This window comes from Alligator mississippiensis, chromosome 7, assembly GCF_030867095.1.
Source record: "Alligator mississippiensis isolate rAllMis1 chromosome 7, rAllMis1, whole genome shotgun sequence".
Lineage (NCBI taxonomy): Eukaryota > Metazoa > Chordata > Crocodylia > Alligatoridae > Alligator > Alligator mississippiensis.
Window position 1 is genome coordinate 47,198,238 of NC_081830.1, and position 72,089 is coordinate 47,270,326.

At 42.5% G+C, this 72,089-nt stretch overlaps 1 long non-coding RNA gene across 1 annotated transcript; it reads right to left on the reverse strand.

Moving 5' to 3' along the window:
- Positions 1 to 5,114: 5,114 nt before the first annotated feature.
- Positions 5,115 to 60,073, reverse strand: LOC132251417 (uncharacterized). The gene is made up of 4 exons (XR_009463445.1): positions 59,987 to 60,073; positions 14,913 to 15,008; positions 12,347 to 12,443; positions 5,115 to 7,751 (listed from the first exon to the last, which is right to left on the reverse strand). It is a non-coding gene; the product is annotated as an uncharacterized LOC132251417 (long non-coding RNA).
- Positions 60,074 to 72,089: the final 12,016 nt, after the last annotated feature.

Here is a 72,089-nt window from a genome sequence, read left to right on the forward strand (position 1 = left end):
TCCAAATTGAATACTTCCCTATGCGCACAGGCCTAATGCGTACATCATGGTTGTGTGTGGAAGGGTCACAATAAGTGAGGACAAGATGTCTAAAGGTTATATGGCACTTGTTCATCAGCAAGTGATGATGGATATTTCAGGTATTCTACTGACTGATGGTGCATTTTCTCTTGTGGCTGTAAGGATCGATGTTATACTTGCAGGTCCTGCCACAGTGGTCACAGGTATACATGGCATTAGTGGCTACTATACTGACAGTCTGTTGTTACCTTTGGTCACATTTCTGTTGTAATTCAAATGACCATTTCTCATCATGATATTGTACCCAATGATTGAGAAGAGAGTGCCACTTTGTCCTGTCTCTTGCTAAGGTCTCCCACAGGTTTGGGTTGATTCCAAAAGACTTGAGAGCCTGTTTGCAGATGTCTTTGAAGTGTAATTTTGGGTACCCTACTCCTCTCTCCTCACCTGCAATTTTCCCATACAGGATGTCCTCCAGGATGCACCTATCTTCCACCCTAAGAAGATGGTCACTGCTGTTTGAGTAGTGCAGTGATGGTTATACATCTCATCATGCAAATATTGCAGGTAGACAGTTTTTCTTGAAAAGATGCCAATCATCAGATGCCTTAATTTCTTATTCCTCTGACTGCCATGAGCTTCACTAAGGACATCTTGAATGAAATGAAAGTCAAACAAGACATTAGGAGCATGCCTTCACATCTAAGGACTGCACTAGGAGTGCCAATACACTCACCACCATACTCAAGCAGCCATATTACAATTCTCTGGGGGAATGGTATCCATGGAGCAAGCCTGGTGCATGTTACTGCAGTGTTCACTAGTGAGGTCCTGAGGTGATGTGGACATGGTCTGTATGGATACTGTCACGGCGGGGTCCTCTAGGAGGGCCGTGATCTCCTCGAGGCCCTCTGTCCGTGCCTAGTCGGCCCAAGGGCACCCTCTATTTCTCGCCCGCCACGTCTTTGATGTTCAGTAGGTTCGGGAGGCTGCCTTGCATCTCCTTGGGCACGTAAACTCCTGGACCCCTCGTGGGTCTTATCCTGCACCCATGGGTGCCTTGGGGCACCCTAGCCTTATGGGCTACGCGTGGCTCCTACCACCCCTAATACCACGACCCAAGCCTCGCACATGTAATAGACGTTGGTGTGTCTGCACGCCCGCTTCCCGGGCCCTTCTTCTATAATACGCTAGTCCCCTCTGGGACGTCCCCTCGAGCCGCCGGTCTTTTAGGCCCACCGCACCACTACCCTCTCTGGTACGGGCTCACCGCGCTGCTACTCCCCGTCCTCTCGGGGGCAACCGCAGCACCTTGCCCTTCTCTGAGACACTGTACTGCTAACCCTTTCTGTCTGGGTCCACCGCAGCACCCTTCCCCTGTCCTGGGTTTTCCACGGTGCTAGCCTGTTACCGGGCTCGCTCCTCCTGTCCTGGGTTCCTTAAATATTGCCCCTCTCGGGCTCCTCAGTAAATCGCCCCTCTCAGGCTCCTCAGTAAATCGCCCCTCCCTGGGGCTGGGGTCTATGCACCCCGCAAGTGACGCCCTTGCTGGCATCTGCTGCGCCTGTCCTGGGCTCTCTAATACGGCGCTCCCCCTCTTTGGGGCTCGCCGTGCCCACCTCGGGCTTCTCAATAGACCAATGTGGCGCTCCCCCCTCTTTGGGGCTCGCCATGCCCACCTCGGGCTCCCTGATAAAATCGCCCCTCTCTCTGGGGCTGGGGTCTACATACCCCGCACACAACCCGGGGTCTGTGTCCCCCATCCACAACCCACTGGTTGCACCCGCAACCCACTGGTTGCGCTCCTCACTGCCAGTTGCGCCTGCACTGGCGCGTAAGCTGTGCCATCACTGGCTCTAGGGTCCCCATACCACTGGGGTCCCTATGAGGATACTGCACCCTCCTCGGGTGCTGGGGCCCCCACACTCCCGTGGGGCCCTTTATGAGGCCTCCTCCAACCCCTACAGCCTCACCCAAGCCACCGGTTGTAATACAAACACTAACCAAACAAAACACAAGCCTCCTGGCTGTAACTTAACTTAAGGCCTCCTGGCTGCAACAACATAGCTCTTACGCCACAGAGCCACCATCCTTCAGCCTGCTCGAGCAGTACTCACATCTTAGCCCCATGAGTTCCTACCTCTCTAGATGCTGGCAGGGAACTGTTCACCTGGCTTCAGCCCTGGGCTTTATAAGGGCCAGGCCCTGCCCCCTTCTGGCCAGCTGATTCTTATCAGTTGCCTTGGCAACCTGCAGCTGCGCTCGTTATCTCCGCTGGGGCTCCTTATGCACTGTCAGAGCTTCTCCTCTGGCAGCTTTCCCCTCTTTAGGAGCAGGAGCACCGAGTTGCCCTGCAACAGATACCTAAAACCATATTAATGAAGAAGACTCTCCTTTAGGCTCTGCTTCATTTCTTTCAAAGTATGCAATGCATGATTCTGGGAACATTACCACAACCTCTGTGTTAGTGATTCTGTCTTGCCACTTTATGTCAAGGATGCATGATAGACTGCATAGGTGGAAGCTGTTCAGATTCTTTTCTTGTTATGTATATATTGACCATGTCTCACTGCTGTACATGATGACACTGAGGATACAGGTTTTGTATAGTTTTGTATAACCTCTAAAGGCTATAAACATGGAAACTAGAAGGAGGTGGAAAAGAGAAGTATACATGGTAAGATGACTGCTCACAAAGGAAAAATGAATTCCAATAAACATTGGCAGAAAAGTCTAGTAACAGCAGCTGGAAAAGTCAGGGGCCAAAAGTACAGATGTGGGGAAATGCAGACAGACTTAGGAAGCAGGGTTCTAGTAGAAATCTTGAGGAGTTGTAATATACTGCTGTTGCATCTGAGGACTCTAAATCAGCTAAAGCTTTCAAGTTCTTTTCCCAGAATGTTGAAGTTAATGATCACTTGGAAAGACATAAAGAAGTGCTACCATGGACTGTGTTCCCTACCTAGCTTCCTGGTGACTGACTTGGGATGAGTATAGTCAAGTAAGTCACGCTGCTTCCATTTCTCTACAAAAGCTAATAGCAGGTCTATATCTGCGGGAAACTTTTAAGTTCTGACCACTGGGAACCAATGATGCAGGCAGACCTGAGTAGGTTTTACTTGGCTGAGGTAGGACGATTAAGGGAGTCCATCTGTCCTCTTCTCTTCCTTTCATTTCTGGGTGTTATCAATTTTGTAACTGACACGGTTTCTGTGGAAGGTCAATTTAATATTTTAGTCCAAATATTAGAAGCAATTAAACTAAACTTGGCACTAAACACCAGGTGAATTTAATTTTAATCATTAATGTTTCCTAGTGAGGGGAATATGAAAAAGCACATCGCTTCTGTTTTACATGTTAAAACTGCAATTTAGGCTCAGAAGCAATTTGGAGGGTAAGGCTAATATATTCAGCATCTGTAATGAAATAATGTCCCAGGCCTTTGAACTCAGAAAGGGATACTACAAAAGGATATCCATTACTGCCCATATTGTCTGTAATAGCTTGGAACGTCTTGCTAAAGCAACCAGGAAACATATGGGAATTGCTGAAGTTGTGATATAGGGACAGGGACATAAGGCATTTTACTACCTGAGTTATATCTGTTGATTTTAACTAATGCAAAAAAATCTAAAACTCATTTGATGGAACTAAATTAATAAAAATGCAATATTCTCTAGATGTAAAATAAATTGGCAAAAAGTAGATCCCCTGGTTTCAATTTTGCTCTGAAGTCTCACTACCTAGATGGAATTTAGTATGGATAACAAAGAATATGAACTACTCAAATATTTCATTAAATAAAAGACTAGAAAATGTGGTAGAAGACAGTATCAATTCAGAAATCCATCCGTTGTAAACCTGTTTCATGACTGACAACAAACTGATTCTTCTTTTGTGCTGTCAAACTCAGACTATTATAATGCAAGTCACTCTGTGTCTAAATCTAAATATTTAACATACTGATACTTAAAATCTTGATGAATTATTTTTTCCCCTGTAGAAAGAGAAAGGACTGACTATGAGTTAAACTAGGAAGTCATAAAGAAGGATGTGCACTTGAGCTTTCACATACAGTGCTCTACTATACATGTAATTTGGATCTACATACTTTCAATTTGGGTACATTTATAAGTGATAGAAACTGCACCAATTCCAGCTTTATCCTGCCTTGTTACACTATTTAAAAAAAAAATAATAGATGAAGAAAGGTACTAGAGAGGAGGTTTTTGAATAAGAGCACATGGACATATCAATATTTTGCCAAGGTTAACCCATCATTTTTTAATCTGGAAAAATGCTTGAAACCAAAAAATGAGGAGCAATGTGTTTTGACAAGGCTTTTTCTCTGCTTGAGGACTGAGATCAGCAGCACTTCCCAACTACTTCTTTTACAAGATAGTTTGAATTTGTGAAGCAGTGAATAACTGACATTTCTATTATTTCCATCATCCTCTGCATTTTTGTATCCCATCAACTAGCTTGTATTGCTCTTTCCATTTTAAAGACTGCAACCTCCTCTCATCTAAACTCAAAACTGTATATAAAATTACTTGGACCATAATATCCTATTCTTGCATTTCGGTCTCTCAAAGTGCGATGGGAATGCAAGGCAAAAGCATTGATTAAGGATTGATAAAGGTCAAATCTTACATGATCTAAGAAAGACTCAGAGTGAATCAAAAACTGAATTCCAAAAACTGAAGTCATCCAAAGGATGTCTCAAACCTTGCACTTGTACAAACATGCCCATCTAAACATGCCTCCTGATAATTTAACATGTGTTAACTTGCAGCTTTCTAATGTTTGACATATTTGGTCAAAGACTATAAATATTGTGGAAATGTTAAGGCTTCATGAATTATCAGTTGATTCAGAACTGCAGAATATTTGCTACATGATTTTTTTTTCACTCCACAGGAAAGAAAAAGTCTTTTAAAGAATGGACTCCAGCTGGCAGCCTACTAATTTTTAATGAGAACTGAGCATTCAACTCATTAAGCAGCCTGGAAAATCCCACCTGCTGCTTATAGTTTCATATAATTGTTTTAAAAGCAAGGAAGGATTCTCTTTTTAAAAATGTAAACCAGTTTTATTATCACCCAACAGTATTCACAACGCAGTATGACCTGAAGGCCCCAGTGCAATGCACTGCTCTGAACTGAACAAATAATTTTCAGAGAGAATCCCCACCCAAATAAGAATAAAACCAACCACTCTTTTGTTTTACACATACTGAAGTACATTGTAAGAGAATGGTACTTTTGTAGCATAGGGCCTAATTTGGGTTCCATAGCATAGTTTAAGAAATGGTCAAGCTAATCTTTTATTATAACTATTAGCCAAAAAGAAAAATTCAGGTATTAGCAGTAACATAGCATTTCAAAGCAGAAATTTTGTATGTCATAGAGTTTAAAAACACAGAGTTTCTAGTGAAATTGCCAGTATCTTAACTCTAACAGCAAGAACACACCTCCATAATACATTTTAATGGAATAGTCAGAATCCTATAATGGGTTTGCCAGTGACACTCACTTAGCTTTTCACAACTTGTAAGCCTTTTACTTGAGAGAAATGAGCTGAATTCCTTTAGATGTCTGTTTGCGGATGTATAAGAATGATGTATTCCATCTCTCCTCCACAAGACTAACTATATCACCTCTGCTGTGTGTCTAGTCTCCTTTGTGCCAGTGCTGGGAATCTGAGTCAGACCAGAGCTTTAGATCACAAAGACTTACTGCTTTGCTACTTGACTGGCTCATTTTGTGTTGCTTCTTGAATATGCCCTTCTTGCAATATTTTCTGTGCCTGTGGTGAACAATCTCTTTGCTCATGAGTGCTTTTTAAGAAAGATGTACCAAAGAGACAGCATTGATTACTTTAGAACGCTCTATACTATACATTACACAGCATGCCTGCTGCATCTGTGCAGCTGATATACAACTGATACATGCATTGCATTGCATTGCATCTGTAGACTAAATAAGATACTAATGTAGGTGAGGAATACCATGTGAAAAAATATATCTCTGGGCCAGCTTCACAGCACAAAGGTACTTTGCAGAAGATCTGGACTAAAGTTTACCTTTAGGCTTTCATACACAAACACTTCTGGGACTCGAGCTGTCATGAAGCCTCAGGAAGTATATCAACATTGTTTTTTATGGTTTGAACATCTGACTTTCAGCAGTACTGAAATCCTAGAAAAGTCCCACAAGCCCTTTCTCTGAGGAACAGATTCAAGCATTGCAGAGTATGCTGAAAAGCAGTGTCAAGATCCAGTAGTGGAAGTGCTGGCTCTTACAGGGCCACACTGCTAGATGAGAGGCCCCTTGGCACATATCCCAGCTGGAATTAGCCAGTGTCACAAATAACAGTGCTTGACTTAATAAATAATGCATTTATCAAAAAAATTAAACCACCCAATAAACCATTTGATTTAACAGAGATCTATTTAACTGCAGGCAACTTTGATCATTATCACAAGGAGTTGACAGAAAACAAAACTTGATTTAGTGGGGAATTATCTGATAAGGGAATGTATCAGATCAGCTGGACTGAGTAGTGATATAGATAATGGTGTGCAGTGCATTCACTCAGTGACTTCTTATCAGTAGCAATACAAGCTGTGTAAAATACACTCTGCAGTGAAGTCCCATCAACATGTCATGCCTAATATGCCAAGTTAGTTCTTATAAGAATGCCAGGATAGAAGTATTGGGATCCAAATTCCTATGTTTATCTGCAGAATAGTAATGCAATCTCTGGCTCATTGTCCGGACATAGGCAGTCTACATCCAGAAAGGAGAAGGCTTTTCATCCCTCATACTGAACTGGGCTCACTATAGATACTGATTAGCTACAGCCTTGAAAGGAGTAAAGATCTTCCTGATCCTCCTGAGCTGAGTTGTTGATAGCCTATCTGTATCCAATGACACACCAGGCAGCATTGTGACTACTATTATATCCAAACGTTTTGACTTCCTCAACCTACAACATTAATTACCCATTTACAGTGTCATACTTCCACTTCTGAAGGTATAGGTGAGTACTTAAACCATTTTGCCATCATGCCCAAAAAACCTAATGGCTTCTTCATAAATAACAAAGTGGCTAGAAAGAGTGAAAATATAAACAGTGACTTTTTTGTCTAAGTAAAACCTGAACTAAAAATTACATGTTATTATTGCAGAGGCCAGGCAAACAACAGACATCAAATAACTCTATTCACTACTAAACCAGGCCAGATCCTCTGGTGAAAGGATCCATAATCTATTATCACTTCTGCTAAGTTTCTATATGTACATTATTTATTATTTATTATTAAGCACCATATGCAGGTAATTTTGTGAATGTCCATTTTTGAAAGTCTCCCTTAATTTACCAGTGCTGCTTAAAAGGTACCAGTTGGACAGCACATTTCACTGACAGACCTGATTCTCTGTCAGTCTCAAAGCTAATAAATTACTGTCATATTTACTCTGAGGAACTTTGGTGTAGTTTATGAGTAAAGAATTACAAATGTCTCTGGCTTGAAATTATGATCTTGGCTCTTAGTGAAACAAAGTACACCTTATGCTTATGCAAGTCATAAGGTGGGATGATTGATGTCTTGTATACATCTCATCATGCAAATATTGCAAGTAGACAATTTTTCTTGAAAAGATGCAAGTCATCAGATGCCTTAATTTCTTATTCCTCTGACTTCCATGAGCTTCACTAAGGACATCCTGAATTAAATGAAAATCAAACAAGATATTAGGAGCATGCCTTCACATCTAAGGACTGCACTAGGAGTGCCAATACACCCACCACCATACTCAAGCAGCCATATTACAATTCTCTGAGGGAATGGTATCCTTGGAGCAAGCCTGGTGCATGTTACTGCAGTGTTCACTAGTGAGGTCCTGAGGTAGACATGGTCTGTATGGATACCTAAAGCCATATTAATGAAGAAGACTCTTCTTTAGGCTCTGCTTCATTTCTTTCAAAGTATGCAATGCACGATTCTGGGAACATTGCCACATGAGACTATATGCCAAGTCATTCATATATACATACTAATATAAGTATACATACATACATACATACATGTATATCTTTGTGTGTATGTGTGTATATATATGAAAGACTTGGCGTGTGTGTGTGTATGTGTATGTGTGTGTGTGTATATGAAAGACTTGGCATGTGTGTGTGTGTGTGTGTGTGTGTGTCACATACATATACATTTCTATGCATTAGGCCTGTGCAAATAGGGAAGTATTCCATTCAGATTTGGATTCAGCTGATTCAGAAGACAGCGATTTGATTTAGTGATTCAAATAACTCTCCCCATTTGATTTGGCTGAATCAGAATGAATTGGAGATTCGGTGCTGATTCAGCACTGATTTGGAGATTCAAATTGGCCAGGGAGAGGCAGGCACAGCCAGGTGGCTGCAGGATCTCCCGCAGCTCCTCCAGCTGTGCCTGCCTGCCTCTCCCCTGGGGCTGCCGGGGATGAGTGGTGCCAGGCTCTGGCTGACATGTGAAGCTGCCCCAGCTCCCTGACAGTGTGTGGTGCCCTGCCAAGCCATGCCATACCTGCACCATAGGGCAGCTGCTGCATGGGTGGCAGGCAGGGGTGACAATCCCGCTGCCCCCCACTACCCCATGCTGCATGGGGGAGCGGGAGGGGAAGGGCTCTGCCATGAGTCCCCAGAGGCCTTGATTGCAGCTGCTGCAGCCGGTGAGTGCAAGGCTTTTTTTTTCCCCTGCAAAGTGCCGGGAGGCTGGGGCTGGGGCCATGCAGGGCAGCCATGGGGGGCTTTTTCCGTGGCTCCTTGTGCCAAGACAGAGGCAGGCACAGCCAGAGGAGGCGCGGGGGAAACTGCAGCTGCTTGGCTGTGCCTGCCTCTCCCCAGCCGATCCAAATCTCCAGTTCTCTCTGAATCTTTTCCAAATTGATTCAGAGGCTTTGGATTTGATTCAGACCTTTTAATGGATCTCCTGACTCGATTTGGATTTGGAGATTTGGCCACCGAATTGGGCTGAATTTCCTCTGAATCGAATCAGTGGCTGAAGCTTTGCACAGCCCTACTATGCATACACCTAAGTGTGTGCACATTGTAGAGATGTATACATACATATTATTAAGTATTTATTATAAGAACATCGATTTGAACCTCTTGAGCAAGGATAAAAACATTCTATTTTTAGTTCTGGTATGAGTAAAATAAAATTTAGCCTCCATCTGAGATCTTTAAAGTTCAGACAAATTAAGCTGAATGATATTCATGGAACCTCTACTACTTTGCTGCAGGAATCAGCAAAACACAATACCAAAATAGGTGCTATTAAATCTTAGTCTTTTATTCTCCACAAATACCTGCTTTTTGATCCATAGTTAAGCTGTATCCAAGATTTGTAAGTGCTTTATTCTGCTTTTTCTTTTAGTGTGTCATAATGGATCTACAGCTTCAATGGAGCAGCACAGGTGTAACTGAGGGAAGAATTTGCTCATTAACAGTGAAGGCCACAGTCACAAGTGGTTTTAAGTTCTGAAGTACCTCACAAATCACAGTCATATCAAGCAGTTCACAGTCTCTTCTTTTCCATTTTAATTTCCAGGAGTAAATGAAGCAGTGCACAGTCACAAATCCCACTGTACCTCCTTGAACATGTGCAGCTTTTTTACCATAGCTTTTGAGGACAGAGTTGCTGGCCTCATCTGTTGGTTTGTCAGCTTCTCATGCAAGCATGCCTTCCTTTCCTCCCCATCACCCTATTTGCACACAGTGACCTCTGAACTAGCTTGCTCTTTCTTCACAGCCCTTCTCAAGACTTCTCTCTGTCATGATGCTTCTAAGAAATAAGCCAATTAACTCTGGCTTATGGGGCAGATGGGGATAGCTGGCATTTAATTATATAAATGAAGGTAAAAATTGTCAATGTGTAGAGAAATAAAAATGTATTTATAAGATTATACTCAAGTTGTTCATCAGGTGATTTGTTCTCTTACACTGTAAGCTTTTGGGTGGGTTGTCAAACACATGCTTATTTATATAAGGGTCCCTAACACCATGCTAACAGTGTAAAGATGACGTAAATGGGTATAATGTAATTTTAAAATACAAAAGCAGGATTAAACATCCTCTGTATAAATGAGAATAAGGTCTGATTTATCACATATATTTGTAGAACACTTTAACACCAAGATAATTGTAGCATCTTGGCCCTCTCCTATTAGCACTGATATACAATAATCAATTATGACATACGGAAAGTACCTGAAGTTGGAAAATCTCTATATGCAACTCTTCTATGCCCCCAAATCCCTGCACCGAAACATACAATGTGACATGTTCTGATCATCTAGTGCTTTCTTGGACACATTTTACAAATCACTAGGTTTTTCTTTACCTAGACCTGCAGCATCTCATCATTAAAGACACATTTTCTTGTTTCACCCACAGTCACCCCTTCTGGTCTCAGAGGCAGCTACATTGCATGTCCAAAGTAAGTTATGTGCAAATTTTTTCCTTGTAGTTCTCCTGTGACATTGTTCATATTCCTGCCCTTTCTCTTGGATGTGCTAAGTGAGCAGTGCTGAACTCAGAACCTCCTGGCAGTTAGAAAGGATTATGTGCTTCATCCCTAGCTCCACTAACTCTGTAGATGAGTCACTTTAACACAGTTCATCAAGCACTTCAGAATAGGTTGGGAAGAGAGTAGAGAGATAAGTGAGGGAAAAAACAGACAGAGAAAAGGATGTTATATTTCTTGAGCATTAACAGGCTTCCAGAGTGCACATTGGCTTCCAATGTAAAATCCTTGATCTCCATAAGTTTAGGATTCAAGATGTTCATCCAATCTATTTTTTTCCCTTTCAACAAACACACTCTATTTCCCTGCATACAACATTCACCTTTTTCCCAAAAACCAAATGTTGGAAATTGGGTTGTGCAATTTAAGCAAGATAATATGTTAATAGTAGCTTCAGCCACATGAGTCTCTGCCAGGAAAAAACCTATATGTTCTGCACTGGGGGGCTCCTTAGCTACTGGCTGTGGACACTTTCTCTTTTCCCCAAAAAGAGGCTTATGCTGTATTTCTAAAGTGGAGATGAAGCCTGGACATAGACTCCTATAACTGAATTCTCCCCTGATCTGTACGTGCTGCTGGCTGCCAACTCAGTTCAGCCTGAGAAGATGAGTTGGGCACTTTGGCTCAGCCAACAGCATCCTGCATTTAGGGGGTAACAGAGCAGCTGCAATGGTGTGCTAACACCCACAAATGCAGCTGCCTGTGTTTTCCCTGGAAAACAGGAACAGTATTTTCAGTATTTTCAAGTACAGATGTTTTTTAAAATTTGTTCTGCTATTCAAAAACAAGGTGTTCATCTTATTTGGCTATGTGCTATACACAAGAAAATGTGATGATTTATTTTGCTTATGTACCTACAGATACTCACTGAGCTCTGTGCGATACATATATATATATATATATATATATATATATATAACTATATATGTTCCCTAGTGCTACGTTTTCCCAACACTTCCCTTCACAAAACCTTTTGTCAGCTGCCTTTTTAGTTTGCCAAACTTTAATCACTCAGACTGAAATTCTCCATGCCATGTGTCTGCCTCAGGCTGAATGTTTTTGGAAAAGCTTAGCAAAAAACAGTTCAGCTGTTACTAAGGACAAGATTAGGAAATAATATATTATTTTGCTTACCTTTAAAAAAATAACTTTTCTTTAAAGGTTGTAACAACTGCATGTTTCAGAACAGAAATTTGAATCTCAGTACAGAGGTGACATCATCCTGTGAGAACACCACCCAGAATGGGCCTTACATAAAAAAATAATTGTGTACATACATACCCCCATGTTTGGCAGCTAAATGACATAAAGAGTCCCTCTGAGGACAAAGCTCCATTCTTCTGGAGATGAAACTAGTATTGTATACTGCAGGAAACAACCATTCAGAGGATTTCTCATTTGATGCAAAGTTGAAATGTGCACTGAAAGAGGCAGGGGCTTGCAGGAATAGAAAGTCCTCCTTGGTAAATCAGTAGGGTAGTACCTTACTGATTATTTCCATCCCTTCTTCTGTGCTTCCACGTGATGGTGAGATTAGACCATGGTCTTCATAGGTGCTTACCAATGGCATATTCCTCACTTTCTGGATGCTTGGCCAGAAACCTTAGGTTCAGATCTGCAGCAATAGTGAGTACTCACAGCTGTCTTTCCAATTAAAGCAATAGGACTTGTGCTTTGAACACAAAGTGTAAGTATTTGGTTTTTTGGCATTAAGAAAGCTTTGGATGTGCACAAAATACTCACTTGCCACTGTCCACTTCCCAGTTTAGTGACTTTGGGATGACACACAGCTAGAAACAAGAAGAAAATTGGTCATCCTCTTCAGCCACTTCCATCATTTCTGGAATAAGAATTGTGAATAAACAGTTAAAAATCTTCCATTGGAAAGGTCAAAATGTTTCACCTTGCGATTCCTGTCACTAGCTTTTAATGGCTATAAAATGGTATCTAGGGGTTTGCTTTTGGGAACTGGCATGTAGGTAAAGTAGATATGCATTATAATAATGGTCCAGGACAACAGCAAGGGTTAATTGATTTCTAAAAGCTCATTTCTGACAGTTTCTTCAAGGCCCGCTGTGTCTGACATAGGCAAATAGCAAGCAGACAGACACACAGGCTGGGAAACTGAAGACATGTACCACACTGTTCCATGACATGAGATTAGGAACTCTTAGCCTTGGCGCAGAGCCCTTGGGATTTCTAGTTTTGGGGAACAGACTAAATTAGGAGGCCCAGAAAAAGCCCAGATTAAGATGTGTGCATGTGATGAGCTTGTAAAACAAAGGAATATGCTGACAGGACATAACATGGACTGTATGATGACCACAGAGAAAAGCAATCAGTGATGCTCACAGATGAAGAGTCATCGCAGAGGGGAAAAGATACAAAAGAAAGGATTTGAGAGCAGCAAAGGGTCCCCGAGAGGGGAACCTGAGGCCACCATGGACAGAAGGCACGCCAGCAACCAATCTCACCCACCCCACTGCGGGGGTGGGCCTCGGCCCTCAACCTCCAGGCTGCTGACATCTGACATTCAAGAGAGAAGCTCAGAGTCATGCAAGGTATTGGCCAGATGTACCTTAACTCTGTAAACCCTGGGGCTGGTAGATATATAGAACTGTTTGCATTATTCTTATCTGCTATCACTGTGTATCAACAAAATTCACCTGTTATCTAATAGAAAGGTCATGGGCAGTCTAAGGGTTTGTGTCTGCACAGAACAAGGTCATAAAACTAGTGCCAACAGCTTCCACTAGCTGACCTAGAGAAAACATGGTAGAATAACCTTCAAGTGTGAATTCTCTCTGATCTTTTGCTTGGAACTCTGTGTAAAAAGAGACATTTTTGTGTATTTCAATTTCTTCACAGTAAGCCTGAGCTGCCAGTAATTCCTTTGTAAAACTGCAAATAATCAAGCTCTCATTTAAGGAACAAATTAGTTTCCAGACTTTGAAACTAGTATTTTAATAAGAGAGAAAAGCGAAAACACCAGAGTTATCTGGTTAGCTTTGAAAGTAGTTCCTACAGTCTCTCAGTGTAAAAGACATAAATTTAGTGTTGAACATACGGAATAGGATTTAGCTAATAACAGAATCAAAACCATGCAAGTAAAAATAGGGCTTGAAACTAGACCATGCAAAAAAACAGCCTCCAGAATTCCTTGAACAACTATATTGTGGAAAAGGTTCTACGTGAAATTTTGGCAATGTTTTTGCTTATAAGGAAAGTTCCAAGAAAAATACTGATTTTTCACGAGAGCCTTAAAGATGTAACAAAATTTGAGTGGTTACATTTTTTCATTAGTAATATTTTGCACAGATCTAATAGCAAAACAACCTTCCATTCCATCCTTACAGTAGAAAACTGGAAAACATAGACAAGTTGCAAAATCTACCTAGCTTCGGTGGCCCTACCATCATTTCCACTTCATCCACATTTTAAAGAAAAGGGTACCTCGTGATTCCATTTTAAAAGAAATGCTATTAACTACCCACTTTCAAGAGAGGATTCTGAGCTGGGACTCCCATATGACGAGAGAAGGCTCCTGGTAGTTCTGATGAGGGTCTCTAAAGCCTGGACAGGGACAGGATTTAGAAGTACATTCCTGTCCTCAGTATTTCCTCTTGCCCTGCTTAGCATGAGGGATATTCCTTGTAAATTCCATTCTAAGGTGCCAAACTCTCCCTAATCATTGTATAGGAAGTTTGGGTGCCCAGTTTAGACTTAAAGAAATGCAAAAATCTAGAACTCTCGGTTCCAAAATGATACCTTTTATTAGACCAACTGAGAAATTGCAAAAAAAAAAAATCATTTTCTGCAAGCTTTTGGGCTCATGCCCTCTTCATCAGACTCAGGGGAAATTCAAGATGGTAAAAGGTCCCCATATGTAGGAAATAAACTTCATTTTTGCACAGAGGAAGCACAAGTTTGAAAACTGTTCCTCTGGGTCCATGAGAGTCTCTTTGTGAGCTTGCTCTTCGTTGTGTAGATCAAGTAGGATTTCTTGCCTGGTGGTGTCAGATGGCAGGCAGAGAGGTGTAGAAATCTTTCTTGTTATTCAGCAATGAAGTTTATAATCCAAAATAAGCTAAAATTCACCATCTCCCATGTTTCAGGGATGTATGTGGTCTTAGACCATACGTTCTACCATAGATGCTACCAATGAAATTCTGCAAAGCTCATTGTCACAGCACCTAAGTGCCTTTGCAAATTGAGAACTGGTATCCAAATTAATCATTTTTCTTTTATGAATCCCCATAGTACCCAACTTAGAATGTGGACATAAGACAGAGGAGGAGTAAAGGCATACCTTGGAAGCTCAGCATACCAGTAGCCTAAAGGCTCCATGCATTTTCACAGCTGTAGCAAAAGCTTGTCATTTTTCCTGGTTCCAGAGCTGCTCTTTCTATGGTCAAGGCAAAATAGAAATCTAATAAATAGATCAATAGTAAGGCTAGATCCACAACACTTACTTATGTCAGCAGTCATTTAATCATATATGTACCTCTCAGAGTTAACAGCACTGCTTATGTGGGTATGATGGGATGCAGAACAAACTCCTGAATTTGTAACAAGAAAGGACATTGGTGGGTATTTTTAGTGATTTCCAATGTAACCTAAACTAGATAACAATTAAATGATAGAAATGTTACATATAAACTGTAAGACCTTTTCTTCCAAAGAGCTGAAAGTCTCAGCATAACTATTTAGTTACAAATGAAGCAGTACAGAAATGTACTCTGTCCAGGTTTGCAGATGACACAAAGCTATGGGGAGAAGTGGACACGCCGGAGGGCAGGGAACAGCTGCAAGCAGACCTGGATAGGTTGGACAAGTGGGCAGAAAATAACAGAATGCAGTTCAACAAGGAGAAATGCAAAGTGCTGCACCTAGGGAGGAAAAATGTCCAGCACACCTACAGCCTAGGAAATGACCTGCTGGGTGGCATGGAAGTGGAAAGGGATCTTGGAGTCCTAGTGGACTCTAAGATGAACATGAGCCAGCAGTGTGATGAAGCCATCAGAAAAGCCAATGGCACTTTATCGTGCATCAGCAGATGCATGACGAATAGGTCCAAGGAGGTGATACTGCCCCTCTATCAGGCGCTGGTCAGACCGCAGTTGGAGTACTGCGTGCAATTCTGGGCACCGCACTTCAAGAAGGATGCGGATAACCTGGAGAGGGTCCGGAGAAGGGCCACTCGTATGGTTAAGGGCCTGCAGACCAAGTCCTACGACAAAAGACTAGAGAAACTGGACCTTTTCAGCCTCTGCAAGAGAAGGTTGAGAGGCGACCTTGTGGCTGCCTATAAGTTCATCACGGGGGCACAGAAGGGAATTGGTGAGTATTTATTCACCAAGGCACCCCTGGGGGTTACAAGAAATAATGGCCACAAGCTAGCAGAGAGCAGATTTAGACTAGACATTAGGAAGAACTTCTTCACAGTTCGAGTGGCCAAGGTCTGGAACGGGCTCCCAAGGGAGGTGGTGCTCTCCCCTACCCTGGGGGTCTTCAAGAGGAGGTTAGATGAGTATCTAGCTGGGGTCATCTAGACCCAGCACTCTTTCCTGCCTATGCAGGGGGTTGGACTCGATGATCTATTGAGGTCCCTTCCGACCCTAACATCTATGAATCTATGAAGCCAAGCACAGTGTATGCCACCAGTTTAAACTAGGTGAGGGTTTACCCCTAAAAACATAATCCTTTGTATGACAAGTTCTATTCTAATGTTAAGTATATAAGTACATGAAAATCATAACCATTTCCCAGTAGAATTTGAACTTTTACTTTCTTAACCATATAAGCTAATACAGCAACTTGATCACTGACCTAAGCAAATAATGTGAATAGGAACAATTTGTTCCTAAGTCTTTTATAATATCTGAAGTGAACAAAGAAATAATTTCCCTGCAAAGGGATAACTCCAGTTATTTATTGAACACTGCCATCTGTAGCTCATATCAGGGGAGTGTAAAAAATCTTCCAAATAAAAAGAAAAATTAGTTGGAGGTAAGTAAAGCCAGGCTGTTTATTTTGGTTTGCACCGAGGAACACCCAAGACAGCATTTTAACAAAATAACTGCTCTTCAGAGCATGGCAGCAACTTCTGTACATTACAGTCCTTTTGGAAGGATTCTAATTAGAAGTGATGAATGTCTTAAATGATTAAGAATAGTCTTTAAAATAGGTCCCACCATCTAAAAATACTCTTGTAGAAAACTCCAAGGAACAGGATGTGTTTGTTTTGTGCCTATTAGCCTTAGTTGAGAAAGCAGAAGGTAGCTGTAATTGCAGTTACAGAACCCCTATCTATAAATCCCTTTGTGCACTATAACAATCTATATTTTATTAGAAAAACAATGAATGTTTAACAACTCTTGTTGACAATGGCAACAAAAGCAGAGGGCTTTGAAAAAGTAAAACTTTTTAGTTTGTGTATAACTGAACTATTACTACCTTCTCGCAAATTTAATTTTAAATAGACTTCTAAGGTCATGTACAGACATTCAGTTTCTCCTGGGAGAGTTGCTGCTCTCCCAGAACAAGCCATAAATATACAGATGTTCAGGATTTTCTCCCAGAACAAAAGTCGCCACCCCAGGAGAAAAATAACCTGGGAACAACCAAGATTAAATCACTCCAAGGAGAGTTTATCCTGTCAGAGTGAATATCTGTACATATTCTCTTCTAAGAGAAGCCACATCATAGTACTCCCACATCCCAGGATGCTTTGCTTTGCTTCCACTTCCTCCTTACCACAGGAGAACAGAACATGCCCTCTTTACCAATTCCCATATTGTGCTGCAGGGGGACAGCACAATACCAGACAGGCAGTCTGGCTTGGTCAGTCAGGGCTGCTCTGTGTTGTGTTGCTATTCTGTCTCTGGGCAGACTAAGGGAACCTGCTAAGATGCTGAGATGGGTACATAGGGGACCCCTGGCTGTGCAGCATCAGCACTGCAAGCTCCCTTCTCTTCAAGGCCTCAGCATTCGAATGCCTGTTCAGGTGTCTCTGCATAAGGTTTTCTACCAGGAGAACAAACCTGGAAAAATTCTCCCAGATAATCTGAATGTGTGTAAGCAGCTCAAGAGTACAACTGAAAAAAAAGTTTCAGTTACTCAATTGAAGAATATGATTGATGATAGCATAAGCCAATGGTTTCTATATTCTTCTAGTACAGAGGTGGGCAATTATTTTGGGTGGAGGGCTGCTTACTGAGTTTTGGCAAGCCATCGAGGACCCCATGACAGGCAGCCAGGAGCAGATAAATATTAATTTTCTAAATGTTTAGGGGCCCTGTGGCCTGGACAGAATGGCCTGATGGGCTGCATCTGGCCCACAGGCCGCATTTTGCCCACCCCTGTTTTAGTACCATAGAGATTATATACCCAGAGGGGAAGAAAATAAATAATAGGTTGAGTCCAGTAATTGCTGAATTATAGGGAAGCTTCTTCAGTGAAACTAGTGGAAAGTTATTTGTGAAGATCTTTATAGGATTTTGAAATTCATAATTTTGCCAAAAATTTGAGACAAACTTTTCAATTATTTTTTGTGTCTTTGATGTCCTATTAAAAATGTCAGTGTTCAAACTATTGATGAGTTGTTTTGTAAAATCTCCAGTATAAAAGGACTTATACTTTGAAAACTTTCCTAAAGATTATATCTTGTTTTTGATCAGGCCTACTTCTGTGCAAAGATATGACTCAAAGTAAGAATACAAAATGGAAAAGAGATAAAAGAAGGGCTGGAAGACAACTGTTTGTTAGAGACAACAAAGGGTAAAGTAAAAAATTTCTAGACATTGTTTCTAACTTGCTTTGCAAATAACTTTCTCATTTATTCACAAGTGAATAATTTCCCCTCCAAAATCATGCCAATATTTTGTAACAAACTTTACCAATTCATGTGATCAACATGATACCTTCTCATCCCATTTTCTCAAGGATTCTGAATATGTCCCTAATAAAGTATAATGCAATATTAACTCCCATGCCAGCTACTTATCTTCTCATTCTGTGACCTATTAAATACATTATATAAAGACTATTTATTCACTCCCACTTAGTACAATTCCAAGGGGAGGGGAGCGGGAATTGGGACAGGCTGGAATTGAGTTGAAGAAGTTTATGGCATGTAACAATTCTACTTCATAGTAGTTCAGCTCAATTTGATTTCTCAGTGGGGTCATAACTAATGAGTTTTCATTACATTTGAAGATATGGGAATGTGCCCGTCTCTGCTCCAGAAGGTGCTCCCGGGCAGCTCTTGCGCGGGTGGCTAACAGGGCCTGCTCTCGCTGGGGAGTCCCCGGAACTCACCGACCGTGGTCGCGGCTGGGCCCGCAGCAGGGGGGTCCCCCTCACTGCGGCCTCCAGTGCCGAAGTGCCCCTGGGCGGGCTCACACGGGGCTCCGACCTCCCCTACACCCCGGCCAACGCCACCTTTGGTTGTGGACCTTCTGTCCCTTGTCCCCGAACAAGGACTGGGCATCGAGGGCCCTTTTGCGGCTCTCTTCCCTGACGCCCCGCCGGCGTCTCTGCCTGGTCTTCCCTAGTTCCCTCACCGGGGTTCCCGCCGGCTCTAGTCCGGTTCCCTCACTGGAGTTTCTGCCAGCTCCAATCCAGTTCCCTCACCGGAGCTTCCGCCGGCTCCAATCCGGTTCCCTCACCAGGGTTTCCGCTGGCTCCCATCTGGTTCCCTCACCGGGGTTTCTGCCGGCTCCCCGGAGCCTCTGCCAGCTCGTCCCCAGTTACCTCACTGGTGGTTCCAGCTGGCCCTCTCTCTGGGCTCCTCCTCGGAGCTTCTTCCGGCTTCCTCGTCAGTTTCGCCGCTCTTCCCCAGTGGCACGGCTCTCCCAGCCTCCGTTGCTCCCGGCGCGGCTGCAGCCTGTTCGGCCCACGGCCAAGGCCCCTTGCGGGGGCTCAGTTCCACTCCCAGGCTTCCTCCCGGGCTCCACGTCCTCCCGCCGTGCGCCGCCTCTGTCTTTGGGGCCGCGTTTTATTTCCCCTGAGCGGCGCCTCTCCCTAACGTCGCTCCGCCCCAGCTGTATGAAAGCGTGGCTAACGAGCTGCGCGGGTGGTTCCCCGGCCTGCACACCACCGCTGCTCCCCTCTCCTGCGGAGCATAAGTGAGTGTTTCCCCTGGCCCTGGGCCGGGGGTTCCCTCTAGTCCCGTTGCCCCTGGGACAGGGAAATTTTATATAGAACTGTAAGCTTCATGTTACTAACCACATTTCATCAACCAAAAGATTCTAAATAACTCAGTGAACCTCAACTGAATTTGAGTCTATAAGAAAAGCTGAGACCTGGCTAATTTGCACATGCATAGTTTCAGAAATATATATTTCTTATCCTTTCAGTGCCTGTAATAGTACTTTCATGATGCAACAATGTTAATGGCAGTCTTTTAAATGGTAGGTAGTGAAAATGTTTTTTATCCAAGAAGTTATTTTGCCAACCCAGAAATAAAACTTTAAATCATCATCAACTCTCACGATATTTTCACAATATTTTTTGGTAGATTCTTTTTTAAATGATGTTAATAAGAAGGTCAGTAAAATTTCTCTAAGAATGCTTCTTCTTTGAAGCATGTGGAATTAAAATGGCTAACATTTTGAAACTTCATTAAAGTGTTTTTTCTTTTTGTTTTCTATTGCTTTTTAAGCAATTTTAAATGGTTTGTGGATTTAGAAAAGCTCTGATTTGTATGCCTCTGCATCCATGTCTATCCAGGTTACGTACTCCAGCTTGACCTTAACCCCTAGCTCCTATTTGTGCTTCTAATTATCATCTTTATAGACACTATGGAATGATTTGTCAACTGCTTGCACCTCTAGCCTAGTGGTTATGACATTCCCTTAGATAATGGGAAATCTAGGTTCAAATTCCTGCTCCAAATCAGGCTGATAAAAGGTTTGAATTTGGGTCTCCTGTTCCCTCTTGGGTTACAAGTGGGAATGGTATCACAGTGACTGGAGGATTAAGCATGTTCTGAGCATACTCACCAAAGACAAGCTTATGCATACCGTGGCTTTAAGACTTAATTGTGCACATACCCAACAGTCAAAAAGGGGTATGCCAATATGTTCCAAGAAAAAATTGGAAACTGAGAGACCTGGATGACCTTAAAGATTTAGTAGCAGTTGAGAAAATTTTCTGATTAGCAGTGGTGATTAGTAGTGGTACCTAAAGTTTGTACCTAGGTAACTAAAGAGGCATTTATGTGCATAAGACCCCTTTGAATCTCCTAGCCCAAAAAGATTCTCCCCTTCCTAGGTTAAAAAATAGCAATCAGGTCAATAATATTTTGAATCTTTCTGACAAAATCTTGCTGAACATAAAGTAAAGATAACTACAACAACCAATTTTATTCTATGGTTGATGTGAAATATCACACACCTCAGAGTTCGAAAGGCTTCCTCCCTCATCATTTTTGACATTGGGAACTATCCCAGTGCAGGCACCTGAAGTAACCTCCAGACAGTTGAGTGAAATTGCAAAGAAAAGGATGCAAAAGTACAGGAACAATTCTGCAGGCAATTCATCATTACTCTTTCCACTCTAGAAGCTTAGTCCTATTGCAGACTACCCTTGAATTTTATCTTTTGTCCTTTCAAATAGAAATGAGTCAGAAAGTTTAATAGCTTGGCAGCAAATCATTGAAAGATGCTGACCTAAAAAAATTGGGTACTATCAGGACAAAAAAAATGAACAGACAATTGTTCTGATGATTGCATAACTGCTCTAGGAAATAGGATGAAGATCATTTAGAAATACTGCATAAAATGCACCCATTATGTAGTGATCTAGTTTTAGATTCATGAGATCAGTTGTACACAATTGATATCAATGCAAAAGGTATGCAGCGTTGATGCTAACAGGAGTTAGATGTACACACAAAGAGGACAGTACACGTTACATGTTTACTGTTTTGCTGTCCCTAAGTCAGCTTGGCTTTCCAATTGTGCATCTGACAAGCATGTTCACTAGGTACCATCCATAAATCATTAAAGGTATTCTGTTCTTCTAAAGACTACTACTTTAATTTGTTGATAGTTGTTTCAATCAGTCACCCAGCAAAGTAGGTCATTCTGGGCTTCTGCAGCACTGCCTAGAGAGGCTTTGAGAATAGCTCAGAATAATTTGCTGAGTTCTACCACACTACTATGACTTCCACAAATCCTTAGTAAAAGAATTCAAGGCTCATGTCAAAATTTATCAAGACAATTGTCACCAGAGGGAAAGAGTTCCTTAAAAATCAGAGTACAAAACAAGCTCCACAAAAAACAAGTTCCTGCAAAAAGAGACTATTTATCAACTAGTGAGACAGAGATTTAATCCTGGATAGAGACAATAGAAAACTTATTACATTGATTGTCACCTGGCAGTCATCAATTCAAGCAATTGTGTGTGTCTGTTTTATAGATGTTTAAAATAATTAGTCATACAGAAAATGTGTTCAGTGTAAGATGCCACTGTCTACCTCACCATAAACCTGTCCATACACCACTGGTACAATCTGGTACAAGCTGGCAGGTATGCCAGCTTGTAAGATAAAGTGAAACCGGAAGTGCCCACTGTGGCACTTCCAGTTTCTCTGAGCCCCCATGGACTGGGGGCATAAAAAGGCTGTGGGGGGCCTGCCTCCATGTCAGGCAGCCAGGCAGCCCGACTCAGTAAGCAGCCCCTGCAGGCCCACAGGAGGGGCGGCAATGTAGCAAAAGAGGTGGCGATGCTGTGGGAGGGGCAAAGGGATGCCACAGATGGGGCGGGAGAAGCAGCGGCTGGGGCTACTCAATTAACCAGCATATTTTGTTATCTGGCATCCCCCATTCCCACCAAGTGAGGTGGTGCTCTCCCCTACCCTGGGGGTCTTCAAGAGGAGGTTAGATAGGCATCTAGCTGGGGTCATCTAAACCCAGCACTCTTTCCTGCCTATGCAGGGGGTCGGACTTGATGATCTATTGAGGTCGCTTCTGACCCTAACATCTATGAATCTATGAAAACAGAGCTTTTACTATATCAATAAAGAGACACTCCAAGGCAGAACATGGAAAAGGTTATAGAAATATAAGAAATCTCTGAAGTTGGAGACACTGGGAGAGTCACTCTTGCAAGAGCTGAGGGAATGATTCTCCCCCAGCATGCCAGGAAATTGAGGATCTCAATTGGAAGACTCAGGTACACTAATGCCAGGAGCACGGGGAACAAGCAGGAGGAGCTAACCCTCCTACTCCCCAGTGGGCATTACGGAGACCTGGTGGGACTCCTCACATGATTGGAATGTAGCTATAGTGGGCTACACCCTGCACAGAAGGGACTGAGTAGGGAAGAAAAGTGGAGGTGTAGCTCTCTGTCTGAGGGAGCAGTATACCTCCTTCGAGACTAACATTGGCTCCAAAGAAGAATGGCTCGAAAACCTCTGGGTCAAACTATGGGTGGGTACAGTGAGACAGACCTAACTGTAAGTGTATACTACAAACCAACAAACCAGGGGGAGCTCAATCTGGAGTTCTCTCGAGAACTGGTAGAGACTGTGCACACACAGGATGTGGTCATCATGGGTGACTTTCATTACCAAGACATCTCTTGGGAGGAACGCTCAGCTAAGTCATATCAGTCAGTTGCTTCCTGACCTGCACTGAAGAGCTCTACATGACCCAGGAAGTACACGGGCCAACCAGAGGTAATGCTCTTCTAGACTCAGTCTTGGCCAAAGAAGACAATCTGGTAAATGACTTGAATATAGAGGGTAGCCTGGGCGACAGCAACAATGACACCATAAGGTTCACTCTCCATCGCGAAGCAGGAAAATCAGCTCATAAGGTTGAAGGTTTGGACTTCAGAAAAGCAAATTTCAACAGGCTCAGGGCAATAGTAAGGGAAGTACTGTGGGGGACCAGGGACCGAAGGTGAAGGGAGTGCACAAAGAGTGGTCATTCCTCAAGGACACCATCCTTGAAGCACAAAAAAAGTCCATTCCCATGCAGAAGAAAGGTAGTAGAAGGGCTGGTAAACCCTCTTGGCTTAATAGGGATATCATGGTCCTCTTGTAAAAGAAGAAAAAAGCATACAAACAATTGGAACTTGGGACAGTCCCCAAGGAGGACTATACAACAGTGGTCCACAGTTGTAGGGATCAGATTAGAAAGGCTAAGGCCGTGACTGAATTTAAACTAGCAACAGAAATCAAGGACAACAAGAAGTCCTTTTTTAGGTCTATAGGGAACAGGAGGAAAACAAATGGAAGCATAAGACCACTGATTAACAACTCAGGAAAGCTGGTTACTGACACTCAGGAGAAAACTGAACACCTGAATGACTATTTTGCTTTGGTATTGCACTGGACTAAGGGGAAAATCATACTAGATAAGGTTCAGAATGGGCATGGTGGGAGTGATTGCCTTCCTACTGTTGATGTGGAGCTAGTGCGTGATTAGTTAGAAAAGTTAGACATTTATAAGCCAACAGGACTAGATGAACTTCATCCAAGAGTGCTGAAGGAGCTGGCTGAAATCATCACGGGACCTCTGATGAAACTCTTCCAAAACCCATGGCACTCAGGGAAGGTCCCTGAAGACTGGAAGAGGGCAAATGTGGTGCCAATTTTCAAAAAGGGGAGAGGATCCAGGCAACTGTAGGCCAATTAACCTTACTTCTATCCCAGGGAAAATCCTGGAAAAATTCATCAAGGAGTCTATGTGTGATATGCTTGCAGTAGGTATAATTCTGAATGACAGCCAGCATGGCTTCATCGTGGGCAGGTCTTGTCTTACTGATCTCATCTCCTTCTATGACGAGGTAACTCACCACCTAGATAAGAGAGAGGAGGTCGACATTGTATACCTAGACTTCTAAAAGGTCTTTGATCTGGTATCCCATCATATTCTCACAGGAAAATTGGAGGATTGCAGGATTAACTGCTCGACAGTTAGGTGGGAAGGAAGCTGGCTGCAGGGTAGGACCCAGAGAGTTCTAATGAATGGATCTGTGTCATCCTGGTGAGAAGTGGCCAGCGGTGTCCCTATGGGGTCCGTGCTTGGTCCAGTGCTGTTCAATATCTTTATCAAAGATTTGAATGTGGGGGTGAAGAGTTCACTGGGCAAGTTTGAGGATGACACCAAGTTATGGGGAAGCGTGGTCACACTTGAAAATAGGCCTCAGATACAGGGGGACCTAGACAGGTTGGCGAGTTGGGCAGATCGGAACCAGATGAAGTTCAACATTGAAAAGTGTAAAGTGATCCATCTTAGGATGAATGATCCCCAACATACTTACAGGGTTGGTGGCACTACACTGACCAGCACGATGACTGAAAGGGACATAGGGGTAATAATAGAACATAGTATGAACATGAGCTGTCAGTGCAATGCTGTAGCTAGCAAAGCAAACAATACTCTGGCATGGATCAACCAATGCATCTCAAGCAAAACCAAGGAAGTGAGTCTTCCACTTTACTCAGCATTGGTGAGACTGCAGCTGGAGTACTGCATCCGGTTCTGGGCACTGCAGTTCAACAAAGATGTGGAAAATCTTGAGAAAGTCCAGAGAAGAGCTACCCGTATGATCAGAGACTTGCAAAGCAAGCCATACAAGGAAAGGCTGAGAGAGTTGGGTCTCTTCAACCTAAAAAAAGAGAAGGCTGAAAGGGTACTTGGTAGCAGCTTACTGCTACATCAGGGGAATACATCAGGGGCTCAGTGAACAACTGTTCACCAGGGCACCCTTGGGCAAAACCAGGAGTAATGGCCACAAACTCCTGGAAGACCATTTTAGGCTCAACATTAGGAAAAGCTGTTTCATAGTCAGGATGTCCAGACTGGGGAATAAACACCCTCCAGAGGTGGTGCAATCACCTACCCTGGAAATCTTGAAGAGGAGACTGGACAGTCACCTCACTGGGGTCACTTGACCCCATTTGTCTTTCCTGCCTAGTGCAGGGGAGCTGGACCTGATGATCTTGAGAGGTCCCTTCCACCCCCTTATAATCTATGAATCTATAAATGCTTGGAGTTATTACTATAAAGAAGGGGATACAAACTATTTCCTGCAAACTGAATGGTCACATGTTGGCCCTGCCCATAGGACACAGTAATGTACAGCCACACAAATCCTGGGAGGGTTTTGAGTATGGGAGTTTGCTTTTCCTCCAGGAAGGCAAAATTCTTCCTCCATCAAAGGCATAGAATGATACATTCAATGAGTGCAGCTTTCATCACCTATTGCACTGGTCCAATTTTACAGGGTTACGTGGATGGGATATGGCCATAGCCCCACCACCTCCTACTTCTTATCCTTTCTTAGGCCACTGTGAAAGGAAAGAATGAACTCTTCTCTGACCACTGCAATCAAACATGACTCTTACATGGGCTTCTAGCATGGGAGACTCCATGCGTGGGTGTCTGGTACCTCTTGAGTCGGGGGGGGGGGCATGTGCAGCTGATCCCACTGACCGGGGGCAGGGGGGTCCCCCGCAGGCAATCTCACTCACCTGGCACTCACAGAGGGAGCACTGATGCTCCCGCCTGCACCCCTGCCCACTGGCTAAACAGGGAGCGTGGCCTGACAGGGGGTGCATGGGCACTGTCAGGGGGTGCACATGCACCCCCGTGCACCCTATGCACATCGCCCCTGGCTCCATGTATGTGCACCCAGCTCAAAGGACCAGGCAAATTTGTAAATGCAATCCCCATATAATGATTCTCATTTTGTTCTTGGTCAGGAACTGAAACAGGATCTCCAAAATCACAGCATGAATTGAAGAAATTATTTTTCTAGCTGGTACTATAGCATAGTCACATTCTCTTCAGACTGAGCACAGTCTCACACACATACACTCTTTACCTTACCCATGTCTAATTTTGATTTCAGATATTAAATTGTAGCTCTCCTTCTCTGTATCATCCCTTTCACTGAAGCTAGTATCTCTATTTCAGACAAGAGGAGAAGGGAATTCTTCTTCATTTTTTCTTCAAGGGGATTTTCACAGAGCATGCTAAGCATTGACTTTAGATCAAAACATCCAAGCAAGCAGGTTCTTCTGACTATACATCTTTGTTCAGAAGCCTGTGAAACTGAGACAATTAGAGTTCAGCATCTCAGCTAAAGTGACTATAGGGAATATTCCAGAAATTGCTAAGGTAGGTGGAAAACAAAGTCTGTCTAAGAAGATTTTCTTATCTACATTTCCTCTTTTATGTTGTTTGATTTGGGGAGGTATAATTTAATTTAGTTATATATTAACAACAAATTAGATGTTTGTTTTTCAGTAACGCACAAATAAAGTACAACATTGGACTGTGTGATTCTGAAACGTTTGCTTTGTTTGACAAAGATGGTAGAACACTATCTGAAATTTGGGTGCATCATCATTAGCATGGCACTTCTCATTTATATGATGTTTGATAACATTGGCTTGGGTTACTTTACTGGTGTTAAGTTTGCTAGTTTCCTGGTTGCTAGGGTCTGGAAGGGACCTTACAAACCATCAGGTCCAGCCTCCCTGCACTTGGGCAGGAAAGACTGCTGGGATCAGATGACCCCAACAAGATGGGCATCAAGTAAAATAGTTTCTGTCTCTGTTCTTAAAGAACCTCATCCATACTTCTGAGACAAAGTAACAAGGTCACTTATTTGTTTAAGAGACTCCCATGAGAAGCAATCCTGAAGATGGGCAGCAAAGTGGGGGGAAGAGGGGAGGCAAAGAAGATACTTGTGAAAGTCATGGACAATGCTGCCTACCCCTGTTTGTCAGTTATAACGTGACCATGTGTGCTGGAAGGGGACAAAAAAATTCTTGAAGGTTAGTCTCGACTTGACTTTCAACACTCCTGTCAAAGCAGTGGCCTCTAAGAAAGAACTCAGTATGTAACAAAAATGAGGAAGATGCAATGTTCCTGGAGATATTTTTAGTGTTGTGCCCTTTGATTTCATAGATTTTATAGATTTCATAGACATTAGGGCTGGAAGGGACTTTGGAAGATCATCGAGTCCAGCCTCTGCCCCAGGGGTAGGAAGTCAGATGGGGTCATAGGATCCCAGCAAGATAAACATCCAAATTTCTCTTGAAGGTGTTCAATGTAGGTGCTTGAACCACCTCCAATGGCAGGTTATTCCAGACTTTGGGGACTTGGGCAGTAAAGAAATTCTTCCTTATGTCCAGCCTGAAATGGTCTTGCAGTAGCTTATAATCATTTGACCTCATCATCCCTTGGGGAGCTCTGGTGAACAAATGTCCCCCCAGATACTGGTGGTCACCCCGATAAACTTATAGGTGGCCATCAGATCACCCCTGAGCCCGTGCTTTTCCAGGCTAAAGAGCCACATAGCTCTCAGCCTGTCATCGTAAGGTCTGTTTTCCTGACCTCTGACCATGCACGTGGCTCTTCTCTGGACTCTCTCAAGCTTCTCCATATCCTTTTTGAATTGTGGGGCCCAAAACTGGACACAGTACTGCAGCTGTGGCCTCACCAAGGCCAAGTACAAGGGGAGAATGACGTCCTGGGATTTGCTTGAGAAGCATCTATGGATGCAAGCCAGCATTTTGCGCACTTTACTAGCTGCAGCATCGCACTGAAGGCTCATGTTCATCTTGTGGTCAATGATGACCCCCAAGTCTTTCTTCTGTAATGCTAGCAAGCATAGCACTGTCAAGCCTATAAGCATGCTGCAGGTTTTTCCTCCCAAGGTGGAGAACCTTGCATTTTTCAGTGTTAAACACCATCAGGTTCTCATCCACCCATTTGCTGAGTCTATCCAGGTCAGCCCTCTTGTCTTCAGGTGTGGATGCTTTGCCCCAGAGTTTGGTGTCATCTGCGAACTTGGCCAGTCCGCTTCTGACTCCAATGTCCACATCATTAATAAAGATGTTGAACAATATGGGTCCAAGGATAGAGCCTTGGGGGACCCCACGTGTCACAGGGCACCATGACAATAGACTTCTATCAATTACCACCCTCTGGGTCTGACCACGGAGCCTATTTCCCAGCCAGCAGATCATGGTGGACCCAAGGCCACAATTGGCCAGTTTCACCAAGAGGTGATCATGGGATACCAGATTGAAGGCTTTTTTGAACTCAAGATATATGACATCAATCTCTTCTCCCTTGTCCAGGCGATAGGTCATCTGGTCATAGGAGGAAATGAGATTGGTTATGCAAGACCTACCCGCAACAAACCCGTGCTGGCTATCCCTCAGGATGTTAGCGCTGGCCAGTCCATTAAGGATGGTCTCTTTAATAAACTTTTCTAAGACCTTCCCTGGGATAGAGGTCAGGCTGATGGGCTTCTACTTTCCTCCCTTTCTTGAAGATAGGCACCACATTGGCCTTCTTCTAGTCTTCAGGCACTGCACCAGAGCTCCAGGACTTCTTAAAGAACCGTGCCAGGGGCTGGGCTATGATGCTCACCAGCTCCTTGAGTACCCTGGTGTGTAGATTGTCAGGGCCAGCTGACTTGAAGGTATCCAGCCTCTCAAGGTGTTCCTTCACGAGGTCAGCATTGATGGAGGGCAGGGGATCTCCCTCACCCGGACCTCCCTGTCCCGTAGTGAGCATGAGCGTTCCATGGGACTTATGAAAGACCAACGCAAAGTACCCATTTAATAGGTTGGCTTTTTCCTGGGTGTCAGTTGTCAGTTGTCCCATCTGATTTAGCAGGGGTCCAATGTTGCCCTTGCTTTTCCTCTGGCTCCCCGCATATCTGAAAAAGGACTTTTTATTGTCCTTGATACTCGAAGCTAGTTGGAGTTCAGTTGCAGCCTTGGCTTTCCTGGTTTGCTCCCTGCAGGACCAGACCAGTGCAGAATATTCGTCCTTGGAGATGAATCCCATCCTCCATCCTTTGTAACCCTTTCTTTAGGAACATAAAACCAGTGTGTGATAGTAAGCATTTGAAATTTGCATTTTCAGTCTGTCACAATGGCGGAGACTGTAATTCACCTCACTCTGCCTCATGGAAAGTTCTCCCTTTCTCTTTTTGTCCTATTCTTTCTTCTTTTAGGAAAATCAAATTGAAAAAGCTGCCCATGAGAAAGCAAAGAGGCATTTCTTCATGACAACAAACTTCTATGGAATGAACTGGAAGCTGAAGGAAGAATGGCAAGTTGGACATTCACCACATTTTGCTGCATAGCACAGAATGAGAGAAAGGAGGAGAGGGAAGATTGTAGCTGCTTTCCCTTTGCACCCTCATGGGTGCACAAAGAGAGATCAGATGCATACACAGTCCCAAGGGGCACTGTCTTGTTCAGAAAAGGTGCCCAGTTTGCACCCACTGGGGTGCTCCCTGACCCAACCTCAGTAAAAAGGACATGGTTCACTGGCACCAATACTGTGAACCCCTTCACCCATGTAAGAAACTAACTGTTGTCCACAGAGTACTGGAGGAACTGAAAATATCTTAACTTGCCCTAGATATATCTTAATTTGCCCTAGACATGATCCTTAACACCTGTACCAGCATAGTGAAATTGTACTTATGTAAAAAAATATAAAGATCATTACATAAGCCAGAGAGCATGGTAATATTATGTGTAATTACCACAAGCATTTTAATTCAGTAATCAGTGTTGATAAATATCTATCACCACTCAGTAAGTAACTTATGTTACCATTATACGTGCCACAATACCCAGTTGTTTCATTTCCCACTCTCTCAATGAGTTACAAGCAGTTGCAGGACTTGAATATATTAAATATGTTTCCAGTTGTTCTGATAGCTAAAAGTGAAGAAGTATATACAAGTTGCTGTTAGTTTCACTTGCCATGAAGAAATGCAGTTTGTTTTTTACTACAACCCACAAAAAGAAATTCTGGTTATAGTTCACATTGTGATCATGGTTCAATACTCCAGACTGATGGTTATGCAACACAAATAATTTTGGTAGAGCTAGCACCAGCATAGTAGCTGAGCACCAGAGACATGAATCCACCCTAGTGGTTCCAATAAAGATTTGCTTCAAAGTCCATAAGGTAATTATACTTTACAGAAAGGAACACAAGGTGACTAGTAAGAATATACTTACTAAATATAAATGATATATAACAGATTCATTCTTCCTATGCAGCTAATAAACTGTAAAACATGTCAGCAATCTATTTGTATTTAACAATGCACAATAAATATTGATATTAGATGTATGGGTATATATTTGATGAGAGTTGTTGTATATTAATTCCCAAGATACTGTGTTCTCTGAATTGCAAAATCTGCTTTTGTTTCATAGCTTTCTGATAACCTTAATTCCAGGATTCATAACTTTAAAAAAGATATTTATCGTAGGTGAAATTCATCCAACAATGAAACCTATTATAGGACTAACCAATTACGACTTGAAAATAGTATTTTAATGCTAGTTGCCTGAGCACAAACTTTGTGTTGGCCTTTGGCAGAGAGGTGAATTTCTCACTAGAAGGATGCATTTTGCTGATTTTGTTCCTTATGTAATGTGCCATACCCATCTTATTCTTATGTCATCCAAAAGGCTTTTGGAAGAATTATTATTGGTTAAAAATCATGGAAAAGTTTTTTAAGCTTTTCAAAATTGGTTTGATTTTACAGGGGCCACGCCAGAATAATTTGCTTTTTTCAGGGAAGTTCCCATGACATTTTTATTGTTTTTTACATAAATATTTTATTGTAAATTATACTCAAAACTATGATTGCTTATTACCATTTAAAGAGCTACTTGATAATAAATCTGCTAAAATGATGATTAAACACCAACATAATGGTCATAGAAACTTTTGTGAAGCAATATTTTTCATTTAATAAACTATATATCAAAAAATTCAGCCAGCAAAAGGAATAAGCCACAGTTGTAGACTTAGGAACTTACTTGTGACAATTCTATTAAAATATCTCAATTCATTTCACAGAGTCACACAGATTCACAAGTCATATTGTTTCCTTATATTCTGGATTCACAAAATGTTTATTTTATTCTATTTGCATGGGGACATCCAGAAAATAACAATTATGGGCAACAAAGAAACTCAGTGGATCAGGACCTCAATGAATATAACATTTCCTTATCTCCATTGATTTCAGTGGACATTAAGAAATGTATGCTTACTAGGGATCTGGGACATTGTTCTCATACATTTCTACATTTTTTCTTTGCAACAGAAACAGGACCAACCCTTGAACATTATTTATTTTTCCAAAACATAATTTCTCTCTCTAAATTTGTTAAGGGAGCCTAAAATCATTAATGTGATCAATTGGTTTATTGGTCAGGGATGATCTAAGTGTAGGTATGCCTATATTCTGCTTTGGGGGTTTTTGTGTTTTTGGGCTTGGACATGGGTCGGAGAAGGAATCCTGCCCCCCAATGCTACATGTATCAGGGCTTTTTTTTTTTTAAGCTTTCCTCAGAAGCACTGGGTTTTGGCTACAGCCAAGGCTGGGATTTGTAACTGAGCTGTGCCACTGCTCCTGCTGGAACTTAAACTCCAAGAAAACAGCTAACATGCTCAACTACCAACAGCACTTTCTGCAGCAAGTGGATGAATCCTGGAAGCCCTTCATTCAGTTACTAGCTCACTTTGATGCTATGTAGTGAGATACGCCAGGACCACAAGCAAACATAGAATTAGGGGCTGAAAAGTAGGGCTGAAAAAGACCTCAAGAGAACATCTAGTCCTACCCCATGCTCGAGGCCTTCCTGACCCCCCCCCCCAAAACGTGATCAGTCTGACCCTGAGTGGAGAGGCAAGACCCTCTAGCCATCAACCTCTGAACTTAATTTCCAGCAGGAGCAGTTACAATCCCCAATTACAATTCCCAGCCTAGGCTGCAGCCAATACCCAGTACTTCTGAAGAAGGCTTAAAAACATACAAAACCCCCCTGACATGTAGCATCAGAGGGGGGAAAATTCCTTCCCAGACCCATGTACAAAGCTCAGAAGCACAGAAAAAAAATGAAGTTAAACATAGGTGTACTTACACCTAGATCATGCCTGACCAATGCTTGTCCATCTTCTCCTTGAACACCTCCAGCAATAAATAGAGCACAGCTTCCCTTGGCAATCTATTCAACTACCTCAGTACTCTAACAGTGATTTTTTTTTCCTGATATTAAAGAGCAAATCTCCTTCACTGCAGCTTCAAGCCATTGGTCCATGTCCTGCTCCCTGCAGCAAGAGAAAAAAAGGTGTTTTTCCTCTTGTTATGGCAGCCCTTCAGGTATTTGAAGACTGCTATCATGTCTCCTCTTAAGCACTATTTCCACAAGTAAAACATGCCCATTTCTTTCAGCTGCTCCTTGTATGACTTGCTTTCCAAACCCTTTATCATTTTTGTCTCCTGCCTCTGGAACCTCTCCAACTTCTCCGCATCCTTATTAAAACGTGGAGTAAAAAACTGCACACAGTACCTCCAGATGAGGCCTAACCAGTACTGAGTAGAGTGGTACTATCACCTCTTGTGTCTTGCGCCTAATGCTCCCATTAATACAGCCAAGAACTGCATTTGCCTTTTGTGAGGCGGCATCACACCGCAGACTCATATTTAGTCTATAATATACCAAGACTCCAAGATACTCCTCAATAGTCCTGCCATCCAGCCAGAGGTCATCCATTTTGTATTCGTACGTTTGATTATCCTTCCCAAGATGTAGCACTTTGCATTTCTCAGCATTGAACTTTATCCTGTTAGCTGCTACCCAATTTTCCAATCTGTCAGGATCCTTCTAAACTATGTTCCTGTCCTCCAATATATTCACAATCATTCCCAGTTTAGCATTATCTGCTCAGGAAGCTCTCAATTCCAGCATCCAAATCATTATTAAACATGTTGAACAGCACTGGGCCCAGGATAGACTTCTGTGGGATGCCACTCAAAACCCTGCTGCTGTTCTGATACAATTATAATTGGATATAATTATAATTATTATAATTATCATTGGTGGCTATTGAGCCACTTGTCTATTCACCTTATAGTAGTTTTGTCCAGCCCACCATTTCTCCAGTCTGTTTATGAGAGGGCCTTGTCAAAAGCCTTGCTGAAGTCCACTAAATCCACAGCATTCCCTTCATTCCCTCCCTCCCACACCCCCAAATAGTTACTCTGTCAAAGGAAGAGATCAATTTTATTTGGCATGATTTGCTCTTAGTAATCCATGCTGGCTATTTGTGATCAGCCTTTCCTCTTCCAGATGCTGGCAAAAGGATTTCCTTATGATATGCTCCATGAACTTCTTGGGTGTTGAAGTGAGGCTAACCAGTCTTCAGTTCCCTGGGTCCTCTTTTTTGCTTTTTTTTTTTTAATTCCTACTATTTTTTAAAGAGGGGCACTATATTGACCCTCTTCCAGTCCTCTGGTACACTGCCTGTCTTCCATGACTTTGTAAATATTATTGCCAAGGGCTCTGAGATCTCCTCTGTCACTTCCTTCAATATGCTGGGATGGAGCTTATTGGCACCTGATGACTTGAATTCATTCTAACTTTTGTTTTTGTCATCCTTCAGCTTGTCCCCTTCCTCAGCCAAATAATCCTTATTAACTGTCTGGTTACAGCTTGACAGTTTTGCAAGACTGAGACAGAGTAGCTGTTGAGTAGCTCCATCTTCTCTGCATCTTCTTTTAAGAGTTCTCCCTGGTTATTTAACTTCCCACAGCTTCCTTGGTCTTGCTTTTCTGATCAACATATTTATAGAACCTCTGCTTCTGGTTTTTAACTTCTCTTGCCAGATGCAGCTCATTTTTACCTTTGTCTTCCTGATTTTATTCCTGAAAGCTATTTCCTGGTATGCTTCCTCAGTGATTTATCCACTTTTCCATTTCCCATATTCTTTCCTTTTTTATTTGAGGCATCCTAGAAGCTTCTTGTGCAGCTACATGGAGTTCTTACCATTCTTCTTATGCTTCTGTCAGGTTGAAACAGTTTCTTGTTGGACTTCCAACACCGTGCCCTTTACAAGCTTACAATCCTCCTTTATCTTTCAGGCATCTTTATCTTTCAGTCTGTCTTCGAATGATACCATGACTATTAACTCCTTAAGTCAGCTGAAATTCACCTTTTTGAAATCCAGTGTCTTGGTTCTGCTGAACTAAAGCTTTCCCAATCTCAGAATCTTGAATTCCATCATATTGTAATCATTTCCTCTCAAGTTTCCCATTACCTTCACATCCTCTACCAATTCTTCACTATTGGTCAGGATAAGGTCCAAGATACATGATCCCCTAGTTATCTCCTCAGCCCTCTGAAACATAAAGTTGTCATCCACACAACTTACAAACTGGCTTGACATTTTATGTCAATGTATATGGCTTCAACCAACTGTATCTTATATTACTAGACACTAGGTCTTATAAATGATTGATTAATGATAGGTTCATGAATGGATGCAAAGTGATTTTGATCAGTACATCCTATACACCCTTCACCAATGTCTTACTCACAAAACCTATGTGTTTAGTAGAGCTGCCAGCTATAGTTATTCCTTTACCTCAAATGGTAGAACACTTCTAATGCTGAAAGTCTTGGTTCTATTTCAGACAATGACCCATGACAGCAATAAGTGCAAATTTCAGATTACAGAAAAGAGTGATTTTTTTTCCTAAGAGGATAATGCTTTATATTAGAAGATGTCATTGTCTGATGAAAGAGCAAAACCCTCAGTCTAATTGGTTTGTTTTAGTAAAAATCAGTTATCTTCCGTGACCCAAATATTTTATTTTTAAATAGATTTTACTCTTCATCCTGAGGTTCTGACTTTTTTTAACGCCTTCATAAAGCTCCATTCCAGCCCCTAAAATAAGCAGCTGTCGCTGTGATTAGTAATTCTGGTGAATAAGCATGCAGTGAGGCTGTGGAAGTAATGAAATGTTTTACAATCCAAAAGTAATATAAAAAATGTCAAGAGTCAAATTAGGTGTCACTTTCCTTTGATTAAACTTCTGTCAAAACAAAACTATTAAGCCTCACAAAATGTGAAAATTAAGATATCCATAGAGAAATTCAAACCTGCACATAACATTTTCTGTATAGTTTATCAGAGATGCAGTACATCACAGTATTAGGAATGCATTGGAGGTATTTTCTTGCTCTTTCCTTTGATTTTATGGAAAGAACAAATCATTTGAAAGAAACAGTGTTAAATCTGTGTTTTGGTATCCAAATAAGTTATAAGATATATTATAAGAACTTGGGGTCAGAGCCTCAATGTATATACATTGGCAAATCTCCATTGACTTCACTGATTTACCCCAGTGATACTTAAAGTTTTGGATCTGCAAGTCAGATGAGTACCATTTAATTGTAGTGTAATTGTAACATTATTGAGGGTAATAATTCACTAGTATTTTGTTATTTTAGTAAGATGAGCATCCACATGATATTTATCTTGTGGAAATGAGGAACCATAAAAATTAGATGGGAAGCAACACTTCTTTTTCTCATTTAGGACACTCAGGTCTCAGCCTGTGGGTCAGAAACCCTATGGAAGGGCAGAGGCAACTTGCTGAATTGTGGTGGAATATATTTGAGAAAAGATCAAGCCAGAAGACAAACATAACTTGATAGATTCATTCCATTATTTTAAGGAGATGATATTTATGTGAGGTAAATTGGTTTATATTACTGAGCTAAATATGTCCCTAGTGCATCAATGTGGATCTCAAAACATCTATATGAGGGAAATATTTAGTCCATTAGTATTGATGTCTCTATTTTATACCTTAACTATTTTATTATTAACCCTACTGGTAGGTTAATGTTATATCATGACACTTTCAGTGGAAAGTAGGGAAATTAATTTCCCTTTCTGTGGTCATAGGTATCATCTTCATAGCATTTATTGAGATGGCATGTTTCAATTAAATTTAATTCTAGTTGCATCTGTACTGTTTTATAATTATGTTTCTGGTGGAAGTTTTACCCCAGTATTTGTATAAGTTGAATTATTTACATTTAGAGTTTTATTGCACCTAAATTACGAATTTGGAATGTTACTTCACATGTGATTAGTTTGAGTAATTGTCAGGAGTCTGCCAAACAGCCTGTGTCCACTGAGATGAGGGTTGTATAAAATAGGCAGACAGTGAGTCTACCAGGAGAGTTTTTCCAATAGATAAAGACTCTGAAATAGCTAGCAGTGCCAGTGTTTTCATGTGTAATTAGAAAATGCATTGTTCTCCAATTAAGGAAATTAATTAAATCCAAGCAGATGGTAATCAAGCCATATTGTAATATAATCTTCTCTGGTACCTGTATTGCTCTTATGTGCTATCAATGTACAGTATTGGTTTTAAACTGCAAATTTAACTCCAGGATAGTTTTTCTTGAATATCTGTTTTTTACTACACTGTTCTTTCTCATCCTTGCCATTTGTTATTGTATCCTGCTAGAGGAAAATTTAATTATCTTCTGTTATGCATAAAAGGGCATGGTCAGCAAAACACAGAAGCTGTTGGGGGATTTTTTAATTCCCCTCAATAACACTGGTCAAATAAAAACAAGCTTAATGACTAGTAAATATTATCATGAATGGTACAAGTTCATGTCATAATATGAAGCATTAACATTTCAAATATTTTTACATTTCTGAATATCAATAGTCTTCTATTTCTGAATGTACTAACTTGGGTACCAGATGCAGTATATCTGTGTTCTAACCAAGCTAGTATGTGGCATATGTCTCGTAGCAGAGCTAATGAGTTTGGGTGTAGCACTGCTATTGTAGCTATACTGCTTCTGGTACCTGAGATACCTTGTTTAGTGTTGCCTCTGCACTGAGCAGCATTCTATAGATGGATATCTCCTAATTGCCTTCAAAAAAAGAAGAAAAAAACGTCCCAGAGCTGGGTCTAGCTTAGAAGGACCATAAACACAGGGAGCCAAATTTTACTTTTTCCTATGCAGAAACACTGAAGTGAACAGGAAAGGAACATTAACAGGGCAAAATTAAGAAATACGCACTACTGATCCATGCTGAGCAACTGACAAAGTAACTGACAGTAACCAAAGCTGTCTTCAGACTACTTGAAACAATAGCAGAGAGGAGAACTGCCCTATGCATCTTAACAAATTATTAATTCCAAGACCTACTACTCAAGGGTCTATATTGCTATGCAAATAGCACAAATACCAGCTTGATGTTAGATAAATAACATGGAATAGACTTTTGCCTATTGCTTTTAATGTTATGTATTTTCTTGAGTTTTGCATTCCCTTAAGAAACTCCATTTTGTATTGCTCTGTAACTTGACACCTTTTACACTTTTGTATGCTGTATAGGTGAGTGTGTTTGTGGAAAAGCAAAACATCAGCTGGCGACTGGCTGAGGAATGCAAACAGATAAAAGACCAAACAAGAAAAATCCACCCCAGAACAGCGAGAGAACAACAGCAATCAACCTTCAAGAAAGAACACAGTAATAACCCTGCAAAAGCCCAGAGGACTGGGTGAATTGACAAGGCTATAAAAAAAATGCGGCAAGACATATCGATTTGGGGTCTTGTTCTTCATGTCATCCTGGAGCATCTGTTCATCTGATGAGATGGATTGCAGGAGCCCAGCACCTATTCATGATCAACTTGGCTGGCCACTAAGTTGATCCAAGCACTGATAAAACTGGTAACGTATACCAGCACAGAACAAAAATTGGGGTATAAATGGGGGGGGGGGGTGTATTAAGCACGTAATCAATAAATGCAGCATCTTGCCTTATCCTCCCGCATAAGGTCTCGCTCATAATTTAAGCAACTGGCAATTTGTGTAGCAATATCACCTACAGAACATTTCTCAGCATGTATGTAAATTGCACCATTATCATAGATTCTTACCTGAACTTTAGCCTTAAATCTTCTCACCCACACAGAAAGACCTCTGACTATATTTGGATGTGCTTTAAGCTGCACTTTGCCTAACTGGGAGAGGAGTTAGATCATAGCTTCCTCTTCAACTTAGGCCAGAATCCTTCTACTGTGCAGTAACAATGCAAATTAAATTGCTGAAGCCCCATTATTTTCAATTTTCCAAACCGATCTCCACTCACAAACAGAGACCCAGGCATGCACACACAACACATGCATGCTAATTCTTCCATAATTGCACAAATTCCAGAAGACAAAAGCTAAGATAGCTAAGATTCAAGAGACTGCCTGGGTTGTTGGTTTGAGTTTATTTGATAATTTTGGAACAGATTGTCATGACCCAAAGGGTATGATTTTGTGTGTGCTTCGGCACTGCAGAATTATTTCCCGCCACATGGAGCTTTCTTTGCACGGTGCAATTCTCAGTTACATGGAGAAAACCCTGGTGCAAAGGAGTTCCCGCCACCCGCATGTAAATTTGTTTCCCACTATTGGCTGTTTCTAAATTATTCCCACATGGCGGCTAGTGATTGGCTTGTTAGCCATATAACAGGCTTGAGCAGTTTCCGCCAAAGTTGGAGGAAGAGGACTTCACATCCATCTCGTGAAGAACTCTAAGCGTGCTGTGGAGCCTAACAAACTCCGTGTGTGCCTTAAAGGAAGGATACAGGGGCCTGATCAACCTCTAGCCTCTCCCCGTCGCCGCACGATCCCTCGATGTACCCTACCCTGCGCGCTTGTGGAGAGTCACCTTTCGGACTCTCGTTTCGGTCAGTCCACGGAGTCTAGCAAACTCCGTGAGTGGTATCCAGAGCTCTGTTCATGTTCGTTCAGCAAAGCCTAGCAAACTCTGCTCGTGTGTCTTCAGTGGAGCCTAGCAAACTCCACGTGTGTGGGGTTTTTTTTGTAACTGCAACTCAAGAAAGTTTTCCTGCCTGCACCGCGACCACCTACGGTGTAAGTAAAACAATCTTTAATCAACCTCTACGCATCAGTGCCTAATTCTAGTTTGCTGTGCTGACCTTTTCCCCGGCCCACGTGCCCGGGCGGCTGGCCACAGCCCCTCGGCCCTGACATGGCGACGAGGATGGGATACGGGGAAAGCACGATAGAACTAGAATTAGTTGAGAACTGCCCTTGGCGAAGTGGGAAACGCAACGTAGCAAGCGTCGTGGAACTGGAGGCGCATATCGCTTACCACCAGGTGGGCGGAACGGGTGAAAGGTTTATCAGCAGATGCCTTTCACTGAAGGGAGAAGAGGGAGCTTCCGAAGATGGAGCCCCAAGAGAGAGGGAAGTGTATCTTCACCCTGCGGCATTCGGGTGTATAATGAATGATGAGCGGGTCCTGTTTAGGCCCCTCGACACTGTGTCCCTCACCAGAGTCAGCCCGGCAGGCGCAGTAAACCCGACCCTCACCCAGGAGTGTGCCCATTGCCTAAGATGTGCTCGGGAGAGTGAAGAACCGGTGCCGATCGATCGGTTCGCCCCCTCTATGCTGGCGTCTAGACTGAGGGGTTGCGAGCTTCCATCTGAGCTCCGCGAAGATCTGGAGACGGAGGAACGCGCCGCAGATGAGAGGGTAACCCCGAGATACGACAAGGGGGGAATGTTAACTGCAACTTTCCGTACAGTAACTGATCTAATGCGGAAAAATTTAAGTTTGAAAGCCCAGCTACGTATGGCCATTCAAGCGGTCAAAGAGGCGGCTGTGAAAGAAAATCTTGAGACGCCACGCCAAGATGGCGCCGAGCAAGAGAGAGACCGCATGGAAGAACCGGAAGAGAAGGGTGGAGCTTCAGAGGAACTCGCGAGAGTTCAGCCGGCGACCCTGCCCACCGACCCAGCGTCGCTTCCGGCGACCACGCCTTCTTGCCGACGGAAGGGAGAATTGAGCGGAGGAGTGCATCCGCCCCTCCTGCCTGAGGCAATAACAGCAGCAATGACTCCCAAAGTAACAGCTCGTCCTGTAGCAACAATCAGCCCAGTGACTGATGCACAAGATGAAGTTTGTGCTGCCACCAGTCGCATTCGTGCTTGGACAGAGTTACAGGAACTGTACAGAGAATCTGAAGTGGAATCTGGCGAGGCTATAGTCTCATGGCTGGGACTCATGTCCATGGAGTTTGAGTTTAACTAACCGCCCTATTGTGTGCAGGTTTTTGTAAATATTAGTGAAATAACTGTTTTAAGAGAATTCTTTTCACAGATCCGGAACTCAGAGTGCGTGGCGGAGAGAAGCCCTGAGAAACAGAAGGATAACATCATCGGCAGAAGTGAGGGCTTGACACGCGACTTTGCCATGATGCCCACTGAAGCCCTGATCGTGCAATTTTTTGTTATGAATCTGGTTATGTGTGTATGTATTTGTGCCAGGTATTATTTAATTCGATCCCTGGAGGACGAACTTCTTATGTTAGCTGATTTTGTGTTTACCCGTTTAGTTCAACGACCCGTTATAAGAGCTACTGGCAACCCGAGTGACGAGCATGTGGTATAATTCAGCTGTGCCTTAGGCAAAGGGGGATGTCATGACCCAAAGGGTATGATTTTGTGTGTGCTTCGGCACTGCAGAATTATTTCTCGCCACATGGAGCTTTCTTTGCACGGTGCAATTCTCAGTTGCATAGAAAAAACCGCGGTGCAAAAGAATTCCTGCCACCGATATGTAAATTTGTTTCCCACTATTGGCTGTTTCTAAATTATTCCCACATGGCGGCTAGCGATTGGCTTGCTAGCCGTATAAGAGGCTTGAGTAGTTTCCGCCCAAGTTGGAGGAGGAGGACTTCACATCCATCTCGTGAAGAACTCTAAGCGCGCTGTGGAGCCTAACAAACTCTGCGTGTGCCTTAAAGGAGGATACAGGGGCCTGATCAACCTCTAGCCTCTCCCCATCGCTGCACGATCCCTTGACATACCCTACCCTGCGCACTTGTGGAGAGTCACCTTTCGGACTCTCATTTCGGTCGGTCCACGAAGCCTAGCAAACTCCATGAGTGGTATCCAGAGCTCTGTTCATGTTCTTTTAGCGGAGCCTAGCAAACTCCGCTCGTGTGTCTTCGGTGGAGCCTAGCAAACTCCACGTGTGTGGGGTTTTTTTTGTAACTGCAACTCAAGAAAGTTTTCCTGCCTGCACCGCGACCACCTACGGTGTAAGTAAAACAATCTTTAATCAACCTCTACGCGTCAGTGCCTAATTCTAGTTCGCTGTGCCGACCTTTTCCCCGGCCCACGTGCCCGGGCTGCTGGCCACAGCCCCTCGGCCCCGACACAGATCTTAGAAGATACCAAGAAGATTCAGGACTTGGTCTGTTAATAATATGAAACAGCCACCAAATCTGGAATTGGAAGTCACCTTAAATCTAGAGTAATTTAAGAATGGGATATTAATTTGGTCTTCTTTACAGTGGTATAGGTTAAATTATTGGTAAATACAATCACTGATAAGGTGAGCATGTCAGAAAAATGAATCCATTGATCAAAATATTTTTGGGAAAGTGACTGTCTACCTTAGATACATGAATTAGTCTATGAGATCATGTAAAAAGTAGGCATTTTACCTTGACTTTTGTATCTACTCACTAGTTGTGGATACATGAATATATCTTGATTTGCACACTCAGGAATAGGTTAGAAAAGTATAGAGGAGGACCAGGAGTTATCCAGATGTTAAAGGGTTAATCTCTTCATCTATTTGCCTGGTAATCTATGCAACTGCTTCAGGGGTAGGTAATTAAGATTTTCACATCTTCTATGAATCTGTCATTATCTATTTAGGACAGGGAACATATGTTCAGGTGAAATGGAGTTCCCTTAAAATTTTACAAAATAATCATTCATTTGAACTGGATCAGTAGAGGTATTACTATCACCATAGACTTAGAGAAAATAAAAGTCCTTTGCTACCTTTTATGTTAATTCCAGATGATACAGAAGGTGTGACACATTTACTTTGAAGCTCCCAACACACGTTACCCATAAGATGCAATTAACAGGTTAATTGCACCTTAAATAATAACCCGGCCACAGTTGTGATAAAGTATGATAATGCATTAAGCAAACCACACAGTTACTCCCTCATATAATGTATAACAATTGTGGCTCATTTGCATTATGTCTTAAACACATAGCCAGAACTTGTCAAAACAGCATGTTCCACCCAGCTGGACTGCTGCAGCCTAATGGCAGGCTCTCCATGCACCAAGAGCTATATAAACCCCATGTGCCACCCAGCTGGGCAGCACAAGGGTTTGATAGGTCCAAGCATGTGGGAAGCCCAGCAGTGGTTTGCAGTTTGGTGCTGGGCTCCCCATACTGAGCAGCACACAAGGTTTGATAGCCCAGCACCAGGCTGCCATATCTCAATGCCAGGCTCCCCAAGTGAAGGGAACTATCAAGCCTCATGTCAGGCAGCACAAGGGGGTTATACAGTACCCCGCACACAGGGAGTTGGAACTGGACCTGTTACAGCCCAATTCTGGGCTCCCCATGTACAGGAAGCTATCAAACTCCATGTGTTGCTCAGCTGGGCCACCACACAGGGCTTCCACAGCTCCCTATGCATACAGAGCTTGATATCAGGCTGTCAGCCTGGTGCTGGGCTCCCCATGAACCAAGATGGTTCTTGGTTGGGGCTGGGGATCCATTTAGTTCCTGACCCCAAATGAGAGTCAGCTGATGGGTTTCATCTCGCTGTGCCAGCAAGTAAAGTGGGAGTGAGATCCAATCCCCAATCCCAAAATCTCATGTCCTGCCATGCACGTGTGCAATGGCAGGAAGCATGATTGTTAGGATCAAGGATTAGATCCACCAGGTCTTAAAGTGAACATCTGTCAGGGACTTCAGATAGTTTACTAAGCACTAGCTGATATAAAGATATCTCACACTGAAAACCACTGTATTCAGTATATTGGGATGTTGTACATATTAGGCAGACCTGTATTAATGTTGTATAAGATTTTTATGCTTCATTCATACCCTGGACATAGCTCTTTTGAAAAGAGACCATCTTTAACAGCCATAGGATTATATTTCTGTTTTCATCAAAACCCAGATTAACCAAGCGTGACAATTAAAACTTCTCAAACTTGCACTCTGGTAAATGTTTGGTCCAAACCATTTTTGTCCCCAAATCCTATAGTCATCATCACAAATCCTCAACAATGAGATTCATCAAGATTCTTAAACAGGAGCTTAATCTCAAGCATCAACCTATAGATTTCAGTGAAAGTGTTAAAAATAAGAAGTCTTGTTAAGGTACTCTAATAAATTAGCATAAAATATAGTTAATGTGTCTAACTTTAGCTGCCCATGCCTGAACATACTGGCCTTCATTTGTGTTCTCAACTCTGCATCTTATTGACTGTCACCTCAAGGGATTTAACTTTCATGTTTCCCAGTATGTAAAATGAAAATAATGCATACCTATCTCCAGAAGTTTACTGGGACATTACTAATGGATGTTTTACAAATCCTCAGATTTCTGGTAGTGTGGTATAAAAGGCTTTCTTATAATTGAAAAAGGGCCCTAAGAGTTCAAAGTATCACAATGAGATTACCCAATACTTAGCAAAGAAAACTAAACTCTCATGACAGATTAGCCTGTACAGAGCTATGGTTAAACTATTTCCAGTGCCCAGTGCAGGAATGTTTAAAGATGTAAGCAGACAAGAAAATGTTTACAGAAAAGAAAATGACAAGAGAGATATGCTGCAGTCCTAAATATGTGAAGCTACTGGATGAGTATGGGGAGAGTACCGGCCTTGTGCTTGCCTTTTTAAGACGCTTTCTGAAGAAGTACACAACTTTCGAACTGCTCAAGGATTAGCACTGGCCATAGAATGCTCCTGTGACAACAGGAATCCCTTCTCCTCTTAAAATTGAGTTGGTTTATCACATTTAGTAATGATTACAAACAATTTATAACACAAATTTCTCAGAATGACACTGGGATAATAAATGTTTCCAATAACAGCAGGGCCGGAAAACAATAAGCCTTTGCCAATAATCAATCTACAGAACTAGCTTTGCCTACACTAGCTGTTAAGCAGAAAGAATAAAAATGACTTTATAAATCAGAATGGAGATGGTGAATGGAGTAGCAGTTCTGAACCTCTTTGTCTTTTCCACTCAGCCTCTAAAGATCACTACAGCTTTGTGGCAAAATGGATTTCCTACAGATATTTAAAATGGATAGAGTTGATCTTGCCTATTTTTCCTCATTTAACAACACTGTTTCCTCCTGACCCCCTTTTCATGGCACAAACAAATTTATGGCTTTGAAGAAGTGAAATCCATTAGCAAGTAAATGAAAAGTGCAGTATATGTGTTGATGCAGTTTGCCTGCCAGAACAGTGCAGAAAAATTAATGTCAGAAAGAAAACTGGAAACAATAAATATGGATTTAGTCTGCATGCAGAATTAAACATGGGCAGATGATTTAAAAATAGCTGCAGAAATCTCTTCCTCTTGTCCTCAACTTCCATACACTGAAATAACTATTTGACAAAAAGTAAATGTAATCTCCTTTATAGAGTAGGAATGATCAGATGTCATGGTGATTTTTTTACTCCTACCTTATGGGTAAAGTGGACGTTGTCTATAATAAAAAAAACCCCAAAAATGTGTAATAACAGAAAACCTTGCCTCATTCACTTCTCCCTTGTGCTGTTTCAAATCAGGAGGAACTCCACAGTATTATTACACAGGATGAAGTTACACATTATGTGTAGCCCATACTAACTCTGTGCAACATTAAACTTTGTTAAAATTAAAACAAGCTGTGAGAATTTGCGTGTTATGGATTAATACCGCTTCTTGCCTGACAGCTCTGACTTGACACTAGAGGGCTAGTGAGCAGGGACATGGCTTGAACTCCCTGCTCTTGATGGGGGCAGAGAGGATGGAGGAGATGGGAGTAGGGCATCCTGGGATGCTTTGGGATTGCAACTTGCTTGTTTTACTTCCATGGAGCAGACTGAAGTTACCCTAATACAAGAAAGATAGCATGGCCTAAGATTAACCCTCACCTGAAGTGGCATAATTTAGAAGCTGTAACATGTGGACACTTGTGTTTTAAGTACCCTTAGTATGGTCTAAGTGTAACACACAACTTCATCCACAGATGTATAACTGATACAAGCAAAATTTCAACTCAGTTCCAAGATCTTGGAAGTAGCCCAGAAGAGGTCTTGTGAAGAACAGAAATGTCACATAGAAACAAATCTTTAGCGTTAGAGCCTGGATTCACAGTTTGTCTGGTCATTTGCTGCTTGATATTGTCAGCACAGCATGATGAAAATGAGCCCCTCTTATAGTACCTGGGAGAATTCATCATCTATCCTTACTATAATCAAATAAGCTCTCAGACCTCTACCAAGGTCTTTCAACTTATTGACAGAAACAAAACTAGCTAAAAAGTGTATTAATTTATCCTTGGTCTCACCTGGCTTTTTCATTTACCATCTGCCAACCAGAAAAGCTAAGATTTTTAAATGCTGTTACAGGTATGGTTTAGGAGTCCTTTTCACCACACTGAGCTTGCTCATCTTTTTGTATGAAATACAACAATGGGTTAAATCTTTAAAGCTACTATTTTAGTAGCAATGTATTTACACAGAAAACTCAAATTTTGTCCTTTTTCAGTCTGTTATCTCTATGAGAAGCAAGTATTTTCATTTTAACAGAAACATAAATAAAATGAGGTAGTCAGCCTCTCTGCTTTTTAAAAAAAATAACACCAACTAGGAAGTATGTTTTGCAAGAAAAAGTGAAAAGAACAGTATGGAATGAAAAATGATTTTCAACTGGATGGTTAAAATAATTTAGCAAGCATCACATTGTGGGAGTTTTTTATTAGATTTTTCACAGTATGAGAGCTACTTACTGACTGGAGAAGAATCTAATTACTTTAGATAGCTGCTGGAAGCAGAAGGCTCTAGCACTGTAGGTACAAAAAACTTCACACAAAGTCAAAATGGTAGAGATAACCTCCTTTCCATTTTCACAAAACAGGGCAACAATTGACACTTTAACAAACAGTTTTATATAGCTATCCTGTGTGAAATCTAATCCTGAGGGGGAGGCATGGAGGATGGAAAGAAAAGCCAGTGAACTGCCACTTTCAGAACTTTGTGCTCAGTATTGAAGTAGGTGCATCTCATCTTCGTGATGTTTATGTTACTGAGTTTCCATGGAGTGGTACAATATGCTGGAATGTCACATACTGATAAATCAAGGATTTCATTTCTGGCTCTTAATTTCCACCAAAAACATTTACAATCAGCAGATAACCTCCCTCCCCAATAAAGTTACATATTTGGTGGATTCTGCAATATTTCAGTTGTATTTTATAATGGAGGTCAAATGTTACTTTGCTGATCCTTTTAGAGTATATTGGTGCAAGAGCCAGATAATATTGTAAAGAAGAGTCTAAACTACACATTTGGAACTGGACCCAAAGGAAATTCCAACACACATTCTAAGCCGTACACATATATATAACATAATGGGCAGAAAAGTGAGGGCAGTAGCAGCATAAAAGCAAACAAAGACAAGTGAATGACTGAGGGCCAAACTGAGGTCTCCAAAGCATAGTTGTGCAACTTACCCAGCATAGCCAGCTCCATGCCACCCATTTCCATTGGCTCCACACACACACTATGGTAGAGGAAGGTTAACAACATCTGGAGCCCTTTGCATTCCAGCAATTCTTGTCCAGTGAGGGCTAATATTTAATTCCAGAATAACTTAGAGAAGGTATGGATGACTTAAACCAAATTCTGTCACTACTACTACATACTACTTTTTTACACAACTCATAGTTAATTTGTGGAAATCATTACCACAGGAGGTAGTAGAGGTTGATAGCATAGTCAGGTTCAAAAAGGAAGTAGACAAATTCATGGATGATAGATCTATTAATAGCTGTTGAACAGAACTGTTGTACATACTTTCTCAGGCATCTCTAGGCCAATGAGGGTGGATGCCAAGGGAGGGTAATGAATAGGTGACAGAACACTCTAGATGTATCCGGTTCAATGCTCTCCATCTATAAAATCCACTTCTGCCACTGCTGGAGATAGGACACTGAGCTAGGTAGACCACCAGCCTGATCTGCCTCAGTATGGCACTTCTTGGGCACATTTACACATGCTATTACCGGCCATGGATAAACTACAGAGCTTATTGCTAAGCAGTTTATTGCTCCCAGACATGCCATTTGAACATGTGTCAGGGAGCAATAAGCTCTGAAGTTTATTCATATGCAGCATGTTGAGCTGGGTCAGAGCAGTCCCAGCTGCTGGGGGGCCCATGGGTCAGCGTGCAAGCCCAGGGCTGCTCCCCACAGTTCAATGTGCAGTGGAGGGGTTGGCTGGGGCACAAGGGAGTTTCAGTGTGTGGTTAGCCAGCCTCTCCACTGAAGCACCCTTATGCCCCAGCCAACCCCTCCGCACATGCACTGTTGCAGTTTCTTATGCTCCAGCAGGATAGTACTTGTAACTACAAGTACTGTCCTGCTGCATAGAAAATGTTTACTTCAGCCTAAGAGGGGCATATGTGTAGGCACCAACAGTGGTGATGTCTAGGGAGTACACGGGGGTGCATGCGCAGCCTCTGAGAGTGCGGGTGTACTCCCTGTCAGGCCGCGCTTCCCACACAAGCAACAGGCAGGGGAGGCAGGCGGGAGTGCCAGTGCTCCCCCTGAGTGCCAGCCAGGGAGTGTGAGCACTGGATGTAGGCTGCAGCTGCTCCTGGGAGCGCTGCTGCCCCTTCCGGGAGTGCTGCTCACTACTTGGTAAGCTTTGCTGTATGGGACCCCTCCCCAGTCAGCGAGATTGGCTGCATGGGGGCCTCCCCCCGCAGTTGGAGCAATTGGCTGTGGGGGAATCCTCGCCCCCTGGTCGCTGACTGGTTGCTGGAGGAGGGCACATGACCCCCCTGACTAAGACAGCACCAGTCGCCCATGGACACCAAGACATTTACTGTTCTGATAATTAGTCATCTGCACAGTATACATCTTGTATAGATGCACCCCTTATGTTCTTATTTTTTTTTATATGTTATATATATTGTATCACTAATTTGAATTGCCACGATTTTTAGGCAAACCAATACAGTATGTGTTATTTGGATAGCCATAAGAAGCAGTTCTTTTGGGCTAGGACTGCAACAAGATGCTATTTGCATCACAATTACAATTGTCGGAAACCCTTGTAAAGTTAATTACAATATTAATGGTAATGATTAACATCAATTCACAGAAGTTTATATTGGCTTCATCATATTTGAACAAAACTGTTTCAGGGCAAGGTTTTTTTTTTTTGTTTGTTTTTTTGTTTTTTGTTTTTTTTTGCCTAAGCTGTTCTTGCCATCCAACTGTCCTCACCATCCACCAAATATTGGGTCCCCATTAATAGACCATCATGCTTCATTTTGTGCCATATCTATCGCTAGTTATTAGCATGCTTAAACAGCCAAAAGGGCAGCCTTCCTTATGTTCTTTGTTTTCCTAGCTTTACAAGCACAACAGCTTTTGGAGAGGAATTGCTTTCCACATACTTATACCGCCACCTGGTGTTCATATTATGAAAATATAAATATTTTCATATGCTAAAAAATTAGCAGAAGATGATGGGGAAGGAAACATTTTAAGAAAGGGCAAGAATTGTTCAGATTGTTAAAAGCTCAAGAAAAGGTCTGAAAATTAAGCATAAGGCAGGGTGAGGAGCAAGTTATTTCTCATGTCACCTTAAACAAGCTTTAAGAGATTCATCTGCAGCTAATTTCTCTTATGTAAATAGCACAAATGTCATCTATAGAGGGAATTTTACCAACTGTTTGCTCAGCTGAAGCTGAAATATAAGTGCTAAGGATGCAGTTTCTGTGCCAACAGAACTTATTGTGTTCTAATGTAGGCCTACACACATACAACTTGGGCTTGTACACATTCAAGAAAAAAAATCATAGGTGAGGCTACAAAAATCATGAGATTGTTTTGAAAAAGCCAATTTAAAAACACATTTGGGATATTTTTATCATGTTTTTATGTGTGGTCTATTAGCATTCAAATTTTTCAAAATTCTTTCTGCAACTAGGAGGTTAATAAAACTTACTTTTAAAAAAGGAAGTGGAGGGTTTCCTGTAATCTCATGATTCCAGCAGCTATATCATTAATCAAATTGTGAAGTGAGCAGTGTGGCTTACATGTACCTTGTGACTAATACACCTGTTCTTTCTCCTTCCCTTATCTTAAAGCAGAAATTATTTTTAGATCTTAAAGGCATGCCCCATTTTATTTCTATTACTGGTTTTTAAGGTTATCTAAATCTTCCTGTCTTATATTGACAATGATTCCCAAATGTATGTCACCAGCAAATTTAATGAATATATTGTGTCATTTTCTTTAAAAACATTAATTAGGTTTGCCCCCAAGACCAATTCCTGAGGATACCCACTACTAATCAAAGTAATCAAAACTAGTAAAAGAATTTTTCTTTCATAACACATTGCTCCCTTTTAGTCAGTTTCCTATTTACCTTACAATTCTTATATAATTCCCATTTCCTCCACCTCAACTAACATTTGCCTAATTGGCACTGTAATAAGTACTTTAAAAGTACTTTATTGAAATATACATCAATCGGATACATAAAAGTTTTTTATAAAATATCCTATTTTCTAGATAAGAAAGATATTAGGCTAGTTTTTAGTTAATGGTACATTTTAAACCATTTTTGTATTTACCTCCAGGTCTCTTTCTTTCTTACTCTGAGGTTGCCTTTCTTAAAGATAGACATTTGGCTTACTATTCTTCTACTGTGCAGTATAATACATTCCAGATGTCATTGATATTAAAAAGCCTTGCTATCAATCTTGTGCCTGCAATTCTCTCAGCAGGCTGGGCCCTACTAAATCAAATATATTAAGATGTTGAATTATGATTTACATGTAGAGATTTCCATTCCGATATACTCTCTTCCATTAACCATATATGACTATGCCTTTGATCCGAGGTTCAGTATCATTCTCCCTATTCAAAATAGAGAAAAAGTATTAATTTTTGGACCAGATGTAGCTTTTCTTCCATCCCTATCATCACTGTGTTGTTTTGACACTTTTGTTTTCCCTTGTTCTCTAATTATATATTGTCCATAAACATATCTATATATTAGCTTAGGTACTATTACTGAGCTTGACTTTTGGCAATCTCAAATTAACCCTATACCCCCTGACCTGTAAGACAGATTTCTCAGCTGATCAATCATTTTTATCATTTCTTGTAGATATTACCCATATCTAAAACATGTCTCTGGCATGTCTAGAGAAGAATGCTCCTAAGCAGGCTTCACTCACCTAATCCTATTTGCACATGCCAAAACCAGAAATGAAATGCTGAACCAGCTTCAGAATGCCTACAACTACTCTTGAGACCTCTACCTTCAATGTGCTTTGTCACATTTCTGAAATTGAGGAGTGGGTAGGCAAGATTTGCTCAGGAATGTCTTCCATGGACATGCCTTGGATGCCACGTAGACAACCAAAAAAAGAATACGGTAAAGATGGTTTCAAGTCAAACAAGAAGTCTACTCAGTACAAGAGTCTGTAAGAAAATGGTTCATTTTGGTTTCATGAATTCAGGGCTTACTCTGTTTTATTTTAATTTGTGAAAAATTCAAACTAAAAAAATAACACATCAGTTACAAATGTTGAAATAATGTATCCCAACTGTTTAGCATTGTTTCACAAAATAGTTCAACAAATTCAAATTTTAAGTCACAAAGTATTTTAATCCACCTGAACATATATATTTTTAGGGATGTCAGTTAATCGCAGTTAAGTTACATGATTAATGCAAAAACAAATTAATGTGTTAATTTTTTTATCAAGTTAATCGTGTACATCATTTGACCAGTGGAGTAGAACAGCTCTGGACCAGCCAGAACCCACACAAAAAGCCCCAAACCCAGCCCACCCCGCACCTGCTCTAGACTCACCTGCTCACTCTGAGCAGTGGCAGCAGCTGGGCAGAAGCTGCTACTTGGCACAGGGAAAAGCTGCCCCTCCCCTAACCGTTGCTGGGCCATTCTTGCTGCAGCTGCCCAGAGCCCACACCCAGGCTGCCCTACAGCTCCTCTCTGCTCTCTCCAGGCCATCCATCAGGGCGGTGGTGACAGTGTGGAGTAGCTGCAAGGCAGCCCGGGCACAGGCTCCAGGAAGAAGGGGCCAGCAACAGTGAGGGAAAGGGGCCATTTTTCCTCTGTGCTGAGCAGCAGTTTCTGGCGGGCCACTGCCACTGCTCAGTGTGGGCACGCAAGTCTGGAGCAGGCGTGGGGCAAGATGTTCACACAGGTTCTGGCTGGTCTACTTTGGCCAGAAGAGTCTGGAGTGGGTGCAAGGCAGGCTGGGGTCAGAGCTGGGGCTATGTGCTGTTGGTGGTGGTGGGGAGGAGCCCAGCATGCACAGGCTCTGGGTTGTTGGATGGAGGGTTGGTGATTATTGTTTAACTATCCGATTAGCATTGCGGTTAATTGCAACTATTTTTTAAATGTCATAATTAATTGTAATTAATTTTTTTAATAATTTGTCAGCCCTAACATTTCTAATTAAAATAAAATTCTGAAAAAGTGGCCTCCAACCCTAGATGTATAGTAACAAAATCATTAATAAAAACACTGACATGAAGCTGGGACCCAGACTTCACATAATGCATGGTGTCTCCAAGTGACTACCACTTCTTTCATATAGAGAAATGCAAGCCTAACTTCTTAATTCAGAGATTTGAACATAGGTGTCCCACCTTTCAGGTCGCTATCCTTCTAAGTGGGCTATATTGCATTCTCTGTAGGATCTTTCTTAGGCTCACACATTGAAGCTTTTGTATGCTGCATAAAATATTTAACAGGGACTAGAACTCAGGAACACATTTCCCAAACTGGTGTCTTAAGTAGAGGTTCATTGGATATTACAGATGTGCTACAGTCCCTATTACTTCTTTCTTTCTTTCTCTCAATTTTTGAGAATAGCCTCTAACTCTCTCCCTCTCTCTAATTTGCCTAAAATTATTAGCTGTATTCAGTACAAAATCTGTGCAAAGTTTCACATTTTCAATGAATAAACTATTTGTTCCTCTCTCCCTCCACCCCCAAAATCATCTAGGCTAAGTACAGATCATCAAAAAGCCCGTGGCTGAATTGATTCAGTCTTTGCAGGTTAGTCTAAACTACAAAGATCAAACCAATAAGCAAATGACCAGGCATTCACTTTTCATTCAGGAAATGCAGGCACATGCCTACAGTGGCTCAAGCCAGAAGCTGGGGGTGCTACAGCACAGCTCTCTGACATGCAGCCAGCATGAACAATGTGTTCATGTCCTCTTTCTGCTGCTCCTGAGGTCTCTGGGATTGGCAGTCCACAATCACAGTAGCAGGACTCTGTAGGGTTGCTCATCACTTCTTCTTCATGCAAGGTGCCTCTGGGATTTGTAGTCCACAGTCACAGCCAGCACTAAGCAAGCATGGCAGGACTGCTCCATACTGGGGGGAAGTGAAGTTTAACCCCCCTCCTTGGCCCCAGACCCCAGGTCCCAGCCAGGGTTTGCCTGGTGGGGCCCAGTGAGCCAGCTAGTGAGGCCCTTGAGCCATCCCTCACTGTTGCAATTAGGGAGCAGAGGGGTGGGGCAAGCCTTGCTCTGTGGAGCAGATAGCCCAGCCCAGCTCAGGGCTGCAAAATCCTGGGATGCTGGGGTACTCTGATTTAACTTGAACCAGGAAGGGTCTGGGATAGAAGTTTCATAAACCAGTTTGACCTTAATCAGTTATGTCTGATACTACATTCAACCAGGTTTATCTTAAACCAGTTCCAGCCATTTTGAAAGTGGTTTATGTGAACTGAGCTTCTGGTCTGTTACATGTTTAAACCAATTTCTGGTCACTAAAACCAGTTTAGGTGTAAACTGTCCCTAGCCCTAAACTCCCACAAGATATCCATTCTAATCCAAGGCGTTGCCTCTTCCTTGTTATCAATTTCTGGTTGAAATATTGAAATGTAAAAGCAATTTTATGACATTATTACAAATAAATATTTACATCTTATTAATAATACTTGGGCTCTGATACACAAGACTGGAACGGTCACATTAGTCACAGTATACCAGTAAAATGTTTACACCATAACATGTATTCAGTTTCTGGTGCATGCTTTCCTGAAATAAATCTTTTTAAGAGAATTTAAAAATATTTAATGGAAGTATCTTTCATAGATTCATAGAAGTAGGGTTGGAAGGGACCTTGTAGATTATCAAGTCCAACCCCCTGCCCTGCGCAGGAGAGAAAACTGAGCTCAAATGACCCTAGCCAGGTAGATGTCAAGTCTCCTCTTAAAGACCCCCAGGGTAGGAGCCAGCACCACTTCCCTTGGAAGTTGGTTCCAGATCCTAGCTGCCCTGACTGTGAAGTAGTGCCTTAGGATGTCTAGTCTAAACCTACTCTCTAACAATTTGTGGCCATTATTCCTTGTTGCCCCGGGGGACGCTAGGGGGAATAGGGTCTCTCCCAAACCCTGCTGGTCCCCCCTAGTGAGTTTAGAGATGGCCACCAGGTCCCCCCTCAGCCTTCTATTGTGAAGGCTGAACAGGTTAAGGTCCCGTAGCCTCTCTTCATAGGGTCTGCCCTGCTGTCCCCGGATCATGCGGGTGGCCCTCCTGAAGTGCAGCGCCCAGAACTGAACACAGTACTCCAGCTGCAGCCTGACCAGTGTCACATAGAGGGGGAGGATCACCTCCTTGGCCCTGCTTGAGATGCATCTGTGGATGCACGACAAGGTACGGTTAGCCCTACTGACTGTGTTCTCGCATTGTCGGACCATGTTCATCTTGGAGTCAATAATGACTCCAAGATCTCTTTCTGTCACCATGTCTCAAGAAGGGAGTTTCCCAGCTTATAAATGTTCTGCTGGTTCCTACTGCCTAAGTGCAGCACCCTGCACTTGTCAGTATTGAAATCCATCCTATCTTCATTAGCCCACCCCTGTAACCTGTCTAGGTTCTGCTGTAATCTGTCCTTCCCTACTAGCATGCCCACCTCACCCCAAATCTTGGTATCATCTGCAAATTTAAACAGGCTGCTTTTTACCCCATCATCCAAGTCACTAGTAAAGAAATTGAACAGTGCAGGCCCAAGGACCAAGCCCTGGGGGACTCCACTGCCCACTTCCCTTCAAGTCAAAAAAGACCTGTCCACCACTACCCTCTGAATACGACCCTTCAACCCATTTGCAATTCATCTGACTGTGTAGGCATCAATGCCACAGTCACCTAGCTTTTTAATGAAAATGGGGTGGGAGACGGTATCAAAGGCCTTGCTGAAGGCCAGAAAAACTACATCCACCGCAATACCTGCGTCCAATGCTTTTGTGACCTGATCATAGAAGGCAATCAGGTTGGTCTGACAGGACCTGCCCCTAATGAAACCGTGCTGGTTGCCCTTGAGCATCATCCCTGCTACTGGCCCATCACAGTTGTGCTCCTTGATGATCTTCTCAAAGAGTTTCCCTAGGATTGAAGTAAGACTAATGGGCCTATAGTTGCCCAGGTCCTCCCTCTTCCCTTTTTTGAAGATGGGGACCATGTTGGCTTTCTTCCAGTCATCTGGCACCTGTCCAGAGCACCATGAGTGCTTGTAAAGCCATGCCAGAGGCCCCGCAATAACCCCTGCCAATTCCCTCAATGCCCTTTATATCCCTCTGCATGCAATGAAAAGTGATTTTATTGCCATGAGTTCAGCTTACTGGAGAAATTAAACATAAATTTAATAAACCTCCTTAAATTATTTCAATTAACTTTATTATAATATTTTTTGGATCTTACATCCATGTTCCCTACCAAAGTCACAACAGTATATAATTGCATAGTTGAAGGGGCCTCCAAGCTTTTCAATAAGCTAACAAACATAATTCAGGCATGCCTCTGTCTTATAGATTCCTATTGTATACCTCACTTCAGAGTGATTTTCAAGGGAAAATCCTGCACTTGGGCATAGTTTGACTGAAACATTTCCATGACATTGTTTTTCTTTAAAATCTGTTAAAAACAGTAAGTGTTTGAAGGCTGTTTATTGGCTTAGAATGTAGGATATCATCCTGGCAGATATTTAATATTGAGCAAGGTGCAGTGAGGCATTCTAAAATCCATAATAAATACCATGTACTATTTGGTTTTATACTCTACACTATCAATATGAATACACATATATGCTTTTTAAGTATCTATATGAATAAATAACTGGAGCTGGAATAGAACACTCAGTTTTCAACATAAGTTCTAGCAGCTTAATAGCTTTTATGAATTGTATAATGAAATCAATACACATTTGTATCCTAATATGCTGTTGAAAGTTGTTTACTTTTCAGTGAGTCTACAAAGAACCTGCTTTTTATTGGAGAGCAATGAAATGAAAGGTTGAAGTAAAAATGAACCTGGAACATCTCAGCATAGGGGAATAACTGGGCCATTTAGAATCTCTACTTTCAGAGAGACATGAGATTTACTTATAAAATAAAAAAACAAGGTTTTGGGCACATGGTTGTGGCCAGTACTATGAAAGTTCATATTGAGGACTTCATAAAACAATCAATCTGTTTGGACAAATTCCTAGAGCAGATAAACATATGTCAATGTAAAAAGCCACTCACAGAATAGGTATCATACATAAGAAATAAAGAATACACAATTAAACATAATCAAATATCAAGTAATATATCTAGGAGCAAAGAATGTGAGCCAAATGTACAGTATAGAGCAGGAGCATACTTGGGTGGTTCTGTGAGTTGCGTGGCAGCACACAGGGAAGTGGCAGTAGCCTGGGTGCCAGTGGTGGCACAATGATCAGAAGAGCAGTGGCAGCAGCTCCTTTTTTACACCCCCAGAAGGTGGGTGACCAGGGCTTGTGGCCTGGTTATGTCTCCCCCCACCACCCCTCCCCCTTAGTTACTGTACTGGTATAGGACAAATTATCCTGATGAGCAGGTGCTCTGGAAAGGATTTACAAATCCTTCAGATTGAGATCCTTCTGCAACGTGCAGCCAGAATAGCAAATGTGGTCCTTGAATATATACATTTTGATTAGGCATAGGAAAGTAATATTATTGTATTTGGCACTGTCAAGATTGCTATTAGAATATAGTATCCTGTTCTAGTGTCCGCAGTTCAAGAAATACTTTGATTAATTGGAGGAGGTTCCAAGAAAAGCCATGAGAATGATTAAAGGATTGGAAAGAATTCCAGTGTAAGACTCAAGGAACTCAAGCCATTTTGCTTTATGAAGGGAGGTTAAGGGCTGACTTTTAGATGCTGATCAACCATTTACAACCATGGGGAATGAAACTGGGTAATAGAGAGCCCTCAGTGTAGCAGAACAAGGTATAACAAGATCCAATGGTTGGAAACTTGAAGCTACACAAAATTAGTCTAAAAGAACTTAATTACAGATTATATAAATGAGGATTAACTGCTGGCCTGTCCTACCCCGTACACAGATCTGGGGGCACATACCTCCCCCCCACCCCCCGCTTGCCCGGGAGTGCATGCAGTGGCAGGAGCTGCCTTGCCCCTCAACCTCACGCTTCCCCAAATGAGTAATTCACAGCTCCGTCCCATGCCCTGCCCCAGCTGGACAGTGCTTGTTGGTGCCCTTTTGCTTCAGTGCCCTGGCACTCACCCTGCTAACCCCCACCTCCTCCGCTACGGTACTGCCTAGAGAGACTGTAGAACCCTCATCCTAGGAAGTTTTTAAGAACAGATCAGATAAACATATGGATGAGATCATTTCGACAGGAATAATCTAAATAAGGGGCTGGACTAGATGAAATCTTGAGGTTGCCCTCCAGCCCTATTATTTTACAATGTGTACCAGGAGCTGTGGAATAAACCCACACTGATTAATCTGCTCTTCTTTTTCATCTCTGCCATATAGTATTGTGCCTACTCCAAACTCATATGGGTTTACAGTGAAATTTTCAATGTGAATTTTTCACAACAGCTTGATTTTTTAATCGTTGTCCAAATTTTCTAAAACTGACACTAGATGGTGCTTGAATATATCTTTTCTGATAAGAGTTCCAAGCCTTTTAAAAAATATACAGCCTGCTGCTGCATCAAGAGTAAAATAAAACTAGGATCTCAATCATTATTCTTTCTTCCTAGAAGGAAACAAACTCATAATAGAGCCATTTAAATATATGCAGCAGTCTATAATTAGATGACCTACTTCCTATATGTTTCACCCTGTGACTCTCAACAATTTTGAAGTTTGTAAGCTATATAATTTATATATAAATGTAACTTAATATTCATAAACAGTAAGAACATGGAAAAATGATTAAGTATTCCAGTGTCATTCATATTGGTTTTGCACACTGATATAAATTACACTGCAGCATACAAGATGAGCCTCTTTTCCGAGGTAACTCATACAGTAGGCTGATATTGCTGCATCTTCCCACTAGGTGGTGGTGAAGCAGGTTATAGTCTATCGGCTTTGAGGACACAGCTATCTTGGGATATCTGCAAACTGACATCACCTAAGCCAGTATAATTTACACAATTATAACATTACTCCACATTGTTTCAGGGGTAATTTTCTAGTGAACTGAGCCAAACTACCCTAGTTTAATGTTTTACATCATTATTGCACCAATATGAAAGTGTCATCTGTCCTAAGACTTCAAGTCAGATAGGACACAAATACCTAGATTATATTAACCCCCTTCCCCATGTCCCACCACACCAGGTAAATGGTGCTTTGTTATTTTCATTTGAAGGAAAGAAGAAATGGTAAGTGACTGAAACATAGCCAGTCAGGGAAGGTCGCCTGTGTGGTGAGGGCAGAATCCAGAAGCAATGGTCAGGATTGGAGAATTGGATTTGCTAACCCAAGTCGAGAACCAAAGTTAGGAATGTAGAGCCAGAGTCAGAAGCTGAAGTCAGAATTAGGTGAGGGGTTCCAGGCAGGCCAGGAGTACAGTACAGCAGTACTTTGCTTCCTGCTGTCTGCTCTGTTCTTATAAGGCTACATGTAGACAGGTAGCTCAATTCACAACTGAGCATTTTGTCACGCAACAAACCCCAGACTTTACAGGTTAACAAACCCATTGTCCCACATTAAGTACCTTTGAATTTTCTGAATTAACTTTGCCTCAGAACAGCAGTGCTCAACCGTTTTGCCATAAGCCAGGTGGGCAGTGCCCCAGTCTGTCCAAGAGCCAGATCTGGGGCATGGGGCAGACACAGCTGATCCTGATCTAGCTATGTGGGGAGGGAGGCAGAGGACATGGCCTGGCCATGATCCAGCTGTATGGGATGGAAGTGGCCATGGCCTGGTCCTGATCCAGCTGTGCAGGTCTTGGAAATTTGGCATCGGGGCGGGGTGGTAGTATTAATTGCCACTACTCCCTCACCACGAAATTTCTGGAGCCCTGCTGGTGAGATGCCTGCTCAGCAGGCTGAATTTGGCCTGCAGATTGGGAATTGAACACCCCTGCCTCAGTATAACCATGGTTAATTTGAGTTAATTGTTACTTAAATCTAGTCTGTAAATGGGTGTGCCACATCTGTTTTGATGCAAGTCATATCCCAACCTAACCAGCGCCACATTAAACTAGTTGCCTGTTTTTGCCTAAGTGCCTAAAGGATAAATCTTCCTATTCTCTGACTACCTTCAGCCTGGGCCTAAGGCTGAATCTTCTCCAGCTGAGTCTGGGCTCATTACAGAAACCATATGCAAGCAGGTCACTCATCCACCTTCTTTACCAAGACCAGTCCGCTTTTGGGGCATGTGTAGATGAAATAGGGGTCCTAAATTAAAGTGGCGAGTTTTAAAAATGCTGCTTCAATTTAGGGCTGATTAAACCCCTGTCTCGTGCACACACCCTGCTGACTTACCTGCTTCCTCAGTGGGGAAGGGAGGGCAAGCTGCCAGTGGGCAGAGTGGTCCCTGGGCTGTGGGGGGGGCTGGAGCTTCCCTCTGAAGCAGCTGTGGGCCCCCCCAGGCGGCACCCACCTATAGGCACCCAGCTCGGGTGGTCCCAGGGGGCACTGCAGCTGTGGAGGGAAGCACTGGGCCCCCACACAGCTCAGGCAGGCAGGCAGGCTCTGGGGGCAGAGCTGGTTTCCCACGCTGCTGTCAAGCTTCCTGCAGAGCCATGGACTGCACAGAGCCCAGTGCTTCACTCTGCAGCTGTAGGGACAGCAAACTAAAACTCCTCAAAGGACCTTAGTTTGCTGCACCCCAAGTCATTTAAGGTACATTACGCTGCTGAATTTCCTACAGCGGCTGGAATTAATGCACAATACACCGCCGAGGTGTGCAAACACTGACACCATTAAAGTGGTGCAAAAGTACTTAGCCTGCTTTCAAGTGTCGTGCAAACACACCTCGTTTCATCTACACATGGCCTGTATTTCCAGGCAGTTAACTTTTCATGGAGCAAACTTGTCCACACAGAAACAAAACAACCAATAAAACAAGCAAGTGTGCAAACAACAGCCTGACAGACAGACAGAAAAACCAAAACCTGCAATCTTTTCTCAGAGGCTAAGAGGGCAACCCAGGTTCAGTGATTCTCTTTCGGCACCACAGCCTTCCCTTCCCTCCTTTGCACTCTGCTCCTGGGGCTGTTAACCCTCTTTGTGGCTTCACCCCCATTTACTAATCATTACTTGCAGCTGGTTCCCAGCCTTCGGGCTAGGCAGCTGTGGTTCCAGTCCCCCTGAAGGCTGAACCTCCTTACACCATACTGTGGGGAAAAAATACTAGATAATTGGTGTCAAAGCTTAATTTCTTTGTAATACATGTTTTTCTTCCAGAAAATCCTCGTGGTTGTGTGCATATAATTTTAAATGAAATGTTCTCTTTGCAGCAAAGGAATATACCCACTTGGTCAGGAAAATATTTAATATTCAAATAAATGCAATAGAAAATTTAACCTACTGTATACACATATCCCACTAGATGGAGTTAAACACAATGTGAGTCTGATCTAAAAATATCAAAAGGAACAGGAAATTCCATATGTGAATATGGTACAGAGATCTGCAAGAAAGAACTGCTAATAAGTAGAAGCAGGAATATGTTGTTAAACAAACATGAGAGAGGATGATATATTAGCACCGTATCCATCAGTTTTGTGCTCTCTTTCGGTAACAATATATTGAATACATCCTGAAAACCATTCTGGATTCTGCAGAACTTCTCACATGTATCAAAATTACAAAACAGATATATAGTCAACAGGGATAAACTGTCTGTGACCATTATGAAAATAGTAGTTGTCTGATTTTAACACTCTTGCTTAGGCTGAATAGCATCTTTTTAATCAAGAAGTCCAACTGCTTGCATAATAAGGTACTGCATGGATAAAGATAGTAGAACTGAGGGATGGCTTACCAAGAATGAAAATTCATTTCTCAAACTTGAAAAAGAAATTTTACTGATTAAGGATTTCATACTGTGTATGTTGCACATACAGGCATTTGCTATGCTGCTAATTTTCAGCATGGCAGGTTTTTTTGACACCAGGAGATTCCAGTGTCAAAAAAACCTGCACCTGAAAAAAGAAAGGTGGTGCACATAGCGGCAAGCATGCACCACCTGAAAGTAAAACCTGGCTGTTTGGAGCCATGCCTCAGCTGCCAGCCAGGCTCTGCATGCCAGATAGCCATTGCTGGAGCCCCAGGACTCCAGGTAAGGCTGCTGGGGCCAGCCCAGATGCTGGGCCCCACCTCTCCTACCCCACCTGGGGCAACTTGCTGAGCATTAGAGCATATGTGCATGAGTGTTCCCGGGGCACAAGTAGCTGTGGCACAACTATATGTCACTATGTGTGCCTGGGGAAATGCATATGTGAGCTCATTTGGTCGCGCTTATAAAGAGCCACACGAGACATTCTGGATGGCCCTTGGAATTTCCTTGCATATGGAAAGGACTATAATCTCCACTTCAAAGAAGGAACCATCTGATGCAATATTTTGGGTGGCATTACATACAGTGGAAAACTTTCTTTGGCAGGACCACCCAAATTATTCACGATTCTAAACAAGCTTATAGTATGGAATTATTTCTAGGATTATATTTTTTATTATAATAGTGTTCTCTGTAGGCATTCTGTATATACAAATCTTGATAATATATTTATATCTGCATTTATAACTGTTAATAGTTCTATTACAATATATTTCTGGAAACCTGACTGGAGACTAATATTTTAAACAGAGCTGGCATCTGTTCAGTTTTCACTGAATAACCACAGTAGAAAGAGAAAAGGAATATGATTAAGTACATTACTTTAACACAAACTTAAATATTTCCTTTCAGCTACAGCTATGCAAATCCAGGTACATAACCCAGTAAAAAACATTCTCTTGTGATTTGGCTTATTCAACAAAAAAAGTTATATAATCTGTTTGGCTTTTATGTGATCATATTGCAAAAACACATTACCCGATACTCTACATTATCATTATACAGCTAATATAGTTAACTCCCTTGTACAGTGTTCATTGTTTGTTCATTGAGGACTGAATATGAATTCTAACAGAAGCCTTGAGATGTCTTTTAAAAGGAACCTAAAGTGGAAAGTAATTTCATAAAGCTTAACACTTTAAAATGTTTACCTGATTTGCCTTTTTTCTGTTCTGCATCACCTTTAATGTGATGTAGAATGCTAGATGTGTATGTGTTCAGCATCATGAAAACAATATTCAGGGCTATAAGTAGTTTATGTGTATTTTGTAATTCTCTAATGGTTACTGGTTTGCTTGTCTGCATTAAGCTAGGCTAGGAAAAATGAGAAAATGTGTGTCCTCTATGAAGATGAGCATTGAGATACAGACCAACAGGCAATCACTAACAGTGAGACCTTTTCACTAGCCAGATTTTAAAAGGAAAAGATCTGAATAGACCTGAGAATTGATTCCATACCCCAGGATTATGGGTATAAAAAGATTACTTTAGAAGTCATCATCTATGCTACCTTCTCCCTTCCTCTTAGAGCATACAGCAACTGTTGAAGCAAAAGCTGTTTTATTCATGATAGCAAATTATTAACAAATAAAAATCTTATAAATCTTAATAAGTGACCATTCCCTTAAGCATCAGTGATTCTGAAAGGTCATTTCACTTTACTGTATAACCAACCAAGTGCATATTTAACTGAAGTGATCCATGTAGTATTCATTTAATAATTTGGGAACAGCTTTTTCTTTTAGGTTATTTCCAAAATCAGATGACATAAAATAGCAACAAGAAAGAAAACTGTTTCTCATGGAAAAAAAAAATTGTACAGGTCATTACATTCTGTAAGCATGGTTGCAAGACTATTTTACAAAGCTCTATGAAACTTTCTGAATGAAACTGGAGATGTCACTAGAGACCCAAATTCAAGCCAAGTTCCCCAGAAGCATATCACATGTTACTTCAAGCATTTCTGAATCAAGTCTGAAAGGGACATAGACTGATTTGTGGTTTTGGGTGGAGACCTTAAATTACTCAACAGGCCTAAACTGGGCACATCTATATGTGTGCTTTAATGGGCAGTAGACTATTATACTATGCATTTAAGTGCCATGTAAAAAACCATGACATTACATTAATGCACAGTAAAATATTCTACTGCTCATTAAGTATCACTAAAAAGTGTGCCCATGTTGGAGGTACTAAATTAAATGCACATTAGAAAAGGTGCATTAATGTATGTATAAATTCCTCAACACATTCAGAGGTCATTTGGAGCCAGGAGTCATTAGAGGGGAACTATTTTCCAGAGGCACCTTAAGGACAGGGTGAACAATTCCTACCATTGTAATATGCTCTGCGGCATACAGAGGGGATCCCTTTAACTAAACACTAAAATCTCTGCAGGCGAATGTGAAAAGTTTTAGGATTTTTACCCTTTCTTATTATTTTCCATTACCAATCTCATTCATTTTTAACAAATTAAATGACTAACCCCCTTCACTCATGAAACTATGTTTATCCCTGCTTTCTCAACAGCACCATGCAAACTTGTGATTCAGGACATTAGATTCATGGCTAATAAGTACATGGTCCACACAATGAATCCATCCTGACAAGCACCTATTAAAAGGCTGCATTCTATTTGTTCCAAGCTACCTGTCCCTTGCAATATTGAATCTCCACTACAGCAACTCCTGCAGACACTGCAGCCAAGCAACAATTCCTGCAGCATTGCTTTGCTGTAGTGGAGCACAGATGGCATCAGCAGTTGGAAGCCTTTGCAAAATATGAACTCTGAATAAAAGCAGTATATAGGGGAAGAGGAAATTGTCAACAAAAAAAAGGGGGGGAGTGGGGGGAGGGGAGAAAGAAAGCAAAGAAGAGAAGTCCTAAGGGTTGGTTTCTTAGAATAACAGAATCATAGAAAATTAGAGTTGGAAAGATGCTCAGGAGGTCATTTAGTCCAACCCCCTGCTCAAAGCAAGACCATCCTCAACTAGATCATCCCAGCCAAAGCTTTGTCTAGCCGGGTTTTGAAAACCTCCAAGGATGGAGATTCCACCGCCTCTCGGTAACCTGTTCCAGTGTTTCACCACCCTCCTAGTGAGGAAGAATTTCCTAATATTCAACTTAAGCCACCCTTGCTGCAGCTTCAGACCACTGCTCCTTCTTCTGTTATCTGCCACCACTGAGAACAGTCGAGCTTCACCTTATTTGGAATCACCCATCAGGTAGTAAAGACTGTTATCAAATCCTCACTGTACAAGGACTTCCAATTCTTCTTGCTTGTTTCCCAGGCTTGTGCGTTTGTGTTCAGACACCTGAGGTAACTAGCCATTTGCCCTACGTTCTCACGAAGAATGAGGCCTCCACTCCTGCCCCCTCCTACTTCTGCTTCTTCCAGGTCTCCTACTTCCCCACTTACCTCAGGACTTTGTTCTCTATCCTCTGGCAAACCTAGTTTAAAACCCTCTTTTCTCTTAGCAAGCATACAGTGAAGGACTGAGAGAGAGAGGATTTCCAAGCAAACTCATAGATTCATAGATTGTTAGGGGCTGGAAGGGACCTTGTAAATCATCAGGTCCAGCCCCCCCTGCACTAGGCAGGAAAAGACAACTGCGGTCAAGTGACCCCAGTAAGGTGACTATCCAGTCTCCTTTTGAAGATTTCCAGGGTAGGTGACTGCACCACCAATGGAGGAAGTTTATTCACAGTCTGGACACCCCGACTGTGAAGGAGATTTTCCTGGAATTAAGCCAACTGTTCACCAAGTTCTTGATGTATTCCCCTGATGTAGCAGTAAGCCACTACCAAGTCCCCTCTCAGCCTTCTCTTCTGTAGGCTGAAGAGGCTGAAGTCCCTCAGCCTCTCCTCATATGACTCGTCTTGCAAGTCCTTGATAATATGGATAGCTCTTCTCTGGACCCTGTCAAATTTTTCCACATCCTTGTTGAAATGTGGTGCCCAAAACTAGACACAGTACTCCAGCTGTGGTCTCACCAGTGAAGAGTACAGTGGGAGTATCATTTTCTTAGTTTTTCATGAGATGTAATGGTTAATGCTTGCCAGCGTGTTGTTTGCCCTGCTGGCCACAGCATTGCACCACCAGTTCATGTTCATACAATGGTTGATCACTATCCCTAAGTCCCTTTCGGCTGTGGTGCAAGTCAAATTGTCACTACTGAGCCTGTAGGGATGCTGGGGATTGTTTGCCCCCAGATGGAGCACCTTACACTTCTGAGTGTTGAACTTCATCTAGTTCTAGTCTGCCCAAATCTCCAGCCTGTCCAGGTCTGCCTGTATCTGCAACCTATCTTCTGGCATGGCCACTTTCCCCCATAACTTGGTGTCATCCACAACTTGGCCAGTGAGCTTTTCACCCCCACCTCCAAATCATAGATAAAGATGTTTAAAAGCACCGATCCAAGCATGGACCCTGAAGGGACACCACAAGCCACTTCTCACCAGGATGATACAGATCAGTTCATGAGAACTATCTGGGTCCTACCATGCAGCCAGTTTTCCACCCACTGAACAGTTGAGCAGTTAAGCCCACAATCTTTCAATTTTTTCACAAGGATAACATAGGATACTATATCAAAAGCCTTTTGGAAATCTAGGTATATAATGTCAACCTTCTCTCCCATGTCCAGGTGGCAAGAGACCTGTTTGTAGAAGAAGATGAGATTGGTAAGACAAGACCGACCCACGATGAAGCCATGCTGGCTGTCATTCAGAATCTTACCCTCAACAAGCGTATCACACACAGATTCTTTAATGAGTTTTTTCTAGGATTTTCCCTGAGAAGAAGATTAGGCTGATTGGCCTGTAGTTGCCTGTGTCCTCCCTCTTCCCCTTCTTGAAGATGGGCACAATGTTGGCCCTCTTCCAATCCTCAGAGATCTCCCTTGTGTGCCATGATTTCTGAAAGAGTTTTGCCAGGAGTTCTGCAATGACCTCAGCCAGCTCCATTAGCACTCTTGGGTGAAGTCCATCTGGTCCTGCTGACGTATAAATGTCTAGCTTTTCTAGTTGGTTTTGAACCAGCTCAGCATCCACAGTAGGAAGGCTATCATTCCCATCATGCCCCCTGTGATCCTTATCTCACTTGTCTTTCCCCTTGGTCCGGTGAAATACCGAAGCAAAGTGTGAACTCATTAGTTCAGTTCTTTCCTGAGTGTCTGTTACCAGCCGTCCTGAGGTGTTAAGCAGAGGCCTCACACTTCCATTTGTTTTCCTTCTGCTCCCTACATACATAAAGAAGGACTTCTTATTGTCCTTGACTTCCTTAGCTAACTTAAACTCAGTCGCTGCCTTAGCTTTCCTAATAATTTCCCTGCAAGTGTGAACCACTGTTGTATAGTCCTCCTTGAGGACTGTCCCTATCTTTCACTGTGTGTACACCTCTTTTTTAATTTTTCAAGAGCACCACAATGTCCCTATGAGCCAGGAGGGCTTGGCAGCCCTTCTGCTACCTTTCCACTTCATGGGAATGGTTTTCTTTTGTGCTTCAAGGATCGTGTCCTTGAGGAACAACCACCCTTCATGCACCCCATTCACCTTCTGTCCCTGGTCCTGCAACAGGGAGCACAGAAGAAAAAACTACTTGAGCCCCCAGTCCCTTGAGCCCAGCCCCCAGAGCCCTGTAGTCACTCTTGACCCTGTCTGGATTACTCCTGGCTGTGTCATTTATGCCCACATGGATGAGGAGCATGGGGTAGTAGTCAGAGGGATGAAGAAACCTGGGAATCCTCTCTGTAATGTCCTGGATGTGGGCCCCAGGAAGGCAGCAGACCTCTCAGGCCGAGGGGCAGATACGTCCCTCCATGCCCCTTAGGAGAGAGTTCCCCACCACCACCCAGAATCCCCTCCTAGGGGTGGGAGTACTTATCTCCTGAGTACTTACCTCCGCCACCTGTGGTGCATCTGTCAGAGTCTCCTCATGCGGGATGAGGGGAGCGTACCTGTTATGCAACATCAGGGGAGGAGTAGCCCTAGCTCTGCATGCTCTTGATCTGGAGACTACTGTCTTCCAGGTAGCTCTGGGAGTGTCTTCATGGCCAGTCTCCTTTGTGGTCACCTTCTCCTCCACCTTCTTCTCTTCTTTTTCCTGGAGTAGGACCTGGCAGTAGCTGTGGATGTAATCTTTGTGGGCCCTGATGGTGCGTAGCTGACATACCTCCTCCTTAAGCTCCCACATTTGGCCCTCCAGAGACTCCACCAGGGAGCATAACCCACAAGTGGGGGTGCCTCCATGCACAGTTGCCAGCAGCCACGCCAGGCAGCCCCCACAGTCCGGGGCCATGGGCTCTGTCTGGGTGGAGGTCTCAGAGCTACTATAGAGACACTTTTGCTGGATGCCAGAGCATCTCTCTGGAGGACCCAACCTCCGGTTAATTCAGGACATGATCCAGGAGCATGCCCTATGCCCCTTTGTTGCTCCCCCTTGCTCTGGACTCTAGTTAAACAAGGGGCTTAAGTCGTGGTCTAGCTGTTGAGTTTTAGCTGCTAAAAAAGCTATGTAGTTAACTAATTACATATGAAAAAAAAAGAATTTTATTTTTCAGGCTCCCCTTCCAAGAGACGGGTGACAAACTGACCTGCGAACTGACTAGTGAACTGCTTGCAAACTGTCCTGTTTGCTTTTCCTGTTCACTGCTACCCTGTTCACTTCGACTGCCTCCTTATATAAACTATCTCAGCTTCAGTATTTTTACTGGTATATAACAAAGAGGCCTTCCAAGTCACAATAATATGCTCTTAATTGTCATCTTTCAATTCAGCCTTGGTAGAAAAAGCACATAGATTTACTGTCAGAGGAGTAAAGTCAGAACCATAAAATCATAGAGAAGTAGGGCTGAAAGGGACCTCCATAGGTCATCTAGTTCAACCCCCTTGCCTAAGCCAGGATCATCCCTATCCAAATCAATCCCGTACAACCATAATCTAAACTCTACATAAGACTGCCATCAACCCTGACACAACACAGACCTAAGACCCTAACCAGCCACAGGCAAAGTGTCTGTAGAAAACCACAGCAGCCAATATCCTGCTTCTATGAAGTGTTGTCACTATATGCTCAAAACATCCTAGGTAGAAGACCACACCACACATCCCCACTAAAACAGAAGGCAAAATCCCCTACAGTCCATACTAATCTGACCATGGGATAAAATTCCTTCCTGACCCCAAATATGGAGATTGGTCTGGTCCTGGTTGAAGGGGAATGATCCCCTAGCCAGGAACCTCCAGCTTAGGTCCCAGCAGAAGTATGGGCACACCTCAGTCAAAGTCTTCACCCATAGCTGCGTCCAACACTCAATGCCTCTGAGGAGGCCTTGCAAACACCGTGACACATGTAGCAGGAAAATTGGGGAGGGGCAACTGTCAAAGCCCAGAACCATACTATGGGAAATATCCATATTTGAATATAGGCATAGCTATCTAGATCATGAACACCTCTAGTGATCAAGAGCCCATAACTTCCCTAGGCAAGCTATTCTGATGCCTAAGTATTCTAACAGTGAAGACGTTTTTCCAGATATCCAATCTAAACCTACTTTCCTGCAACTTCAAGCCATTGGTCTGCATCCTCCTCTCTGTAGCCTCTTCTTTAGGGCAGCCTTTCAAGTATTTGATGACTGCTATCATGAGCCCTCCTAAGCTCCGTTTCCACAAGCTAAACATGCCTAGCTCCTTCACTCTCTTCTCCTATGACTTGCCTTCCATGCTCTTTATCATTTTTGTTGCCTGCCTCTGGACCTCCTCTAACTTCACCACATCCTTTTTAAAATGCGGAGTCCAGAACTGCACATAATACTCCAGATAAGGCCTAATTATTGCTGAGAAGAGAGACAGTATCACCTCCTGGTTCTTGTACCTAATGCTTCAATTGATGCATCCCAAAAGTGCATTCATCTTTTGTGAGGCTGCATCACACTGTAGACTCATATTGAATCTGTGATCTACTAAGACTCCTAAGTCCTTTTCCACAGTGCTGCCATCCATCCAGGTGTCACCCACTTTATATTTGTGTTTTTGTAGCACCTTGCATTTGTTCTCATTGAACTTCATCCTGTCAGCTCTAGCCCAACTTTTCAATCTATCAAGATCCTTCTAAATTGCTCTCCATTCCTCCAATGTGTTTACAATCCTTCCCAGTTGTGTGTTGTTTGCAAACTTGCTCAAGAAACTATGCCAGCATCCAAATCATTAATAAGTGTGTTGAACAGCACTGGACCCAGGACAGACCCATGTGGGATTCCATTCAAACCTCATGCCATTCTGACATGGACCCATAAAAATGTACCCTTTGTTTGCAGCAATTGAGCCAGTTACCTATCCACCTTACCTAGCACATTAATTTTCCAGTTTATTTATGAGGTGGTGATGCAGGACCTTGTCAAAAACCTTGCTGAAGTCCAGATACATTATTTCATAGATTTCTAGATTTTAGGCACAGAGGGACCTATTAGATCATTAAGTTTGACCTCCTGCCCTAGGCAGGAAAGAGTGCTGGGGTCAGATGACCCCAGCCAGGTGTTAGTCCAATATCCTCTCAAATACCTCCAAGGAAGGTGACAGCACCACCTCCCTTGGAAGTGTATTCCATATTTTGGCAATCCTACTGTAAAGAATTTTTCCTGATGTCCAATCTAAATTTGATCTCCTTTAGTTTGTAGCTATTGTTTCTAGTTACCCCGATGGGCACCCTAGTAAATATCATATCTCCTATTTCCTGCTGTCCCCCTATATTCGCAGCATTCCCTTCATGCACCCAAGTAGTTATTTTGTCAAAGAAGATCAAGTTTATTCAACAATTTGTTTTTCATAAATCCATGCTGGTTGCTTGTAATCAGCCTTTCCTCCTCCAGATGCTTGCAAATGGTTTTCCTTACGATTTGCTCCAGCAGCTTCCCAGGTAGTGAGGTGAGGCTAACTAGTCTGTAGTTCCCCAAGTCCTCCTTTTTGCCTTTGAAAGAGGGGAAGTACATTGGCCCTTTTCAAGTCCTCTGGTACCTGGCCCATCTTCCATGACTTTATGAAAATCACTGCCATGGGCTCCAAGGTCTCCTTTACCGGTTCCTTCATCCCTGGGATGTAGTTCATCCAGTCCTGTTGACTTTAATTCATTTAGACCAAACAAAAGCTCTCTGACCATCTCTTTTTCTTTTATCTCCTTCCTCAGCTTGCCCCTTTATCTCCTCCCTCAGCTTGCCCTTTCCTTATCCAGATAATTCTCCCTAGGGGTCTGGCTGAAGCTTAATCTTTTTCTGATGTAGCTGTTGAGTAGCTCTGCCTTCTTTGCACCTTCCATTAGTTCCCTCTGTCTTGTTAACGGAGGACCCACAGCATCCTTGGTCCTTCTTTTCTGGCAACATACTTATAGAACTTGTTTTTGTTATCCTTAACCTCCTTTGCTAAGTGAAGCCTGTTCTTTATCTTTGCCTTCCTGATTTTGCCCCTGAAGGTTCTTGTTATTTCATCGTACTCTTCCTTGGTGACCTATTCTTCCACTGCCTGTATGTTTCTTTTTGTATTTGAGGCATTTTAAAAGTTCCTTCTGCAGGCACATTGGTCTCTTGCCATTCTTCTTCTGCTTCCATCATGTCAGGACAGTTTCATTTTGGGCTTCCAGTACTGTGCCCTTCAGAATCCCCCAGCCTTCCAGGGCACATTTATTCTTCAATCTATCTTCCCATGACACCAGGCTTATTAGCTCCTTGATTTGCATGAAATCTGCCTTTTTGAAATCTAGCGTCCTAATTTTGATGACCTCATGCTTTCCCCATCTCAGGATCTAGAATTTTATTGTCTAGTGATCACTTCCTCACAAGTTACACATCACCTTCACATCCTCCACCAATTCTTCCCTGTTGGTCAGGACAAGATCCAAAATAGAGGATCCCCTAATTGTATCTTCCACTTTCTGGAAGAGAAAGTTGTCCTTCACACAAGTTAGGAACTGGCTTGACATTTTATATTTGGATGCATTGTTCTTCCAGCATATGTCTGGACAACTGAAGTCTCTCATCAGTACCACCTCCTAGCTTTTGGATAGATTTGTCACCTGCTTGAAGAGTGCCTCATCCATCTCCTCTTCCTGATTTGGTGGCCTATAATAAATCCCCACTTTTCATTTTCATCCAAATCCACTCTGCTTTGCCATCTTCCTCCTCCTGAACCAGGGAGCATGTGTATGCAGTTTTTGACACACAAGGCAACACCACCATCTTTTCATAGATTCATAGATTCATAGATGTTAGGGTCGGAAGGGACCTCAATAGATCATCGAGTCCGACCCCCTGCATAAGCAGGAAAGAGTGCTGAGTCTAGATGACCCCAGCTAGATACTCGTCTAACCTCCTCTTGAAGACCCCCAGGGTAGGGGAGAGCACCACCTCCCTTGGGAGCCCGTTCCAGACCTTGGCCACTCGAACTGTGAAGAAGTTCTTCCTAATGTCCAATCTAAATCTGCTCTCTGCTAGCTTGTGGCCATTGTTTCTTGTAATCCCCGGGGGCGCCTTGGTGGATAAATACTCACCAATTCCCTTCTGTGCCCCCGTGATGAACTTATAGGCAGCCACATGGTCGCCTCTCAACCTTCTCTTGCGGAGGATGAAAAGGTCCAGGTTCTCTAGTCTCTCCTCGTAGGGCTTGGTCTGCAGGCCCTTAACCATACGAGTTGCCCTTCTCTGGACCCTCTCCAGGTTATCCGCATCCTTCTTGAAGTGTGGCACCCAGAATTGCACGCAGTACTTCGACTGCGGTCTGACCAGTGCCCAATAGAGGGGAAGTATCACCTCCCTGGACCTATTCGTCATGCATCTGCTGATGCACGATAAAGTGCCATTGGCTTTTCTGATGGCTTCGTCACACTGCCGGCTCATGTTCATCTTGGAGTCCACTAGGACTCCAAGATCCCTTTCCACCTTTGTGCCACCCAGCAGGTCATTCCCTAGGCTGTAGGTGTGCTGGACATTTTTCCTCCCTAGGTGCAGCACTTTGCATTTCTCCTTGTTGAACTGCATCCTGTTGTTTTCTGCCCACTTGTCCAACCTGTCCAGGTCTGCCTGCAGCTGTTCCCTGCCCTCCGGCGTGTCCACTTCTCCCCATAGCGTTGTGTCATCTGCAAACTTGGACAGAGTACATTTGACTCCCTC